This window comes from Salmo salar, chromosome 22 (assembly GCF_965601325.2).
Source record: "Salmo salar chromosome 22, fSalSal1, whole genome shotgun sequence".
Lineage (NCBI taxonomy): Eukaryota > Metazoa > Chordata > Actinopteri > Salmoniformes > Salmonidae > Salmo > Salmo salar.
The window spans coordinates 53,047,659-53,117,784 of NC_138312.1; the positions used below are offsets into that span (position 1 = coordinate 53,047,659).

At 42.9% G+C, this 70,126-nt stretch overlaps 1 protein-coding gene across 2 annotated transcripts; it reads right to left on the minus strand.

The window, feature by feature from the left end:
- Positions 1-3,302: 3,302 nt before the first annotated feature.
- LOC106583680 (solute carrier family 12 member 5) lies at positions 3,303-34,908 on the minus strand. Of its 2 annotated transcripts, none has more exons than XM_082967684.1 (22): positions 34,050-34,908; positions 33,290-33,420; positions 27,993-28,240; positions 27,185-27,396; positions 26,020-26,187; positions 25,552-25,650; positions 24,506-24,563; positions 24,045-24,219; positions 22,425-22,543; positions 21,797-21,895; positions 19,235-19,354; positions 18,713-18,817; positions 18,076-18,244; positions 11,631-11,826; positions 11,083-11,252; positions 9,972-10,103; positions 8,778-8,885; positions 7,209-7,337; positions 6,121-6,356; positions 5,828-5,842; positions 5,365-5,498; positions 3,303-4,592 (listed from the first exon to the last, which is right to left on the minus strand). In XM_082967684.1, the coding sequence occupies exons 1-22, from the start codon at positions 34,099-34,101 to the stop codon at positions 4,501-4,503; spliced, it is 2,967 nt and encodes a 988-aa protein (XP_082823810.1). In that variant the 5' UTR covers positions 34,102-34,908; the 3' UTR covers positions 3,303-4,500. The 2 variants fall into 2 exon arrangements, with proteins under 2 accessions (XP_082823810.1, XP_082823811.1); XM_082967685.1 differs by having other exon boundaries at positions 6,121-6,323; positions 34,050-34,906.
- Between the last annotated feature and the right edge of the window lie 35,218 nt (positions 34,909-70,126).

Consider the following 70,126-nt stretch of genomic DNA (forward strand, 5'->3'; position numbering starts at 1 on the left):
TCAGGAGAGTTCTCCTCCAAAGCGGACAATGACTCCTGTCCAGAAAGACTCTCGGGCCAATAGTTAATAGGTAAAGCCGGGTCATGTCTTGGAGGAGACAAACCACCAGCACTGATATGTATTTCTATATATGCCTACCTCTTTTTCTGATATCTTTTGTATATATGTTCCTTTAGACATGTTTATTTACAGTTCAAATAAATCTAATAATACTAGCAGCATTCACAACATCTGAGTCTGACTTTCAAACGACATTTTAAACATAAATACTGTGTTCAATATCTCTATAAACTAGTTTCATCAATTGTTTTATTCTCTCTATTGTATATATATATATATATATATATATATTTATTTATTTATATTCATAGTTCTAATACAAGTGCAAATGACCAAAAACTGTTTCTTTCACAACAGAAAATGAAAACATGATGATAGCTGTCCTTGGTCAGTGTGAGATTATATGAATAAATCTACATAAAATATATGGTAAAAAACCAAACATGAATATGTGAGACAAAATGTCCGGTATTGCACATTCCTTTCAAAATGCACTTTATAAGGTTTTATTCTAATTCGCTAATCATTCATTGTCAGGACATAAATATTGGCTCACATCTGTGCCAATTCTGTGGATACAAAATCACATATTTGGATTCTACTGCAAAGAGATCCATTTTATGGACAGGGTGAGTTTCATACCTTTTCCATTAAATCACTGTACATCTATTACTAGTTAGTTGCACGCTAACGCATCAACCTAATGTACAATTTGTACTCTAATTTAATCAATATTACACTTTCATAGATCTATTTGTCATTTAAAAATATTTTTTATATGGCACATGGAACATATCTAAATTTGGCAAAACATAATATATTTTTGAGCAATAATTTTAATTATATCTGTATTATATAAATATGTTAAACTTTTGTCTATAAACATAAACATTTTGTTTTCTAGATGTAAAAATAACATTTTTAAATCACTTGTTGAACAGTGGCGGACAGTGCAGTGCAATACTCATCAAGGATACAGCAACAGTTACCATAGTGATAGGAGCCTAAGCCATCCAAAAGCAGTTTGGAGCTGACCCTTTGAGAGAAGGAACATTTTCTCCACTAGAAGCTTTTTAGTAAGTCACAAAAATACTACAGTCATACTTAACAACGCGTCAGAGCTTGTACACTATTTACAGTGATCCACACTGAGATCAGGTGCCTGACAAAGATGTCACTGCTTATAATCACTCCCTTGCTCTTTTTCAATGGTCTTTCCTCAATTCCTTAGCTTTGTTCGAATACCCATACTAACATACTGTATACTACATACTTAATATGCTAGCAATATACTACATACTATAAGTTCATTTTAGTATACTGTAAAGGAACGGTATCCCTTCAGTTGAGCGTATTAGTGCTTTGCCTGTTTACCGGAAGTTGATGCTGTTGCTATGCAACCTCTCGCTAGCTTGTTAGCATTACAAGCTAGATGTTTTACGACTTCGGGTTTGTTATCAAATTCAATCTGGAGTGCCAGAGAGTGTTCTGGGCATTTGTAAATTCAGAGCGTTGTCAGATTGTCTGTTTGTAAATTCAGAGCGTTCAGAGCGCTAACTGGACGCTCGGGTTGATTCAAGCGTTCTGAAGTCCCAACTGCAGTCAAGCACCCAAGCTAACTGGCTAAGTACTTCCAGACACAAATGAGAGAACAGCTCACTCTGACCATTTTACTCCCCCTAGCAGAGCTGGTTAGGCTGTTTTCATATTATCCAGAGCGTTGGTAACTGTATCTGTGCTGCTGGCAACAATTTAATTATACTTTTTTTGAGGATGTTTACTGACACCGGCCATATTGAACTGGTGTCGAGCGTTAGTAAATTCATCAGTTATTCTGTGCTCTGGCACACTCAGAGGAGAGCGCTCTGAAATCGGAGTAGATAGCCAGAGCGAATTTACCAACGCACCCGAATGTCCATTGAGAACGCACAACAACTATACCACTTAGCTAAACTAACAATGATGGGAATAATCAAGTCAATAAATGTTGGGGAGTTAGTTAGATAGCATATAGTTAATATACTAGCAAGTTTGATGTATTAGTAGCCAACTAACGTTAGGTAGCTAACGTTAGCTAACATACGGGTACATACTGCTGTAATGATGGGCTCCCGAGTGGCGCAGTGGTCTAAGGCACTGCATCTCAGTGCTAGAGTCATCACTACAGACCCTGGTTTGATTCCAGGCTGTATCACAACCGGCCGTGATTGGGAGTCCCATAGGGTGGCACACAATTGGCCCAGCATCGTCCGGGTTAGGGTTTGGCCGGGGTAGGCCGTCATTGTAAATAAGAATTTCTTCTTAACTGACTTGCCTAGTTAAATAAGGTTAAATAAAACAATTTTTTTACAAAACATATCCTGTTCGTAAGGACAGCGTAGCTAACAAATTGTCAGCCTACATAATGTGTAAGGTAACTTACTGGAAAAGTCATTACTTTATTTCATTGCTCAACAGTTTCTTAACATTTGTCATATTTGTATCTGCTCTCGTTGGACTTTGGCTGCATATTTTCTGCCATTTTCTTAAAATCTGAAAACATTTTTTATTATATTATGGGCCCTAAAAGCACTGCAATAGTGCCCACTGCGTGTATACTTCGTATTTTGGCGAATGGAGTACGACATCCGGGAACTTTTGGCATACTAACTATATCCATACTATGAACAATAAGCACACTATACACTCAATTTACGTCACAAATGGTTTGTATGAGTATTCGAACACAGCTCTTGTCTCTCTGTCCAAGGAGGTGAGGAAACACAAGGAATCGAGGAAAAAGGACAGCAGGAATTGAGGAATGGCAATTGAGAAAGAGCCCCAGCTCATCTGTCAGATGACTTTTCCGCTAAGAACGCTCCTCACAGTTTAACGACGTGTCAATATCTAAAACCAAGCTAGCCTTGTTGTTTTTGGCACTAACAGTGGCTGGAGCTAGAAAGGACACACAGCCACTTAGAAAGGGGAAAGGGGACAAGTATAAATATGATGACAATGCGTGAGCAAAAACAAACGTTGCGGAGTGCTCAAGATGAGGTCAAAGTTCATGAAGCGCGATCTATGTCGTCACGGGAGGCTTGTTTGTTTCTCTCCCATCTTCCTCCAACTGTGGTTCTTTCATTCATGACTGACCCGGATGAAAAAATATGACCACATTCTCTTCTGACCATGACCGTGGGTAGCAGTCTTTCTCGACGATGGTCATCTCCGCACGTGATGAACAGGGCTTGCCGCAGGTGCTTTTCGATATTCTCTCTTTGCTGTGGTTTCACAGGGTGATATACACGACTAGCTACACAATGTCAACATCCTCAGTCCTCCACCGTTCAGTCTTGGAAGGCTACTCCATGTTTACAGGTAGGTGACTCGATTGCACTCTAAAACATCCCCTCGTAAAAACAAACCACAATCGGATGAATGTGACACTTAAACACACAGGCACAAACACCACACTGAACAACCCCAGCTCACCTAACCCTCTGTATCCTTTGACTCCATAGCCGAGTGACTAGGGCTCCCGAGTGGCGCAGTGGTCTAAGGCACTGCATCTCAGTGCTCGAGGAGTCACTACAAACCCTGGTTCGATTCCAGGCTGTATCACAACCGGACATGATTGGGAGTCCCATAGGGCGGTGCACAATTGGCCCAGCATTGTCCGGGTTAGGGTTTGGCCGGGGTAGGCCGTCATTGTAAATAAGAATTTGTTCTGAACTGACTTACCTAGTTAAATAAAGGTTACATCATTTATACTTTTTTTTAAACTACTGGATTGATCAAAAGGCAGATATGAATAACACAAAAGCGGGTGGAGCTGGGCAGTGATGTCTAACTGCAAATTATTCAGCAGAGGGCGCTATCTTACACTATTTCATTTCAGAGTATTGACTGATAATCTTTCTGGCTGATTTGGAAGTGGACTGAACCTTTCCTTTATAAGATATTTGGGCCACGGAGAGGGGAAGGTCTCTGAGCATCTGTTATATTTGATATGAGGCTAAAAGCAGCTACCGCTGACATCATATAGGACCAGAAAAGGGCTGGAAGAATGAGGTGTAGCTCTATATCCAGTGAGCACAAGATGCTAAAAATACATTTTTAAAAAAAAAATTTCAACCCAAAATATGTATTTTCAGCATCTTTTATCGACCAAAAATATATGTATTTTCAGCGTGTTTTCAAGCAAAAATACATATTTTCAGCATTTTTTTAACCCAATATACGTCTTTTAACTTCTTGTGCTCATAGGGAAGTGTATGGGGTGAACTTATTTAAACTGTGTCTGTATGTTAGGCAAACAGAAGATCCTTTAGAGTGAGGTGAGCTGGTCTATTGCTTGGGTGTGAGGGGAGTGTCTTACAAAAACAAATGGAAGGGGGGTATTTTTTCTAGATGTGGGGTTCGGGAGATGAAGGGGTTCGTGGGGGAGAAAGGTCTGCTCTCTCAAGAGTAGATGGTGATGACCTCGCGACCGCCACCACGAACCAGGAGGACCCTGTTGAGACCCTCAGTCAGGACCTCCAGGAACTCCATGTCTGAGAGAGAGAGTTAAGGAAAACAACTAATGGGTGCATCTCTATAGCCCCATGCTATTGTTTACTAGTAGACAGATAACGGGTACACCTCTATAGCCCCATGCTATTGTTTACTAGTAGACAGATAACGGGTACACCTCTATAGCCCCATGCTATTGTTTACTAGTAGACAGATAATGGGTACACCTCTATAGCCCCATGCTATTGTTTACTAGTAGACAGATAACGGGTACACCTCTATAGCCCCATGCTATTGTTTACTAGTAGACAGATAACGGGTACACCTCTATAGCCCCATGCTATTGTTTACTAGTAGACAGATAACGGGTACACCTCTATAGCCCCATGCTATTGTTTACTAGTAGACAGATACTTACTTGTAATGGCATGTGACACAGCTTCTATGGGCACATAGAATGATGTAACACAGTCATTCCCAACCGGGGGTACTTGAGAAGACTCATGAACCATAGTCCTACTGGTAAAATGCATGAGGGGTATTTCAGGGGTACTCCGGGCAGAACAAAATTCAGTTGGTGGTACAGTAACCAAAAAAGGTTGGGAACCACTGACGTAACACGTACTCCATTCTGTAAACCTGCCACGGGAGTGTTAACTTTACGTAACACGTACTCCATTCTGTAAACCTACCATGGGAGTGTTAACTTTACGTAACAGGGAGGGAGGGAGGGAGGGTGATGGAGGGAGGGGGAGAGAGAGAGAGAGAGAGGGAGAGCGAGAGAGAGAAAGACAGAGAGAGAAAGAAGGATACAGTTCTCATCTCCAGACCGGTTATTGGGCGGCCCGGGCATATTGAGGAGCACCAGCTTGGCCTCTGAGGATTTCTTCACGATGACACCATTCAGCCTCAGTGCCGTGTGCATGCGCCTCACATTGGACTGGTTACTGGTGGAAAAAAACAAGATGGTCTCTACAAGCTCCAAACCAAAGCTTCATTTGGTCATAATGCAGTATTATTTTGAGCTATTCAGCAAAACAAAATGTGGAACAGCAACCTCTTCAGGCTACTAATTTACAAACAGCTGAAACAAATGGTCATTCTTTCCCTCATTCATTCTGTCACTTCTGCATTAACTTTTTTACTTGGAAACACTCAAGACATAATCAACTTGTGCTATGCTGACTTGATCCATGGAATTCTAGAGGAAATGTATATGTACCAGACCACGGCTTTATGTAAGCTCCACCAAAGTTTGAGCTACGGAAATACTTACAGGTTTTCCCACTCACTGCAGCATGGCATGGAGAGAAACACAAGGTTAAAGGATAGAATCCAAAACGCACAGATTTTTCTCTGTACTGACAGTGCTCTATCATGAAAACTTTACTGTTGCATGCACACTTAAAGTTGTTTTGGGTGAACTATCCTTTCAAGATGTTGAATTTAAACTGCTGCCATTTTGATACCAAAAGTCCCAAGATGTGAAGAATGCCAATCAAAATGTTACTCTTCAGGAACTTTCAGTTTCAACATGGGAGTATACCGGTTTTGCCAAACCACACTCACGGCTTCATGTTGAAAATGTCTTTGATGCCCTCCGGCGTGGCGGCGCCAGGCGGCTTGGCCGGCTCGCCGTCGGCCTTTTCTGTCCAGGTCATCTGGACCTGTGCAGACCCTGGGGTCTGGGCCCCTCCCTCGGAAGCTGGAGTCAGAGGGGTAGCCGGGGTGGCAGGACTGGTCGGGCTGGTGCTGTCGTGGATGAGCTGGACCTGAGTGGGAGGGGACACAGCGACAGAGGCAGACTGAGACCACGAGACAGAGGGGGGAGAGACGAGGTGAGATGAGGCAAGTTGGAACCACAGAGTAGGTGTGAGGGTCAGAGGAGGGAGAGAGAGAGAGCCGTTATCAAGAAGGCCTTGCATTTGGAGGTCAGTCATACAGTTGGGCTGATTAAAAAGTAAGTCTGAAAAAGAATGATTGAACCAACACATCTGTAGCCTACTCACCTTATTACGACTTGTAATCCAAGGCCAGAAATTCAAAGGCAAGCAATACTTTTCCTGACTTTTCCCCTAACTGTTACACATACGAACAACAAAGGCCTACGATGCATTTCCTGGTATCCCATGAAACACTTTGACTAGTCGAGAGCCTATGTGAGTCTTGGTCCTCAGACTTATCCAGTCACTTCACAATAAGTCTGGTAAATGACTTCTTGTAAGTGGTTGACCTCCCAGGTCAACACCATCAGTTCACAACGCCAGACCTTTAACCATTCCCTGACCGTGCCTCACCGCAAAAAAAACAACCTTACAAAAACACTGGTATGGTGAGTTGGAAGAATCCACTACTTAAGGGTTACTGACCTCAATGTCAACACCAGCGGTTCATAACCCCAGCCCTTTAACCATTCCTAGACCACGCCTGACTGCAATTTCTCACAGCATAAAAAATAAGGAAGTTTGAAAAACAAATACCCAGGATCAAAACCACTGACGACCTAATATTTCAACATCTCACAAGTCAATTGACTGCTCTGATCTCCAAGTCTTTGCTGGCGCAGGCACTGGCCTGTTAGCAGGAATTCTTAATTATACAGTATACCCTGGTTAGAGTGAATGTGGCTCGGTTGACCGGACAGTATCAGTACCAACCTCTTCCTCTGGTTTCTCCACCTTGCTGCTCACTCCAGGATGTTCTTCGGTCACACTCAGCTGGGTGGTCACCACTGCCGGATTCTTACGCCGGATGGATCCGCGGGATGAGTCTGTGATGCTCTGGATCTGTGAAAGGAAGACAAATGGCTGAATGAAGATGCTAGTATCCTTTTCACAACACTGATACAAACTGAGCCATGCTGTATTGAGCTGGCCTGCTTACGCATCCATCGTAGTTGCTGGAACCATGGTGGAGAGGACAATGAGAAAATAAAAAACATCACAGCCAGCACAGTTTGGTTTTGGTCGACCATATTGTGTGAATCAGGCATAGGAGTGCTAATATCATCACAATATGATTGATAAGTTGTTTTGTGTCGTCTACACGGTGTACGGTTGTTGCAAGGAGAGGACCAAGGTGCAGCGTGGTACGTGTTCATGATGGTATTTATTCAAACTGAACACTGAATCAAAAACAAAGTGGAACCAAACGCAACAGCTCTGTCAGGCGAAAAACACAAGACAGAAAACAACTACCCACAAAAAACCCTGTGGGAAAGGCTACCTAAGTATGGCTCCCAATCAAAGACAACGATAGACAGCTGTCCCTGATTGAGAGCCATACCCGGCCAAAACAAAGAAATACACAAAACATAGAAAACGGAACATAGAATGCCTTAACCAAAATAGAGAACAAAAACCTCTCTATGGCCAGGGCGTGACACACGGAGACAAAACAAGGTTTTGAACGTTGACGGTTTCAGAACATTGTCTGCCAATGTAGACAATTCTATCCCTTTCGGGTGAAGCAATACTGTCTTCCCTTTGTTCTTATGTCTTAATTGTAATTAAAGTAATAGTTAGTTTGGCATAGTGGAACTATGTCACTGCCTTGTCCACTTGTTGCCCACATCCCCAGGACACAAAATGGCAGCAAGTAAGATGGAGATCAGAGGTTATCTTTAATGAGTGCAGTTCGCATGTGGCTAGTTTGCTTCAACTACCTTCACTAAAACCACTGCAGGTTTTGCCTGAAAATGTTGGTTTTGAATTCCCACGTTCTGGTACGTCTGCCTCGTGATTTGTTGGAGGGAAAAAAAAGTCTTACCCTTTTCGAAGTTACCAAGAGAGTTTGTCATTAATCCAAGACCTTAGTCACTGCTGTTCCCTAGGGTCTGGGATTCCAAGACTAATTCAGACATGGTTCAATGGCATTGTGTTTTAATTCAAAAATCATGTAATTCAACCTTTATTTAATTAGGCAAGTCAGTTAAGAACAAATCATTACTTACAATGACGGCCTACACTGGCCAAACCTGGACGACGCTGGGTCAATTGTGCACTGCCCTATGGGACTCCCAATCATGGCCGGTTGTGATATTGCCTGGATTTGAACTAGGGTCTGTAGTGACGCCTTTAGCACCGAGATGCAGTGCCTTAGACCGCTGCGCCACTCGGTGTTGTGTGTTGTGCAGTAACATGGAGTAGCGGTGTGGTGAATGTAAAACCATAGAAATAGAATTATGTCCGTTTTCCATTCTAGTAATTATATTTCTAAAGCGGTACCTCTCTCTCTCGCTCGGTCTTGGTCAGGTTGATCTGCTTGAGGATCTGCGATCGCTGTTCCATCACCAGGGTCTTCTCATAGGTGTAGGCTGAGATGTCACTGTCGTGCTGAGAGAGGAGAGGCCTGGGTTAGAGCAACATCGAGGATGGGCAGAGACCAAAGAGGTTAGGTAGTATGGACAACTTGTTTTTATATGGAGGTTTAGTAGGTCTACGTGTTGGACAGCAGCACTGCATGGAACATTACATGGAACAACAGCTTCATGCATAAGGATAGCATGAATGCACTGATTGTAAATCGCTCTCGATAAGAGCATCTGCTAAATGACTAAAATGTACACTACCATTCAAAAGTTTGGGGTCTCTTAGAAATGTCCTTGTTTTTGAAAGAAAAGCACATTTCTGTCCATTAAAATAACATCAAATTGATCGGAAATACAGTGTAGACATTGTTAATGTTGTAAATGACTATTGTAGCTGGAAACGGCTGATTTGGAATAGCCTTCATTTCTCAAAACAAGAATAGACTGACGAGTTTCAGAAGAAAGTTCTTTGTTTCTGGCCATTTTGAGCCTGTAATTGAACCCACAAATGCTGATGCTCCAGATACTCAACTAGTCTAAAGAAGACCAGTTTTATTGCTTCTTTATTCAGAACAACAGTTTTCAGCTGTGCTAACATAATTGCAAAAGGGTTTTCTAATGATCAATTAGCCTTTTAAAATTATAAACTTGGATTAGCTAACACAACGTGCCATTGGAACACAGGAGTGATGGTTGCTGATAATGGGCCTCTGTATGCCTATGTAGATATTCCATAAAAAATCTGCCGTTTCCAGCTACAATAGTCATTTACAACATTAACAATGTCTACACTATATTTCTGATGAATTTTATGTTATTTTAATGGACAAAAAATGTGTTTGTCTTTCAAAAACAAAGACATTTCTAAGTGACCCCAAACTTTTGAATGGTAGTGTAAATAAAAACAAATATTTGTACTGTATATTTAAACATATTTGTAACTATGAGAAACAGTATGATGGATTAAACCAACTCAGTGGACCTATGTTCAATGTCTGAGTAGGCTTCAGCTGTAGGACCATGCAACAGCCCCTTTAGGTACTGTATATCTGTTATTACACACTGGACTTCCTCCCACCTGAAGCAGCCGTAGACAGACTTGGAGACTTACCATTTCCACCACTTCAACCTCGGCATCGATACGCAGGTGATACAGGAAGGTGGACAGGTCTTTCTTCATCTGGATGCTGTTGTCATCCATCTGGGCCACGGTGAAAATGCGCATCTTACACTTCCTCCACACCTGTCGGCAGGAAAGAGGATTGTAACCTGCTCATCTATAACCTGTTTTACGGTAATCTGGTTAGAACCTTCATGATTTGGTACACAGTAGAAACTGCCATTGCATGTGTATCAGTGGAGGCTGGTGGGAGGAGCTATAGGATGACGGGCTCATTGTAATGGATGGATTTGGATAATTGGAACGGAGTCAAACGTGGTTTCCATATGTTTGATACTGTTGCATTTATTCCATTCCAGCCATTACAGGGAGCCTGACCTCCTATAGCTTCTCCCACCAGCCTCCACTGATAACCATATTGATTAGTTAATGCGCTGACGAATGCTCTGCACCATCGTTTTTTACCTGTACATTGCACTTTACTATATAACTGAGTGCATGATGAGTTATACACTGAGTATAGAACTCATTAAGAACACCTGCTCTTTCAATGACAGACTGACCAGGTGAATCCAGGTGAAAGCTATGATCCCTTATTGATGTCACTTGTTAAATCCACTTTAATCAGTGTAGATGAAAGGGAGGAGACAAGTTAAAGAAGGATTTTTAAGCCTTGAGACAATTGAGACATGGATTGTATATGTGTGTGCCTGCCATTCAGAGGGTGAATTGGAAAGACTAAATATTTAAGTGCCTTTGAACGGGGTATGGGAAGGAGGTACCAGGTGCACTGGTTTGTGTCAAAAACTGCAACGCTGCTGGGCTTTTCACGCTCAACAGTTTCCTTTATGAATCAAGAATGGTCCACCACCCAAAGGACATCCAGCCAACTTGACACAACTATGGGAAGCATTGGAGTCAACATGGGCCAGCATCTCTGTAAAAAGCTTTCGACACCTTGTAGAGTCCATGCCCCAACAAATTAAGGCTGTTCTGAGGGCAAAAGGGAGGGTGGGGGGGTTCAACTCAATATTAGGAAGGTAAAACATGGCCAAAGCAACGTGACCCATGTCTCAGGGAGGGCGTGTGGTGGGCAGCCTACCTTGTGCTGGCGCAGAAGGAAGGGCAGCAGCATCAGCATGCCTCCATCATGGACGATCCACCACACGTCGATGTGGCCCTCGGAGAAGCGTTCTCCATTGGATGGGAAGGCAGCGATGTTCTTGGGCACCAGCAGGGCCAGGTGGGCGGCAGTGGTCTCCCTAACCAGCTCTACAGGACAGGACAGAAGGGGGAGGGGTTTAGCTAATATGAGTCTGATCATCACTCAAAAACCTTTATGGAAAATCTACTTCATCCTGTATAGGTGGTATATGGATTATAGTGATGATACTGATATTGTGGACCAAAAAGAAAAACATCTAAGGATTATTTGTAATGATTTATCTACAACCTCCCCCAAAGATACAGATTTTTTCAATCCAACAGACAGATTTGATTACCGAAATGATTCAGAATTTACTTAGAAAGGTAAAATGGTAATTAGACAGTAATAACCTAACGCTTGTTTTTGTTTTTCATATCCCTTTACTTCCTTTACCCCCCCCCATTTCAATTGGCCATTCATTGTTGACCCCGTCTGTGACCCACCAATGAAATCCCTCCAGGTCTGGAGGTCATCGGCCTGCTTCCAGTTGCGCGGCCAGCTGACCAGCACCGTGTTGTGCATGAGGCCGCCCAGCCCGCTAGCCTGGAGCAGGTGGGAGGTGGCGTCGCGCATGTTGGACGAGATGGTGACCTGGCAGAAGCCTTTTACCTTCTCTGTCTCCATCAGCTTACGCAGAGACTGGAGCAGGGAAGGGGGGTGGGTAGAGGGAGGGAGCGGAGAGGGAGATGGGGGGTGAGAGAGAGAGAGAAAGAAGGGAGGAAGAGAGAGTAAGGTTTCTGGAACCAACTAAGCCACAGAGCCCTGCATGACATCTCAATCAAATTGTATTGGTCACATACACATATTTTGCAGATGTTATCGCAGGTGTAGCGAAATTCTTTAATGTTTCTAGCTCCAACAGTGCAGTAATACCAATACAATACAAAACAATACACACAAATCCTGAAAATGTAAAGAAAGAAATTAAGAAATATCAGAACGAGCAATGTTAGAGTATATTAGTGTATTCAGAAAGTATTTATACCCCTTGACTTATTCCACATTTATTTGTGCTACAGCCTGAATTCAAAATGTATTAAATATATATTTTTCTCATCCATCTACACACAATACCCCATAATGACAAAGTGATAACATGATTTCAGAAATGTTTGCCAATTTATTGAAAATGAAATACAGAAATATCCAATACATGTTAGAACCACATTTAGAGCTGTGAATCTTTCTGGGTAAGTCTCTAAGAGCTTTGAACACCTGGATTGTACAATATTTTCTCATTATTATTTTTTAAATTCTTCAAGCTCAGTCAAATTGGCTGTTGATCATTGCTAGATAGCCATTTTCAAGTCTTACCATAGATTTTCAAGCCGATTTAAGTCAAAACTGTAACTAGGCCACTCAGGAACATTCAATGTTGTCTTGGTAAACAGTGTATATTTACCTTGTGTTTTAGGTTATTGTCCTGCTGAAAGGTGAATTTGTCTCCCAGTGTCAGTTGGAAAGCAGACTGAACCAGGTTTTCCTCTAGGATTTTAACCTGTGCTTAGCTCTACTTCGTTTCTTTTTATCCTAAAAAACTCCCTAGTCCTTGCCGATGACAAGCATACCCATAACATAATGCCACCACCATGCTTGAAAATATTAAGAGTGGTACTCAGTGATGTGTTGTATTGGATTTCCCCCATACATAACGCTTTGTATTCAGGACATAAAGTTAATTTCTTGACCAATTTTTGTTGCATTTTTACTTTAGTGCCCTATTGGAATATTTGTATTCTGTACAGGCTTCCTTCCTTCTTTTCACTCTGTCAATTGGGATAGTATTTTAGAGTAACTACAATGTTGTTGATCCATCCTCAGTTTTCTCCTATAAACTCTGTAACTGTTTTAAAGTCACCACTGGCCTCATGGTGAAATCCCTGAGTGGTTTCCTTCCTCTCGGGCAACTGAGCAAGGAAAGACGCTTCTATCTATGTAGTGACTGGGTGTATTGATACAGTGTAATTAATAACTTCACCATGCTCAAAGGGATATTCAATGTCTGCATTTTTTCTTTTTACCCATGTACCAATAAGTGCCCTTCTTTGCGAGACATTGAAAAACCTTCCTGGTCTTTATGGTTGAATCTGTGTTTGAAATTCACTGCTTGACTGAGGGACCTTATAGATAATTGTATGTGTGGGGTACAGAGATGAGGTAGACATTCAAAAATCATGTTAAACACTATTATTGCACACAGAGTCCATGCAACTTATTATGAGACTTGTTAAGCATATTTTTACTCCTGAATTTATTAGGCTTGCCATAACAAAGGTGTTGAATACTTATTGACTCAATTTAAACCATTTTACTGTGCATTCGGAAAGTATTCAGACCCCTTTTTCCACATTTTGTTATGTTACAGACTTATTCTAAAATGTATTAAATCGTTTTTTTCCCTCATCAATCTACACATAATGACAAAGCAAAAATAGGTTTTTAGTAGGGGTGAAACGGTTCACAAAACTCACGGTTCGGTACGATACGGTGCAGTGGTGTCACGGTTCGGTACGATACGGTGCAGTGGTGTCACGGTTCGGTACGATACGGTACAGTGGTGTCACGGTTCGGTACGATACGGTGCAGTGGTGTCACGGTTCGGTACGATATGGTGCAGTGGTGTCACGGTTCGGTACGATACGGTGCAGTGGTGTCACGGTTCGGTACGATACGGTGCAGTGGTGTCACGGTTCGGTACGATACGGTGCAGTGGTGTCACGGTTCGGTACGATACGGTGCAGTGGTGTCACGGTTCGGTACGATACGGTGCAGTGGTGTCACGGTTCGGTACGATACGGTACAGTGGTGTCACGGTTCGGTACGATACGGTACAGTGGTGTCACGGTTCGGTACGATACGGTGCAGTGGTGTCACGGTTCGGTACGATACGGTGCAGTGGTGTCACGGTTCGGTACGATACGGTGCAGTGGTGTCACGGTTCGGTACGATACGGTACAGTGGTGTCACGGTTCGGTACGATACGGTACAGTGGTGTCACGGTTCGGTACGATACGGTACAGTGGTGTCACGGTTCGTTACGATATGGTGCAGTGGTGTCACGGTTCGGTACGATACGGTACAGTGGTGTCACGGTTCGGTACGATACGGTACAGTGGTGTCACGGTTCGGTACGGTACAGTGGTGTCACGGTTCGGTACGATACGGTGCAGGGGTGTCACGGTTCGGTACGATACGGTGCAGTGGTGTCACGGTTCGGTACGATACGGTACAGTGGTGTCACGGTTCGGTACGGGTTCGATACATCAACAAAATGAATACCTGAGAAATACGTACTTTGTATTTAGATTTTCCATTTATTATAATAGTAAACATGGGTAGCTTCAATTCCCAGGAACATATGAAAACAAATTGACAACAAAAACCAGCAGTGCCTGCCTTATAACATGAAATAAAATAGTCATTTAAAACAGAGCTTCAACAAGAGTGTGTAGTCCAGCAGCATATATCAACATTAAGTCACGTAGCAGTGCCTTAAACAAAATAGGACCACCTGAGACTGGTTACTTGAACAAAAATTACAAATAAAAACATTTTTATCAGATTTTCAAGTTTTTCTTTAAGAAGATTAGTCTATCCACATGATCTGCAGTGAGCACAGATCGGCTTGCTGTGACAATGTCAGCCGCTGTGGAGAATACCCTCTCGCTAGGGACAGAGGTTCCAGGCACAGCCAGGTAGCGCCTTGCTAACATGGCAACATGAGGGTATATTAACTCTTTGGTCTTCCACCATGTAAGTGGATCAGCATCCAGGGGAATACAGTCCACTTCCCTGTATGAGGTCACCTCCTCCTCCATGACCTTGACCTTTGACTTGGCTCCCTGCTCCTGGGTCGTGAACAACTCCCCAAAAGCTCAGCCACGGCAGACTTCTTTTCTGGAGGAGAACCCCTGTCTGCCGTCTCTGGAGAGGGCTTGACCCTGCACAATTAAATTTGATCAATTACTATCTCTGAAGGGGCTTTAAAAATAGGATTTGTTGTTGGAAATATATATCAGACACTATTATGATAATTACAATTATTACCTCATAATTAATTGCTAAATCACTAATTAATAAAATAATAAATGTCACATTAACAAAATAAATGCAATACCTGTTGTGAGTTCATTGTAAACTCTCAGACGAGCAGCAGCATCCAGATGCAGCATTGACTTGAACCGGGAGTCCAAAGCGGTGCTCTTGTGTAAGAAGTCTTGGACACCAGGGTCAGCTTATCTAGGCTCCAGGTTAACTCTGATAGCAGTCTTGACATCCCTTACTGCAGGTTCATCTTCATCAGATGCCACCATTGATTTCAGGATCATTGTTTTCATAGGCAGGACCATGGAAACTGATGGAATGTTCTCAGTGCATATCAGTGTTGTGACTGTTTTGAGAGGTTTTCACACTTTGATAACTTCCTCTGCAAGTCTTATGTCATTTTCAGACAAAGTCACAATATCTTTGACATTCATCCTCACAGCTTGATCAGTCAGTGTAGGATACACCACAACTTTCTGCTCAAGGTTTCTCTCAACCATGTGCAGCAGTTGTGCTTTTATGAAAGAAGGATACCACCTTCCTGATCTTTGCTAGGAGGCGAGAGATTGGATTCACTGACCTTGCTTTTTGAGATGCTAGATTAACAACGTGAGCAAAGCATCTGTGGCCCCAATCCAGCTAGAGCAACTGCATTTACAATATTTCTAGTGTTGTCAGTGGTCACAGGAATCATTACATTATCCCTCTCCAACTTCCACATGGCAACTACATCCCTAACATCTACAACATGTAGGTCTCTGTTCATTGCTGATAGCCTGTTAGAGTGGTGGATATAAACCTTCCCCCAGGTTTACACTGGTGTGACTACTCTGCAGGGGACGTGTTTGAAGGACATGGCTTTTTATCTCCCATTCTGCCGTAATGAAATGAGCCGTTACAGTGAGGTAGCTCTATGAAGCGCTAGATGTCCAACTGTCTGTTGTTAGGAGCAACACACCGCGTTTCTGACAACTCGCTCTCAAGTAGTTCTTTAGTTTTTTTGTATAAGGCAGGTAATAATGTCTGGGCAAAATGTGTACGGGGAAGGAATAGTGAATAGCTCGACCACTTTAAACATATTTCTGAAGTCCGCATTCTCTACCACAGAGAAGGGTCTCATATCTGCCGCTAGGAATTTTGCCATCGCTACGTTGATTTCTTTAGCCCTACCGGAGTCAGCCGCATGTTGTTGCCTGAAGGCCGTGGGGAGAAGTGGTTGCCGGTTCATTTTTTTCGCCTAGTCCCACCGATTGGCACTTTGGGGTGATGTCGGCGCAAATGAGTAGTCATGTTACTCGTATTGTCACTCTAACAGGCTATCAGCAATGAACAGAACCCTACATGTTGTAGATGTTATATCCACCACTCCAGCAGGCTATCAGCAATGAACAGAGACCTACATGTTGTAGAAGTTATATCCACCACTCTAACAGGCTATCAGCAATGAACAGAGACCTACATGTTGTAGAAGTTATATCCACCACTCTAACAGGCTATCAGCAATGAACAGAGACCTACATGTTGTAGAAGTTATATCCACCACTCTAACAGGCTATCAGCAATGAACAGAGACCTACATGTTGTAGAAGTTATATCCACCACTCTAACAGGCTATCAGCAATGAACAGAGCCCTACATGTTGTAGAAGTTATATCCACCACTCTAACAGGCTATCAGCAATGAACAGAGCCCTACATGTTGTAGAAGTTATATCCACCACTCGTTGGCAATCCCAGTTATAGTTTACAGGGAAACCGAAATATTCCCAGACGGCAGACCTGAATGATCTTGGGGCGTCTTCTAGTTCTGGCTCGCCAATGCTTGCCATGTTGCTCCTTAGCATTTAGATAACTGCTAATTCCTTCATAAGCTAATTTCTGCTACCACGGTCTCTCAGCTCTGTTCTCGCTGGAGTGAAATAACTCATGAGCGGAGCTGCATACAGCTACAAGACATTTTCTTTTTTAAAGACAAATTTATTAGTATGTGGATATTTTTCCCACGTTCATTTATACGCCATCGGTTTATGCAATAATATTTTTTACAATTAAATATATATATATATTCCTAGCTATAATATAGGATTAATGTATTGTTCGGTTCGCAGTGCATACCGAACCGTGCACTGTGTACCCTGTAGCGAACGGTTCAATACGAATACACGTACCGATACACCCTTAGTTTTAGAAAAAAATTGCCTTGATGACAACAACTTTCCCAGCAGGTGAAGGCTGAGATAAAGGTGAAATGGACACTGACTGTAGGTACGGCCTAATTCTAAGTGCTAGAGTGGATACTGGAACAGCGATCGAAGATTAGTGCTGTTTGTGTGATATGTATGGTGGCAAAATGACAAACTCTGTTATACACATGCACTGTATAAGCCTTAAACCTGTACATTTCCACTGTCTGTTTCTCTCATGTAAGAAGAAGCCATTGTTTTCCCTCTCTTGTTTCTGAGTAACTTGGTCACACGGCCATAGACAAAAGAGCCTCTGAGACTCTCCACAGTTTTTGATCCATCCTGTTCTTTCCCTTTCAAGGACACAGCTGTGTGGAGATATGAAGAGAACAGAGGCTAGTTTGAGCAGCAGCAACAATTCTATCAGCAGAAAGGAGTAACAAAACTGCTGTTTGTTTGCTATGTTCCCACCATGATCTCACACACCTGCTAAACTGCCACGTAGACAGAGGTTGTATTTTCCTTGTTGGGCTCTTAACGCTGCACTGTTAAGTGGATTGTTAACCAGCTACAGATTTGCAAATGTTATTGCAGTGGGATTTTTTATTAGAATTTCCATGACATATGCAGTGGGATGCCATGGGATCTGCCTGGTATCTAACCTGCTCTGCCCGCTGGGCCTGGGGGTGGTTCTCCAGATAGGTGCCCGCCAAGGCGGTGCCCACGATGGTCAGCCCTTTGCCCGCTTTCAGCTGGTTGGTCAGCGAGAGCAGACGAGGCTGCTCCACATTCTGCTCCACGTCTGTACTGACCAACACCAACAGCTGAGGCCTGGAGGGAGAGGAGGAGGGACACAAGGAAAGGAAAGAGGGAAGGAAGGAATAATAGAAAGGGTTTGATCGTGTTGCTTTGGCAATGTACAAATATATATATATACACACTTCTGTCATGCCAGTAAAACATTTTGAATTGATTTAAAAAAAAGTGCAGCACAGAGATGAAAAACAGAGAGAGATAGAGCAAGGTGACAGAGAGAAAGAAAGAAAGAAGGTATCGTAGAGGTGAGAAAGATAGAAAATAAGTGAAATGAAGAGAGCGAGAGAGCGAGAGAGAGAGAGAAAGCAAGGAAGTGTGCACTGAGGATATCACAAGTACGTCTGAAAAACAATTATTGTCTGTTAATGCTGCAAGCAGCTTGAAACTAGAGATGAATGAAACGGAACGCTCAACATGTACAGACTTGTTTATTTTCATGTTACTTATGTAGCTGATACACGTGTGTGTGTGTGTGTATCTCACCTCCAGTTCTTGGTGTGCGGCGGCCCCTCCTCCAGTCTCATCAGAGCGTATCGGGCGGCGCTGAGAGAAATGCCTCGTATCCCATCACCCCACTCTTTCTCCGCCCTGCCACACAATCAGACACATGAGGTTATATCATTCAATCATACATAGTAAGTTATTATTACATCATGATCTATAACTGTGTTATTACATGTCTATGACAAATTAATGCCAACGTTATAACATTGTTATTCAGTGAAATACACAGGCTTCTAACACATCTAAATGTCACTCTTATTTTCACAGACAGGTAGGCTATTTCAAATCACTTAAAACATCGTTGACTCGCAGTCGACGTTCAATGAACAAAAGTCCCTTGAAACACGTTAATGCATATTGTCCCACAGACAGAATTTATACTCTCTTTTCAACCAAGCTTTCCCATCAAGCCATGACACTGAAACGTTCAAACCATACATTTCCCCCGTAACGGGACCGACTGAATGATGGCTGATAGAACACAGGCAGCTCTTCACTCACCCGTGGAACTCGATATACTTGTAGATACTGCCAGCGATCACCATGGCGACAATGGCGTAGAACCAGGAACAGATGAACATGAGTGAGAGACACAGACTCATACCCAGGAAGGACAAGGCCCTGCAGAGAGACAGAGAGAGGAGTAGACATTAGAGACAGACAGAGGAGGAGGCAGAGACAGACAGAGGAGGAGGCAGAGACAGAGAGAGGAGGAGACAGAGACAGACAGAGGAGGAGACATTAGAGACAGAGATGAGGAGACATTAGAGACAGAGAGAGGAGACAGAAAGAGAGAGAGGAGGAGACATTAGAGACAGAGATGAGGAGACATTAGAGACAGAGAGAGGAGACAGAAAGAGAGAGAGGAGGAGACATTAGAGACAGAGAGAGGAGACAGAAAGAGAGAGAGGAGGAGACATTAGAGACAGAGAGAGGAGACAGAAAGAGAGAGAGGAGGAGACATTAGAGACAGAGAGAGGAGACAGAAAGAGAGAGAGGAGGAGACATTAGAGACAGAGAGAGGAGACAGAAAGAGAGAGAGAGGAGGAGACATTAGAGACAGAGAGAGAGAGGAGGAGACATTAGAGACAGAGAGAGAGAGGAGGAGACATTAGAGACAGAGAGAGAGAGGAGGAGACATTAGAGACAGAGAGAGAGAGGAGGAGACATTAGAGACAGAGAGAGGAGACATTAGAGACAGAGAGAGGAGGAGACATTAGAGACAGAGAGAGAGAGGAGACATTAGAGACAGAGAGAGAGAGGAGACATTAGAGACAGAGAGAGGAGGAGACATTAAAGACAGAGAGAGAGGAGGAGACATTAGAGAGAGAGAGAGGAGGAGACATTAGAGACAGAGAGAGGAGGAGACATTAGAGACAGAGAGAGGAGGAGACATTAGAGACAGAGAGAGGAGGAGGAGACATTAGAGACAGAGAGAGGAGGAGGAGACATTAGAGACAGAGAGAGAGAGGAGTAGACATTAGAGACAGAGAGAGAGAGGAGGAGACATTAGAGACAGAGAGAGGAGACATTAGAGACAGAGAGAGAGGAGGAGACATTAGAGACAGAGAGAGAGAGGAGACAGAGACAGAGAGAGAGAGGAGACAGAGAGAGAGAGGAGGAGACATTAGAGACAGAGAGAGAGAGGAGACAGAGAGAGAGAGGAGACAGAGACAGAGAGAGGAGGAGGAGACATTAGAGACAGAGAGAGGAGGAGACAGAGACAGAGAGAGAGAGGAGGAGACATTAGAGACAGAGAGAGAGAGGAGGAGACATTAGAGACAGAGAGAGGAGGAGACAGAGACAGAGAGAGAGAGGAGTAGACATTAGAGACAGAGAGAGAGGAGGAGACATTAGAGACAGAGAGAGAGAGGAGACAGAGACAGAGAGAGAGAGGAGACAGAGACAGAGAGAGAGAGGAGGAGACATTAGAGACAGAGAGAGAGAGGAGACAGAGAGAGAGAGGAGACAGAGACAGAGAGAGGAGGAGGAGACATTAGAGACAGAGAGAGGAGGAGACAGAGACAGAGAGAGAGAGGAGGAGACATTAGAGACAGAGAGAGAGAGGAGGAGACATTAGAGACAGAGAGAGGAGGAGACAGAGACAGAGAGAGAGAGGAGTAGACATTAGAGACAGAGAGAGAGAGGAGGAGACATTAGAGACAGAGAGAGGAGGAGACATTAGAGACAGAGAGAGGAGGAGACAGAGACAGAGAGAGAGGAGGAAACATTAGAGAGAGAGAGAGGAGGAGACATTAGAGACAGAGAGAGGAGGAGACAGAGACAGAGAGAGAGGAGGAAACATTAGAGAGAGAGAGAGGAGGAGACATTAGAGACAGAGAGAGGAGGAGACATTAGAGACAGAGAGAGAGGAGGAGACATTAGAGACAGAGAGAGGAGGAGGAGACATTAGAGACAGAGAGAGGAGGAGACATTAGAGACAGAGAGAGGAGGAGACATTAGAGACAGAGAGAGGAGGAGACAGAGACAGAGAGAGAGAGGAGGAGACAGAGACAGAGAGAGAGAGGAGACAGAGACAGAGAGAGAGAGGAGGAGACATTAGAGACAGAGAGGAGGAGACATTAGAGACAGAGAGGAGGAGACATTAGAGACAGAGAGAGAGAGGAGGAGACATTAGAGACAGAGAGAGAGAGGAGGAGACATTAGAGACAGAGAGAGAGAGGAGGAGACATTAGAGACAGAGAGAGGAGGAGACATTAGAGACAGAGAGAGGAGGAGACATTAGAGACAGAGAGAGAGAGGAGACAGAGACAGAGAGAGGAGGAGACATTAGAGACAGAGAGAGGAGGAGACATTAGAGACAGAGAGAGAGAGGAGGAGACATTAGAGAGAGAGAGAGGAGACAGAGAGAGAGAGGAGGAGACATTAGAGACAGAGAGAGAGAGAGGAGACAGAGAGACAGACACATGCAGACAGAACTACAATATACTGTACATACAACATCTAGTGTACATTAAACAGAATAAAAACACACAGACACATTCAAGGCCTTTGTATCATCTGTCAGGATGCGTTCATTGTACGGGTTGTTGTGAGTCTCACCAGTGGTAGAAGTTGAAGCGCGGCCTCCAGTTAGGCGTCCTCAGGAGGGTTTGCAGGGCACAGGCCAGGTTCACAAACATGTAGCACATCAGAAAGAACCTACACAACAGAAACAACGCCTTCAGACATTGCAAAAGGTGAAAGAGAGACAACAAAGTGCCTAACAAATAAAAAATACATTTTGTCTTTATTTGGACACATTACTTGCTTATAAGTTGCTTATAACCAAATAAAAACAATTCTAAGATATTAGTACTAGTAAATCATTTCATTGTGTTAAGAATATGTTTAACTTCACCTTATCAACTGCTGAGAAGTATTTGTCCATTGTCAAATGTCTCTATTTTTAGGGAGCTTTGATATTGCAGATAGATAATGTCGTATTTACAGTGTCCATATTAGGACAATCCATATTAGTACAGGATGAGTGCATCCCAGCACTCATGAATAGGGCCAAGAGTTGGACCTGGTCATGTGATTTCATTAGGAAAACTCTGGGCCCTAATTATAGGCTGTAAATACTAAATACCCAGAGTTTTAACTGTCCAAATAGTTATATTCTGTAACTAGGACCCAGAGTTGGGAAGAGGTGGGGAACAACTCCTGGTCTGGCTCATAAGACACTCACATGGAGAGGATGGGGGCCACTGCGTCCAGGGAGGCAATAAGGATCCCAATCTCACAGATACCCGCTGTCAGTAGCAAGGCCCAGGTGGGCTCTCCGTTGGCTTTCCCATGGCCAAACACCTGGGAGGACACATCCCACACAGAGATGTTAGATGGAATAGAGATACCTGGGAGGACACATCCCACACAGAGATGTTAGATGGAATAGAGATACCTGGGAGGACACATCCCACACAGAGATGTTAGGTGGAATAGAGATACCTGGGAGGACACATCCCACACAGAGATGTTAGATGGAATAGAGATACCTGGGAGGACACATCCCACACAGAGATGTTAGATGGAATAGAGATACCTGGGAGGACACATCCCACACAGAGATGTTAGATGGAATAGAGATACCTGGGAGGACACATCCCACACAGAGATGTTAGATGGAATAGAGATACCTGGGAGGACACATCCCACACAGAGATGTTAGATGGAATAGAGATACCTGGGAGGACACATCCCACACAGAGATGTTAGGTGGAATAGAGATACCTGGGAGGACACATCCCACACAGAGATGTTAGATGGAATAGAGATACCTGGGAGGACACATCCCACACAGAGATGTTAGGTGGAATAGAGATACCTGGGAGGACACATCCCACACAGAGATGTTAGATGGAATAGAGATACCTGGGAGGACACATCCCACACAGAGATGTTAGATGGAATAGAGATACCTGGGAGGACACATCCCACACAGAGATGTTAGGTGGAATAGAGATACCTGGGAGGACACATCCCACACAGAGATGTTAGGTGGAATAGAGATACCTGGGAGGACACATCCCACACAGAGATGTTAGATGGAATAGAGATACCTGGGAGGACACATCCCACACAGAGATGTTAGATGGAATAGAGATACCTGGGAGGACACATCCCACACAGAGATGTTAGATGGAATAGAGATACCTGGGAGGACACATCCCACACAGAGTTCCTCCATTATTTCAAGGCAGGTTGAATGTGGATACTACTGAGGTGTTTTGGTGAACCACACACGAGACCTGAACATTAACATTAGCGTGCACTGACACCAAAAATGGTAGTGATCAATGTCACCTGAGACTGATATGAGATGTGTTGACAAACCAACATAACTAATGGTCCCAGATCAGTGTTAAATGCTAGAATGTTGACAGAATTATCATAACTAATGGTCCCAGATCAGTGTTTAATGCTAGAATGTTGACAGAATTATCATAACTAATGGTTCCAGATCAGTGTTAAATGCTAGAATGTTGACAGAGTTAACATAACTAATGGTCCCAGATCAGTGTTAATTTGTAAGTCGCTCTGGATAAGAGCGTCTGCTAAATGACTTAAATGTAAATGTAAATGTAAATGTAAATAACTAATGGTCCCAGATCAGTGTTAAATGCTAGAATGTTGACAGAATTATCATAACTAATGGTCCCAGATCAGTGTTAAATGCTAGAATGTTGACAGAATTATCATAACTAATGGTCCCAGATCAGTGTTAAATGCTAGAATGTTGACAGGGTTAACATAACTAATGGTCCCAGATCAGTGTTAAATGCTAGAATGTTGACAATGACAGACTGACCCGTAGGATGGGCACGACACCGTCCCTGGAGATGGCCTGCATGAGACGCGGAGCACCCGTCAAGCTCTGAAGCCCCGCCCCACAGGTGGAGAAGAAGGAGCCAATGACAATAACCCACGGTGACGGCCAGGCCAAGGTGCCAATGACCAGGTTGCCATTGACGCCCTCCCCAAACCTGAGGGAGATGGACATGACATCCAGCCGATCAGAAATGGAGAAAGGTAGGAGAGCCAATTACCAGGATCCTATTCATTACACACCAAATGGAAGAAAACTGACTGAAACATGGAGGGACTACCTGGTCTACTATTGCAATTAAAAGTGATCATTTTCGTTTTCCGTTGCAAAATGTTTAAAAACTTTTTCAGTTATATACAGCCCAGGTATGGCCTCCCTCACCGAAGTACCTCAGCACTGGAAAAGGTTGACTGAGAAATATGAACTTCTTATCCATAACTTACTTGTCTCTAAGGACCACTCCCTCGATGCAGGCACCAAACAGGACCACAGCTGACATGTCTATAAGGTCACATTAAGGAAGACAGACAGACAGACAGACAGACAGACAGACAGACAGACAGACAGACAGACAGACAGACAGACAGACAGACAGACAGACAGACAGACAGACAGACAGACAGACAGACAGACAGACAGACAGACAGACAGACAGACAGACAACCATAGCACATAGGGACATATTCTCACATATCTGTTTTATATCTGCACACTGAGTTTACAGTGCTGCATTGAGATAATAAGGGTTCGACAGTGCGGTTATTGTTGGGTTATGTCTGATGTATTTTTATACATGATTGATTGCTTTGTCCTGTAATGGTCACTTGTGTCACGTCCTGACCATGGTAAGCTGTTATTTTCTATGGTAGAGTAGGTCAGGGCGTGACAGGGGTTTTTCTAGTTTAGTTTTTTCTATGTTGTTATGTTCTAGTTTTGTATTTCTATGTTGGGTTGTTCTAGTTTTTGTATTTCTATGTTGGGCTTTGTTTGAGATGATCTCCAATTAGAGGCAGCTGGTCATCGTTGTCTCTAATTGGAGGTCATATTTAAGTTGGTGTTTGTCCCACCTGGGTTTGTGGGAGATTGTTTTTGAGTTAGTGTATGTTTCACCTCTGCGTCACGGTTTGTTGTTTTTTTGTTCTTTAGTTTGTGTATGTATTGCATAGTTTCACAGTATAAATAAAATGTGGAACGACACACACGCTGCACTTTGGTCCGCTCATTCCTACGACAACCGTGACAACTTGAGATGACGAGCAACATGGATATCATTCGTAACATACAGTAACAAGCTTGAGGCTCAATAAGCTCAATTCAACCTAAATTGTATGTATTTATGTTGGCAAGTAAAATACCAAAAGTTTTCATATAAAATAGAGGTATTTCACTATTGACAGAAACATGTGATCCACAGCTATAAGTAGCGTGCACTAGCCCACTGACTTCAGAAGTGGACCAGTATGAGGCTAGTTAAATAAAAAAAGGATACACACTATTGAGGTAGTGGTGATGGCCATGATAGTGCCGATGGGGATGGACTTCTGAGCGTCGCGTAGATCCCCTGAGCGGTTTGATCCGGCCATGATCCCTGTGACACACAAGTAGAGAGGTCGCTGTAGAAGGAACTCTCATTTTGTGAAATTACTACAACTGAACAACACAACAACATTATCCTTCTAATAACAAACAGCTGCTTTTTTGTGTTGAAGAAATTCTCACATCAGATGAATATTTTACTTTATCCTTTCAATCTTCCAATGAATTGATGTACATCTCCCATACCCCCCTAGATAGAAAAACAAAACAAAAGCTGAACCTCAAAAGTATTTTCCCTTGATTGCTTGTGTCCTCTCTCCTTCTCAAGATTCACCTTTGGTGAATTCACCCTTTGAGGATACGAGGAATCGAGGGAAATTACTTTTGAGAGTCAACCCTCTGTCTCTTCCTGTCAGCTGACCTGTGACGGAGGGGAAGTAGATTCCGACCAGCAGGGTGAAGAAGCTGGTGATGTCGGCCAGGACGTAACGGTTGGAGTTGGTCAGAGTGTCATCAGGGCCCTCCACAGTCGCAATCCCCTTCTTAGCCACCAGATCCCCCTTCTCCAGGTAATTCCCAAATAGGTTCTCTGTGTGTGAGGGGGTGGGGGGAGAGGAAAAAAGAGAGGGGGGAGGAAGAAGGAAACAGGGAATGAGGGAGGAGAGGGAGAGAGAGGGGAAGGTAAGGGAGATGAGGAGAGAGAGATTAGATACATCAATATCATTTAAAATCGCTTGACCTTAAGTTCCCAGGAGCACAAGATCTTAGAGATCCAAGAGGGCTAACAGAAATTCCAAGTAATGAAATTGTATGTTTCCCGCAAGTGTGTGTAAGCATGTGTACTGTATATACAGTGACCTGAGTCTAGGGGGACCAGCATAATACATGTTATTTGTACTGTATATACAGTGACCTGAGTCTAGGGGGACCAGAATAATACATGTTATTTGTACTGTATATACAGTGACCTGAGTCTAGGGGGACCAGAATAATACATGTTATTTGTACTGTAGATACAGTGACCTGAGTCTAGGGGGACCAGAATAATACATGTTATTTGTACTGTAGATACAGTGACCTGAGTCTAGGGGGACCAGAATAATACATGTTATTTGTACTGTAGATACAGTGACCTGAGTCTAGGGGGACCAGAATAATACATGTTATTTGTACTGTAGATACAGTGACCTGAGTCTAGGGGGACCAGATCAATACATGTTATTTGTACTGTAGATACAGTGACCTGAGTCTAGGGGGACCAGAATAATACATGTTATTTGTACTGTAGATACAGTGACCTGAGTCTAGGGGGACCAGATCAATACATGTTATTTGTACTGTAGATACAGTGACCTGAGTCTAGGGAGACCAGAACAATTGTGCTGTAGGTGAAACTGTTTAGAAAGAAAAAGTAAATAGTAACATAACATTAGCATTTTAGCAAACTATTTTATTCAAAACGACCTTCAGTCATGCTTGCAAACATTTTACGTATGGGTGACCACAGCGGGAATCAAGCCCACGATCCTGGTGTTGCAAGCTATACCAACTGAGCCACAGAGGACCAATAGCTTGTGTTTGTTCACCTTTGAGGATGCCGCTCATGACTCCAGGGATGCCCTGGATGAAGGACACGTTGTTGTTGACAAAGTACTCGTCGCAGGTGGCGTTGAGGAAGGGCGAGTCGCAGAAGACATTCCACAGCTTGGTGGTGACCGTGCCGTTGCCACTCTCCAATGTTTTGGCGCACACGTCGAACCCTTTGGAGATCAGCGGGCGATTACCCAGCAGACACACTCTGCACAGCAGGGGAGATGTGTTAGTGTGTCAGTGGGACCGACCGGGATTCGAAGCCCGTCCAACTCTTGAAAACGACTTTAGACTGAGTTAGCCACCTGAGCCGAAGCCTAGGCATTGGCTTTGAGAGATAGCACAAGCCTGTGGGAATCAGTCCCCATAATGAACAGTAGAGTCCTTCCTACTGAACATGTCACACAAGATGAATATGTTCTATTTAACCCATCTGCTTAAGTGCTGTGAATATCATTTCTATTTTAAATATACTGTCCTTCAAATCATCTTAAAATGGGTGAACATGTGTTTTAATGTGTACATTTCTAGCATGGCATGAATGTATCTGCCATTTACAGTCTCAAACCCCAAATATCTGGCAAAAATTGATCAATAAATGATTTACATGAAACATAATTCACATCACACCTATATTCTTCAAGTTTGGATCAGCCTCAATATTGAAGAGTAGCCTCGTCCCAGATCTGTCTGTGCTTTCTATCCAACTCCTATGGTCATTCTCATGTGACAATGACCGTAGGAGTTGGCAAGACAGCACAAACAGACTTGGAACCAGGCTAATTAAACAGTAGGGTTCCTTACGGAAAGTCAGGTGGCTCGATGGCCGTCTTGATGACTCCAGCGTACACAGCCAGAATGGACAGGATGACGCAGGCCAGGAAGAGCAAGGCTAACTTGTTGACGTACTTGACCCCCACAAACACCACCGTGGCCATGAAACTGAGCACAATGGTGCCATACACACGCATGTTGTTAAGCATCGCCGCCTCCGCCTCGGCCCCCTCCAGACCCTCCATCTTAAAAATGGCAGCCTGGGGGAGGATGTAGACCTGTGAGGGGGGAGGGGAAGGGGGAGAGGGAGAGGGAGAGGGAGGAGGAGAGGGAGAACTAGATCAACTGTAGAAACACAGAATCTGACGCTCCCGTTAAATCCTTTCAAATAGAGGCTTGAACAACCCAAGCATGGGATTCCTGTTCTAAATCAATCACCATTATATCTTATCACGGGTCACTCAAAAAATATAAAAATATAAAAATAGCTTTGCCGTTAATGAAATCATAAAACCTGTAATTGCCCTATCATTATTTGCCAGCAGCATACCACCCTGCATCCCACTCCTGGCTTGCCTCTGAAGCTAAGCAGGGTTGTTCCTGGTCTGTCCTTAGACGGGAGACCAGATGATGCAGGAAGTGGTGTTGGAGGGCCAGTAGGAGATACTCTTTTCTCTGGTCTAAAAAAATATCCCAATGCCCCAGGGCAGTGATTCGGGACATTGCCCTGTGTTAGGGTGCTGTACTTAGGATGGGATGTTAATTAAATGGGTGTCCTGACTCTCTGTGGTCACTAAAGATCCCATGAAACGTATTGTAGGAGTAGGGGTGTAAACCCTGGTGTCCTGGCTAAATTCCCAATCTGGCCCTCATATGGTCACCTAATCATCCCCATCTTCCAATTGGCTCATTCATCCCCCTCCTCTCCCCTGTAACTATTCCCCAGGTTGATGCTGTAAATGAGAATGTGTTCTCAGTCAATTTACCTGGTAAAATAAATATAATGATCTGATTCAGAGGGGTTGGGTTATATGTGGAAGACACATTTCGGTTGAATGCATTCAGTTGTACAACTGACTAAGTATCCCACATTTAGATGCCGTTTATACAGTTGAAGTCGGAAGTTTACATACACTTAGGTTGGAGTCATTAAAACTCATTTTTCAACCACTCCACAAATTTCTTGTTAACAAACTATAGTTTTGGCAAGTTGGTTAGGATGTCTACTGTGTGCATGACACAAGTAATTTTTCCAACAATTGTGTACAGACAGATTATTTCACTTATAATTCACTGTATCACAATTCCAGTGGGTCAGAAGTTTACATACATTAAGTTGACTGTGCCTTTAAACAGTTTGGAAAATTCCAGAAAATGATGTCATGGCTTTAGAAGCTTCTGATAGGCTAATTGACATCATTTGAGTCAATTGTAGGTGTACCTGTGGATGTATTTCAAGGCCTACCTTCAAGCTCAGTGCCTCTTTGCTTGACATCATGGGAAAATCAAAAGAAATCAGCCAAGACTTCAGAAAAAGAATTGTAGACCTCCACAAGTCTGGTTCATCCTTGGGAGCAATTTCCAAACGCCTGAAGGTACCACGTTCATCTGTACAAACAATAGTACGCAAGTATAAACACCATGGGACCACACAGCCGTCATACCGCTCAGGAAGGAGACGCGTTCTGTCTCCTAGAGATTAACGGACTTTAGTGCGAAAAGTGCAAATCAATCCCAGAACAACAGCAAAGGACCTTGAAGATGCTGGAGGAAACGGGTACAAAAGTACCTATATCCACAGTAAAACGAGTCCTATATCGACATAACCTGAAAGGCCGCTCAGCAAGGAAGAAGCCACTGCTCCAAAACCGACATAAAAAAGCCAGACTACGGTTTGCAACTGCACATGGGGACAAAGATCGTACTTTTTGGAGAAATGTCCTCTGGTCTGATGAAACAAAAATAGAACTGTTTGGCCATAATGACCATCGTTATGTTTGGAGGAAAAAGAGGGAGACTTGCAAGCCAAAGAACACCATCCCAACCATGAAGCACTGGGGTGGCAGCATCATGTTGTGGGGGTGCTTTGCTGCAGGAGGGACTGGTGTACTTCACAAAATAGATAGCATCATGAGGCAGGACAATTATGTGGATATATTGAAGCAACATCTCAAGACATCAGTCAGGAAGTTAAAGCTTGGTCGCAAATGGGTCTTCCAAATGGGCAATGACCCCAAGCATACTTCCAAAGTTGTGGCAAAATGGCTTAAGGTCAGCAAAGTCAAGGTATTGGAGTGGCCATCACAAAGCCCTGACCTTTGTGGGCAGAACTGAAGAAGTGTGTGCGAGCAAGGAGGCTTACAAACCTGACTCAGTTACACCAGCTCTGTCAGGAAGAACGGGCCAAAATCCACCCAACTTACCGTGGGAAGCTTGTGGAAGGCTACCTGAAACGTTTGACCCAAGTTAAACAATTTAAAGGCAATTCCACCAAATACTAATTGTGTGTATGTAAACTTCTGACCCACTGGGAATGTGATGAAAGAAATAAAAGCTGAAATAAATCATTCTCTCCATTATTATTCTGACATTTCACATTCTTAAAATAAAGTGGTGATCCTAACTGACCTAAGACAGGGAATTTTTACTAGGATTAAATGTCAGAAATTGTGAAAACCTGAGTTTAAATGTATTTGGCTAAGGTGTATGTAAACCTTCGACTTCAACTGTAGCTATTAAATAGAGTACACCTAGTCAGACATGCCGTCCTAATACATCTTTAATAAAGTGTTCTTCCTCTTCCATACTTTCAAGCCAATCAATGTAAGACAAACGGAACAGAAAGCCACAACACATGGTTTGTAGTGGGGAACTGTCAGTGGGGATCCTTCTAGGATTTCTAAAATAATTTTTGTATTTTTTAAATAAATACATTTGTTTTAATGATACTTTATCTTTTCAATTATATTCTAATTATATTATTATTTTCAATGATATTCTGATTGAATATCTTCAGTTTGTGTTAAAAGGAAAGGGTTACAACTGAGAATAAAAAATGTAATCCAATCAGGATTTTTCTTTAGTGTTCTCTTAGAAAAAAAATATACTATCTAAAACCTAAAAGGGTTCTTCAGCTGTCCCCATAGGAGAACCCTTTGAAGAACACATTTTGGTTCCAGGTAGAACCCTTTTGGTTCCAGGTAGAACCCTTTAGGGGTCCGTGTAGAACCCTTTCCACAGAGGAAATTCTGTGACGTTTTTGTTTGTTCAGCTGGTCGTGCACACATTTTTTTCTTGAGGCAAGTCAAAGTTTGGTGAAGTCTATGCCCCTTCTTCGGTGATGGGGAACTATGGAAGGGATTCTTCAATGAAGTGTTTGTTGTCGTTCAACAAGAAATACTGCACCAAACATCTTAGTTAGATGTAAAATTGGGCGACTAAGACCGCCTTTGCAAAAACATACAAATTCAATTCAGATTTCTTGATTTATCTTAGATTAATTCTGACTATTTTGAGGAAGCGTACACTGGCTATGTTGTTGATACGGCGTCTCAAAAGGAACAAACAGTAATATTGCAGTTTCTTTCTCATTTTTCAAGTCAAGGTCTTTTAAGGGAGTATGCGAGGCTCAGACGTTCTCTTCGCCTAGCAAACCTATGTATGCAGACACCTTAAGGGCAGAATTCTGGAGTGACAGTGGAATCAACCAATCACATTTTGATTTGTAATGGGTTCTACCATTTTTACAAAAACGTATGGAAACTTCCACCTTCTCGAAGGCTGACAGGTCACTGTGCAAAACTGACCAGCAGTTTTCCCACGGTTTTGCTAGATTTTGTTGTAGGCTTGTGTGCAGCAGCAGCAGGTGTTATCAAAGAGGATGTTGTTGCTAATTTGTTAACTTCTCCCTTTTCAAGATTAACTTTCAACAACAAGTTAAGTTTCAAATGATCATAATTTGGTGAGTGGAACTGTTTTTGTTTTATTTTATTGCAGCTCGCTTGCTGTTGTTAGCTAGCTATCTCTGAAAATAATGATTGGAACCTACTGGCTTATTATGTCTGAGTGAACAGGCTACTTACTCTTTAACATCATGCTGTGTGTGACTTCTGTCTTTGTGTTTTACAAAAAGTCTGCTCTCCTACATGGAGTGCGCAGGTATAATGGTCGCTGTATTTTCAGCATCACAAGCCTGTCACACTCACAGCCTTTGATGTATTTCACTGTTGTTGCTTTTGGTGATAGTGATGTCGTTGCGTGCTCTCGCCTCGCCTCCTTGTCAAAATGTGTGAGAGGAGATAGTCTGAGTGGAGAAACCTCAGACCTCCAATGCATATTGAGAGGAAGACAAGGAAAGAGGAGGAGAGGAATCAAGGAAATACAATTGAGATGCACCCCTAGTGTGTAGATAACACTGGACCAAAGTGATGGCAGTTTCAACGAATGGTCTCATTATTCTGCCAATGGCTTTCTCTCCTTTATGCAGAATTTACATAATTACTCAGCTCTTAATCCAAGAGAGAGGAGCGACAGGGAGAGGAGGAATCAGTGTGGAAAAAGAGAGGGAGGGGGACAGGGAGAGGGAGAAACAGTGTGGAAAAAGAGAGGGAGGGGGACAGGGAGAGGGAGAATCAGTGTGGAAAAAGAGAGGGAGGGGGACAGGGAGAGGGAGAAACAGTGTGGAAAAAGAGAGGGAGGGGGACAGGGAGAGGGAGAAACAGTGTGGAAAAAGAGAGGGAGGGGGACAGGGAGAGGGAGAATCAGTGTGGAAAAAGAGAGGGAGGGGGACAGGGAGAGGGAGAATCAGTGTGGAAAAAGAGAGGGAGGGGGACAGACAACGATGAAAGATCTTTATATTTATTATAATTAATTGTGGACAGTTGGAGAGGGAGAAAATAGCATCAAAGCAGGATAAAGAGAAATAAAGACAGACAAATTAAGAGGGACAGGAGGACATGCACAAAGACAGGACTGAACCAAAGAAAGTGAGAGCGAGATGGGCAGACAGAAAGAGAGAAGAAAAGATAAACAGACAGATACACGCACACACAATCAGAGGGAGAGAGAGAGAGACAGAAAGAGAGGGAGAGAGAGAAGGAGAGATAGAGAGAGAGAGAAGGAGAGATAGAAAGAGAGGGAGAGAGAGAGAGAGAGAGATGGAAAGAGAGGGAGAGAGAGAGAGAGGGAGAGAGAGAAGGAGAGATCGAAAGAGAGGGAGAGAGAGAGAGAGAGAGAGAGAGAGAGAGAGAGAGAGAGAGAGAGAGAGAGAGAGATGGATAGATAGATAGATAGAAAGAAAGATCATTATTTCAAGCCCAGGTTCTTACCAGTAAGAGTTCGATGGACCCCAGGATGTACATGGCCCCAGCAAACGTTGTTCCCAGGTAGAAACAAATGCCCACGGCGCCCCCAAACTCAGGCCCCAGAGAACGGGAGATCATGTAGTAGGATCCTCCAGCTGCAGACAGCAAATAAATACACACACTCTTTCAATGACATATTGTACTTTTAAATTACAGTTTGTATACAAACTGCATCTCAAATTAACTGATTTGAAATTACATGGATTTGGAATGATGTGTGTGAATTTCTAATTTTAAAGCATCACTGTATTTCATGTCATGTTAAATGTAAATGACCCAAACCCTGCTATTCTCCAATCAGAGCAGGGTCTCTGACTTTGGGAAATGAAAATGAGTGTTTCTTATTGGACAGGTCCAGGCAGTCCCTCCCTATTTCAGCCCATTTTCTACATTTGGTGCCTAATGAACATGACCCAGATTTACACCACAAAATGGTGGCTACATTGTTACTCCACTGCCCAAGCATGTCATTTCCTCTCACCTCTGATCTCAGCTAACCAAGGGGTGAGTAAGCCAGGATGAGGCGTGATTATTAGATAACTTCTCTAAACATATAAACACAGCCATATACGTTTCATGTTGGGTCCCAGGAGTCTGGACGTGACTAATATTATAGCGTTGCTAGGGCTAAAACGATGGATATGCATTTTTGAGCCAAAACAAGCTCTTTAGTAGAAGTAGTAGTCCCGATAGCGAGGCCGGATGCCAACGCATGTTCACCCACCTGGAACAACACCATTGGTGGCAATGGCACTCATGGAGATTGCAGTCAGCATAGTCTAAAGAGAGAGGGGAGAGAGAAGAGAACAGTCAGTATAGTCTAAAGAGAGAGGGAGAGAGAAGAGAACAGTCAGTATAGTCTAAAGAGAGAGGGAGAGAGAAGAGAACAGTCAGTATAGTCTAAAGAGAGAGGGAGAGAGAACAGAACAGTCACTATAGTCTAAAGAGAGAGGGAGAGAGAACAGAGCAGTCAGTATAGTCTAAAGAGAGAGGGAGAGAGAAGAGAACAGTCAGTATAGTCTAAAGAGAGAGGGGAGAGAGAAGAGAACAGTCAGTATAGTCTAAAGAGAGAGGGAGAGAGAAGAGAACAGTCAGTATAGTCTAGAGAGAGAGGGAGAGAGAAGAGAACAGTCAGTATAGTCTAAAGAGAGAGGGAGAGAGAACAGAGCAGTCAGTATAGTCTAAAGAGAGAGGGAGAGAGAGAATAGAACAGTCAGTATAGTCTAAAGAGAGAGAGAGAGAGAATAGAACAGTCAGTATAGTCTAAAGAGAGAGGGAGAGAGAAGAGAACAGTCAGTATAGTCTAAAGAGAGAGGGAGAGAGAAGAGAACAGTCAGTATAGTCTAAAGAGAGAGGGAGAGACAGGAGAGCAGTCAGTATAGTCTAAAGAGAGAGGGAGAGAGAAGAGAACAGTCAGTATAGTCTAAAGAGAGAGGGAGAGAGAACAGAACTGTCAGTATAGTCTAAAGAGAGAGGGAGAGAGAAGAGAACAGTCAGTATAGTCTAAAGAGAGAGGGAGAGAGAAGAGAACAGTCAGTATAGTCTAAAGAGAGAGGGAGAGAGAGCAGTCAGTATAGTCTAAAGAGAGAGGGAGAGAGAGCAGTCAGTATAGTCTAAAGAGAGAGGGAGAGAGAGCAGTCAGTATAGTCTAAAGAGAGAGGGAGAGAGAACAGTCAGTATAGTCTAAAGAGAGAGGGAGAGAGAATAGAACAGTCAGTATAGTCTAAAGAGAGAGGGAGAGAGAAGAGAACAGTCAGTATAGTCTAAAGAGAGAGGGAGAGAGAACATAACAGTCAGTATAGTCTAAAGAGAGAGGGAGAGAGAAGAGAACAGTCAGTATAGTCTAAAGAGAGAGGGAGAGAGAAGAGAACAGTCAGTATAGTCTAAAGAGAGAGGGAGAGAGAAGAGAACAGTCAGTATAGTCTAAAGAGAGAGGGAGAGAGAAGAGAACAGTCAGTATAGTCTAAAGAGAGAGGGAGAGAGAAGAGAACAGTCAGTATAGTCTAAAGAGAGAGGGAGAGAGAAGAGAACAGAGCAGTCAGTATAGTCTAAAGAGAGAGGGAGAGAGAAGAGAACAGTCAGTATAGTCTAAAGAGAGAGGGAGAGAGAAGAGAACAGTCAGTATAGTCTAAAGAGAGAGGGAGAGAGAAGAGAACAGTCAGTATAGTCTAAAGAGAGAGGGAGAGAGAATAGAACAGTCAGTATAGTCTAAAGAGAGAGGGAGAGAGAAGAGAACAGTCAGTATAGTCTAAAGAGAGAGGGAGAGAGAACAGTCAGTATAGTCTAAAGAGAGAGGGAGAGAGAAGAGAACAGTCAGTATAGTCTAAAGAGAGAGGGAGAGAGAAGAGAACAGTCAGTATAGTCTAAAGAGAGAGGGAGAGAGAATAGAACAGTCAGTATAGTCTAAAGAGAGAGGGAGAGAGAAGAGAACAGTCAGTATAGTCTAAAGAGAGAGGGAGAGAGAAGAGAACAGTCAGTATAGTCTAAAGAGAGAGGGAGAGAGAGCAGTCAGTATAGTCTAAAGAGAGAGGGAGAGAGAGCAGTCAGTATAGTCTAAAGAGAGAGGGAGAGAGAGCAGTCAGTATAGTCTAAAGAGAGAGGGAGAGAGAACAGAACTGTCAGTATAGTCTAAAGAGAGAGGGAGAGAGAAGAGAACAGTCAGTATAGTCTAAAGAGAGAGGGAGAGAGAACATAACAGTCAGTATAGTCTAAAGAGAGAGGGAGAGAGAAGAGAACAGTCAGTATAGTCTAAAGAGAGAGGGAGAGAGAAGAGAACAGTCAGTATAGTCTAAAGAGAGAGGGAGAGAGAAGAGAACAGTCAGTATAGTCTAAAGAGAGAGGGAGAGAGAAGAGAACAGTCAGTATAGTCTAAAGAGAGAGGGAGAGAGAAGAGAACAGTCAGTATAGTCTAAAGAGAGAGGGAGAGAGAAGAGAACAGTCAGTATAGTCTAAAGAGAGAGGGAGAGAGAAGAGAACAGTCAGTATAGTCTAAAGAGAGAGGGAGAGAGAAGAGAACAGTCAGTATAGTCTAAAGAGAGAGGGAGAGAGAAGAGAACAGTCAGTATAGTCTAAAGAGAGAGGGAGAGAGAATAGAACTGTCAGTATAGTCTAAAGAGAGAGGGAGAGAGAAGAGAACAGTCAGTATAGTCTAAAGAGAGAGGGAGAGAGAACAGTCAGTATAGTCTAAAGAGAGAGGGAGAGAGAAGAGAACAGTCAGTATAGTCTAAAGAGAGAGGGAGAGAGAAGAGAACAGTCAGTATAGTCTAAAGAGAGAGGGAGAGAGAATAGAACAGTCAGTATAGTCTAAAGAGAGAGGGAGAGAGAACAGAACAGTCAGTATAGTCTAAAGAGAGAGGGAGAGAGAAGAGAACAGTTAGTATAGTCTAAAGAGAGAGGGAGAGAGAGCAGTCAGTATAGTCTAAAGAGAGAGGGAGAGAGAAGAGAACAGTCAGTATAGTCTAAAGAGAGAGGGAGAGAGAAGAGAACAGTCAGTATAGTCTAAAGAGAGAGGGAGAGAGAATAGAACAGTCAGTATAGTCTAAAGAGAGAGGGAGAGAGAACAGAACAGTCAGTATAGTCTAAAGAGAGAGGGAGAGAGAAGAGAACAGTCAGTATAGTCTAAAGAGAGAGGGAGAGAGAAGAGAACAGTCAGTATAGTCTAAAGAGAGAGGGAGAGAGAAGAGAACAGTCAGTATAGTCTAAAGAGAGAGGGAGAGAGAAGAGAACAGTCAGTATAGTCTAAAGAGAGAGGGAGAGAGAAGAGAACAGTTAGTATAGTCTAAAGAGAGAGGGAGAGAGAAGAGAACAGTCAGTATAGTCTAAAGAGAGAGGGAGAGAGAAGAGAACAGTCAGTATAGTCTAAAGAGAGAGGGAGAGAGAAGAGAACAGTCAGTATAGTCTAAAGAGAGAGGGAGAGAGAAGAGAACAGTCAGTATAGTCTAAAGAGAGAGGGAGAGAGAAGAGAACAGTCAGTATAGTCTAAAGAGAGAGGGAGAGAGAAGAGAACAGTCAGTATAGTCTAAAGAGAGAGGGAGAGAGAAGAGAACAGTCAGTATAGTCTAAAGAGAGAGGGAGAGAGAATAGAACTGTCAGTATAGTCTAAAGAGAGAGGGAGAGAGAAGAGAACAGTCAGTATAGTCTAAAGAGAGAGGGAGAGAGAACAGTCAGTATAGTCTAAAGAGAGAGGGAGAGAGAAGAGAACAGTCAGTATAGTCTAAAGAGAGAGGGAGAGAGAAGAGAACAGTCAGTATAGTCTAAAGAGAGAGGGAGAGAGAATAGAACAGTCAGTATAGTCTAAAGAGAGAGGGAGAGAGAACAGAACAGTCAGTATAGTCTAAAGAGAGAGGGAGAGAGAAGAGAACAGTTAGTATAGTCTAAAGAGAGAGGGAGAGAGAGCAGTCAGTATAGTCTAAAGAGAGAGGGAGAGAGAAGAGAACAGTCAGTATAGTCTAAAGAGAGAGGGAGAGAGAAGAGAACAGTCAGTATAGTCTAAAGAGAGAGGGAGAGAGAATAGAACAGTCAGTATAGTCTAAAGAGAGAGGGAGAGAGAACAGAACAGTCAGTATAGTCTAAAGAGAGAGGGAGAGAGAAGAGAACAGTCAGTATAGTCTAAAGAGAGAGGGAGAGAGAAGAGAACAGTCAGTATAGTCTAAAGAGAGAGGGAGAGAGAAGAGAACAGTCAGTATAGTCTAAAGAGAGAGGGAGAGAGAAGAGAACAGTCAGTATAGTCTAAAGAGAGAGGGAGAGAGAAGAGAACAGTTAGTATAGTCTAAAGAGAGAGGGAGAGAGAGCAGTCAGTATAGTCTAAAGAGAGAGGGAGAGAGAAGAGAACAGTCAGTATAGTCTAAAGAGAGAGGGAGAGAGAAGAGAACAGTCAGTATAGTCTAAAGAGAGAGGGAGAGAGCAGAGCAGTCAGTATAGTCTAAAGAGAGAGGGGAGAGAGAACAGTCAGTATAGTCTAAAGAGAGAGGGAGAGAGAAGAGAACAGTCAGTATAGTCTAAAGAGAGAGGGAGAGAGAAGAGAACAGTCAGCATAGTCTAAAGAGAGAGGGAGAGAGAAGAGAACAGTCAGTATAGTCTAAAGAGAGAGGGAGAGAGAGCAGTCAGTATAGTCTAAAGAGAGAGGGAGAGAGAACAGTCAGTATAGTCTAAAGAGAGAGGGGAGAGAGAACAGTCAGTATAGTCTAAAGAGAGAGGGAGAGAGAACAGTCAGTATAGTCTAAAGAGAGAGGGAGAGAGAAGAGAACAGTCAGTATAGTCTAAAGAGAGAGGGAGAGAGAATAGAACAGTCAGTATAGTCTAAAGAGAGAGGGAGAGAGAAGAGAACAGTCAGTATAGTCTAAAGAGAGAGGGAGAGAGAAGAGAACAGTTAGTATAGTCTAAAGAGAGAGGGAGAGAGAGCAGTCAGTATAGTCTAAAGAGAGAGGGAGAGAGAAGAGAACAGTCAGTATAGTCTAAAGAGAGAGGGAGAGAGAAGAGAACAGTCAGTATAGTCTAAAGAGAGAGGGAGAGAGCAGAGCAGTCAGTATAGTCTAAAGAGAGAGGGGAGAGAGAACAGTCAGTATAGTCTAAAGAGAGAGGGAGAGAGAAGAGAACAGTCAGTATAGTCTAAAGAGAGAGGGAGAGAGAAGAGAACAGTCAGCATAGTCTAAAGAGAGAGGGAGAGAGAAGAGAACAGTCAGTATAGTCTAAAGAGAGAGGGAGAGAGAGCAGTCAGTATAGTCTAAAGAGAGAGGGAGAGAGAACAGTCAGTATAGTCTAAAGAGAGAGGGGAGAGAGAACAGTCAGTATAGTCTAAAGAGAGAGGGAGAGAGAACAGTCAGTATAGTCTAAAGAGAGAGGGAGAGAGAAGAGAACAGTCAGTATAGTCTAAAGAGAGAGGGAGAGAGAATAGAACAGTCAGTATAGTCTAAAGAGAGAGGGAGAGAGAAGAGAACAGTCAGTATAGTCTAAAGAGAGAGGGAGAGAGAAGAGAACAGTCAGTATAGTCTAAAGAGAGAGGGAGAGAGAACAGTCAGTATAGTCTAAAGAGAGAGGGAGAGAGGAGAGAACAGTCAGTATAGTCTAAAGAGAGAGGGAGAGAGAATAGAACAGTCAGTATAGTCTAAAGAGAGAGGGAGAGAGAAGAGAACAGTCAGTATAGTCTAAAGAGAGAGGGAGAGAGAAGAGAACAGTCAGTATAGTCTAAAGAGAGAGGGAGAGAGAAGAGAACAGTCAGTATAGTCTAAAGAGAGAGAATAGAACAGTCAGTATAGTCTAAAGAGAGAGGGAGAGAGAACAGTCAGTATAGTCTAAAGAGAGAGGGAGAGAGAAGAGAACAGTCAGTATAGTCTAGAGAGAGAGGGAGAGAGAAGAGAACAGTCAGTATAGTCTAAAGAGAGAGGGAGAGAGAACAGAGCAGTCAGTATAGTCTAAAGAGAGAGGGAGAGAGAACAGAGCAGTCAGTATAGTCTAAAGAGAGAGGGAGAGAGAACAGAGCAGTCAGTATAGTCTAAAGAGAGAGGGAGAGAGAAGAGAACAGTCAGTATAGTCTAAAGAGAGAGGGAGAGAGAACAGTCAGTATAGTCTAAAGAGAGAGGGAGAGAGAAGAGAACAGTCAATATAGTCTAAAGAGAGAGGGAGAGAGAAGAGAACAGTCAGTATAGTCTAAAGAGAGAGGGAGAGAGAAGAGAACAGTCAGTATAGTCTAAAGAGAGGGGGAGAGAGAACAGAGCAGTCAGTATAGTCTAAAGAGAGAGGGAGAGAGAAGAGAACAGTCAGTATAGTCTAAAGAGAGAGAATAGAACAGTCAGTATAGTCTAAAGAGAGAGGGAGAGAGAAGAGAACAGTCAGTATAGTCTAAAGAGAGAGGGAGAGAGAAGAGAACAGTCAGTATAGTCTAAAGAGAGAGGGAGAGAGAAGAGAACAGTCAGTATAGTCTAAAGAGAGAGGGAGAGAGAGCAGTCAGTATAGTCTAAAGAGAGAGGGAGAGAGAAGAGAACAGTCAGTATAGTCTAAAGAGAGAGGGAGAGAGAAGAGAACAGTCAGTATAGTCTAAAGAGAGAGGGAGAGAGAAGAGAACAGTCAGTATAGTCTAAAGAGAGAGGGAGAGAGAAGAGAACAGTCAGTATAGTCTAAAGAGAGAGGGAGAGAGAATAGAACAGTCAGTATAGTCTAAAGAGAGAGGGAGAGAGAACAGTCAGTATAGTCTAAAGAGAGAGGGAGAGAGAAGAGAACAGTCAGTATAGTCTAAAGAGAGAGGGAGAGAGAATAGAACAGTCAGTATAGTCTAAAGAGAGAGGGAGAGAGAAGAGAACAGTCAGTATAGACTAAAGAGAGAGGGAGAGAGAAGAGAACAGTCAGTATAGTCTAAAGAGAGAGGGAGAGAGAACAGTCAGTATAGTCTAAAGAGAGAGGGAGAGAGGAGAGAACAGTCAGTATAGTCTAAAGAGAGAGGGAGAGAGAAGAGAACAGTCAGTATAGTCTAAAGAGAGAGGGAGAGAGAAGAGAACAGTCAGTATAGTCTAAAGAGAGAGGGAGAGAGAAGAGAACAGTCAGTATAGTCTAAAGAGAGAGGGAGAGAGAAGAGAACAGTCAGTATAGTCTAAAGAGAGAGGGAGAGAGAAGAGAACAGTCAGTATAGTCTAAAGAGAGAGGGAGAGAGAACAGAACAGTCAGTATAGTCTAAAGAGAGAGGGAGAGAGAAGAGAACAGTCAGTATAGTCTAAAGAGAGAGGGAGAGAGAATAGAACTGTCAGTATAGTCTAAAGAGAGAGGGAGAGAGAAGAGAACAGTCAGTATAGTCTAGAGAGAGAGGGAGAGAGAAGAGAACAGTCAGTATAGTCTAAAGAGAGAGGGAGAGAGAAGAGAACAGTCAGTATAGTCTAAAGAGAGAGGGAGAGAGAACAGTCAGTATAGTCTAAAGAGAGAGGGAGAGAGAACAGAACAGTCAGTATAGTCTAAAGAGAGAGGGAGAGAGAACAGTCAGTATAGTCTAAAGAGGGAGAGAGAAGAGAACAGTCAGTATAGTCTAAAGAGAGAGGGAGAGAGAATAGAACAGTCAGTATAGTCTAAAGAGAGAGGGAGAGAGAATAGAACAGTCAGTATAGTCTAAAGAGAGAGGGAGAGAGATACAGTCAGTATAGTCTAAAGAGAGAGGGAGAGAGAATAGAACAGTCAGTATAGTCTAAAGAGAGAGGGAGAGAGAACAGTCAGTATAGTCTAAAGAGAGAGGGAGAGAGAAGAGAACAGTCAGTATAGTCTAAAGAGAGAGGGAGAGAGAACAGAACTGTCAGTATAGTCTAAAGAGAGAGGGAGAGAGAAGAGAACAGTCAGTATAGTCTAAAGAGAGAGGGAGAGAGAATAGAACTGTCAGTATAGTCTAAAGAGAGAGGGAGAGAGAACAGTCAGTATAGTCTAAAGAGAGAGGGAGAGAGAAGAGAACAGTCAGTATAGTCTAAAGAGAGAGGGAGAGAGAATAGAACAGTCAGTATAGTCTAAAGAGAGAGGGAGAGAGAACAGAACAGTCAGTATAGTCTAAAGAGAGAGGGGAGAGAGAACAGTCAGTATAGTCTAAAGAGAGAGGGAGAGAGAACAGAACAGTCAGTATAGTCTAAAGAGAGAGGGAGAGAGAAGAGAACAGTCAGCATAGTCTAAAGAGAGAGGGAGAGAGAACAGAACAGTCAGTATAGTCTAGAGAGAGAGGGAGAGAGAAGAGAACAGTCAGTATAGTCTAAAGAGAGAGGGAGAGAGAAGAGAACAGTCAGTATAGTCTAAAGAGAGAGGGAGAGAGAACAGAGCAGTCAGTATAGTCTAAAGAGAGAGGGAGAGAGAAGAGAACAGTCAGTATAGTCTAAAGAGAGAGGGAGAGAGAGCAGAGCCGTCAGTATAGTCTAAAGAGAGAGAATAGAACAGTCAGTATAGTCTAAAGAGAGAGGGAGAGAGAAGAGAACAGTCAGTATAGTCTAAAGAGAGAGGGAGAGAGAATAGAACAGTCAGTATAGTCTAGAGAGAGAGGGAGAGAGAAGAGAACAGTCAGTATAGTCTAAAGAGAGAGGGAGAGAGAAGAGAACAGTCAATATAGTCTAAAGAGAGAGGGAGAGAGAAGAGAACAGTCAGTATAGTCTAAAGAGAGAGGGAGAGAGAAGAGAACAGTCAGTATAGTCTAAAGAGAGAGGGAGAGAGAACAGAGCAGTCAGTATAGTCTAAAGAGAGAGGGAGAGAGAACAGTCAGTATAGTCTAAAGAGAGAGGGAGAGAGGAGAGAACAGTCAGTATAGTCTAAAGAGAGAGAATAGAACAGTCAGTATAGTCTAAAGAGAGAGGGAGAGAGAAGAGAACAGTCAGTATAGTCTAAAGAGAGAGGGAGAGAGAAGAGAACAGTCAGTATAGTCTAAAGAGAGAGGGAGAGAGAACAGAGCAGTCAGTATAGTCTAAAGAGAGAGGGAGAGAGAAGAGAACAGTCAGTATAGTCTAAAGAGAGAGAATAGAACAGTCAGTATAGTCTAAAGAGAGAGGGAGAGAGAAGAGAACAGTCAGTATAGTCTAAAGAGAGAGGGAGAGAGAAGAGAACAGTCAGTATAGTCTAAAGAGAGAGGGAGAGAGAAGAGAACAGTCAGTATAGTCTAAAGAGAGAGGGAGAGAGAGCAGTCAGTATAGTCTAAAGAGAGAGGGAGAGAGAAGAGAACAGTCAGTATAGTCTAAAGAGAGAGGGAGAGAGAAGAGAACAGTCAGTATAGTCTAAAGAGAGAGGGAGAGAGAAGAGAACAGTCAGTATAGTCTAAAGAGAGAGGGAGAGAGAATAGAATAGTCAGTATAGTCTAAAGAGAGAGGGAGAGAGAACAGTCAGTATAGTCTAAAGAGAGAGGGAGAGAGAAGAGAACAGTCAGTATAGTCTAAAGAGAGAGGGAGAGAGAATAGAACAGTCAGTATAGTCTAAAGAGAGAGGGAGAGAGAAGAGAACAGTCAGTATAGTCTAAAGAGAGAGGGAGAGAGAAGAGAACAGTCAGTATAGTCTAAAGAGAGAGGGAGAGAGAACAGTCAGTATAGTCTAAAGAGAGAGGGAGAGAGGAGAGAACAGTCAGTATAGTCTAAAGAGAGAGGGAGAGAGAATAGAACAGTCAGTATAGTCTAAAGAGAGAGGGGGAGAGAGAACAGTCAGTATAGTCTAAAGAGAGAGGGAGAGAGAAGAGAACAGTCAGTATAGTCTAAAGAGAGAGGGAGAGAGAACAGAACAGTCAGTATAGTCTAAAGAGAGAGGGAGAGAGAAGAGAACAGTCAGTATAGTCTAAAGAGAGAGGGAGAGAGAATAGAACTGTCAGTATAGTCTAAAGAGAGAGGGAGAGAGAACAGTCAGTATAGTCTAAAGAGAGAGGGAGAGAGAAGAGAACAGTTAGTATAGTCTAAAGAGAGAGGGAGAGAGAATAGAACAGTCAGTATAGTCTAAAGAGAGAGGGAGAGAGAACAGAACAGTCAGTATAGTCTAAAGAGAGAGGGAGAGAGAACAGTCAGTATAGTCTAAAGAGAGAGGGAGAGAGAACAGAACAGTCAGTATAGTCTAAAGAGAGAGGGAGAGAGAAGAGAACAGTCAGTATAGTCTAAAGAGAGAGGGAGAGAGAACAGAACAGTCAGTATAGTCTAAAGAGAGAGGGAGAGAGAAGAGAACAGTCAGTATAGTCTAAAGAGAGAGGGAGAGAGAAGAGAACAGTCAGTATAGTCTAAAGAGAGAGGGAGAGAGAACAGAGCAGTCAGTATAGTCTAAAGAGAGAGGGAGAGAGAAGAGAACAGTCAGTATAGTCTAAAGAGAGAGGGAGAGAGAGCAGAGCCGTCAGTATAGTCTAAAGAGAGAGAATAGAACAGTCAGTATAGTCTAAAGAGAGAGGGAGAGAGAAGAGAACAGTCAGTATAGTCTAAAGAGAGAGGGAGAGAGAATAGAACAGTCAGTATAGTCTAGAGAGAGAGGGAGAGAGAAGAGAACAGTCAGTATAGTCTAAAGAGAGAGGGAGAGAGAAGAGAACAGTCAATATAGTCTAAAGAGAGAGGGAGAGAGAAGAGAACAGTCAGTATAGTCTAAAGAGAGAGGGAGAGAGAAGAGAACAGTCAGTATAGTCTAAAGAGAGAGGGAGAGAGAACAGAGCAGTCAGTATAGTCTAAAGACAGAGGGAGAGAGAACAGTCAGTATAGTCTAAAGAGAGAGGGAGAGAGGAGAGAACAGTCAGTATAGTCTAAAGAGAGAGAATAGAACAGTCAGTATAGTCTAAAGAGAGAGGGAGAGAGAAGAGAACAGTCAGTATAGTCTAAAGAGAGAGGGAGAGAGAAGAGAACAGTCAGTATAGTCTAAAGAGAGAGGGAGAGAGAACAGAGCAGTCAGTATAGTCTAAAGAGAGAGGGAGAGAGAAGAGAACAGTCAGTATAGTCTAAAGAGAGAGAATAGAACAGTCAGTATAGTCTAAAGAGAGAGGGAGAGAGAAGAGAACAGTCAGTATAGTCTAAAGAGAGAGGGAGAGAGAAGAGAACAGTCAGTATAGTCTAAAGAGAGAGGGAGAGAGAAGAGAACAGTCAGTATAGTCTAAAGAGAGAGGGAGAGAGAGCAGTCAGTATAGTCTAAAGAGAGAGGGAGAGAGAAGAGAACAGTCAGTATAGTCTAAAGAGAGAGGGAGAGAGAAGAGAACAGTCAGTATAGTCTAAAGAGAGAGGGAGAGAGAAGAGAACAGTCAGTATAGTCTAAAGAGAGAGGGAGAGAGAATAGAATAGTCAGTATAGTCTAAAGAGAGAGGGAGAGAGAACAGTCAGTATAGTCTAAAGAGAGAGGGAGAGAGAAGAGAACAGTCAGTATAGTCTAAAGAGAGAGGGAGAGAGAATAGAACAGTCAGTATAGTCTAAAGAGAGAGGGAGAGAGAAGAGAACAGTCAGTATAGTCTAAAGAGAGAGGGAGAGAGAAGAGAACAGTCAGTATAGTCTAAAGAGAGAGGGAGAGAGAACAGTCAGTATAGTCTAAAGAGAGAGGGAGAGAGGAGAGAACAGTCAGTATAGTCTAAAGAGAGAGGGAGAGAGAAGAGAACAGTCAGTATAGTCTAAAGAGAGAGGGAGAGAGAAGAGAACAGTCAGTATAGTCTAAAGAGAGAGGGAGAGAGAAGAGAACAGTCAGTATAGTCTAAAGAGAGAGGGAGAGAGAAGAGAACAGTCAGTATAGTCTAAAGAGAGAGGGAGAGAGAAGAGAACAGTCAGTATAGTCTAAAGAGAGAGGGAGAGAGAAGAGAACAGTCAGTATAGTCTAAAGAGAGAGGGAGAGAGAATAGAACAGTCAGTATAGTCTAAAGAGAGAGGGAGAGAGAAGAGAACAGTCAGTATAGTCTAAAGAGAGAGGGAGAGAGAAGAGAACAGTCAGTATAGTCTAAAGAGAGAGGGAGAGAGAAGAGAACAGTCAGTATAGTCTAAAGAGAGAGGGAGAGAGAAGAGAACAGTCAGTATAGTCTAAAGAGAGAGGGAGAGAGAAGAGAACAGTCAGTATAGTCTAAAGAGAGAGGGAGAGAGAACAGTCAGTATAGTCTAAAGAGAGAGGGAGAGAGAACAGAACAGTCAGTATAGTCTAAAGAGAGAGGGAGAGAGAACAGTCAGTATAGTCTAAAGAGGGAGAGAGAAGAGAACAGTCAGTATAGTCTAAAGAGAGAGGGAGAGAGAATAGAACAGTCAGTATAGTCTAAAGAGAGAGGGAGAGAGAATAGAACAGTCAGTATAGTCTAAAGAGAGAGGGAGAGAGATAAGTCAGTATAGTCTAAAGAGAGAGGGAGAGAGAATAGAACAGTCAGTATAGTCTAAAGAGAGAGGGAGAGAGAACAGTCAGTATAGTCTAAAGAGAGAGGGAGAGAGAAGAGAACAGTCAGTATAGTCTAAAGAGAGAGGGAGAGAGAACAGAACTGTCAGTATAGTCTAAAGAGAGAGGGAGAGAGAAGAGAACAGTCAGTATAGTCTAAAGAGAGAGGGAGAGAGAAGAGAACAGTCAGTATAGTCTAAAGAGAGAGGGAGAGAGAAGAGAACAGTCAGTATAGTCTAAAGAGAGAGGGAGAGAGAGAACAGTCAGTATAGTCTAAAGAGAGAGGGAGAGAGAACAGAACAGTCAGTATAGTCTAAAGAGAGAGGGAGAGAGAACAGTCAGTATAGTCTAAAGAGGGAGAGAGAAGAGAACAGTCAGTATAGTCTAAAGAGAGAGGGAGAGAGAATAGAACAGTCAGTATAGTCTAAAGAGAGAGGGAGAGAGAATAGAACAGTCAGTATAGTCTAAAGAGAGAGGGAGAGAGATACAGTCAGTATAGTCTAAAGAGAGAGGGAGAGAGAATAGAACAGTCAGTATAGTCTAAAGAGAGAGGGAGAGAGAACAGTCAGTATAGTCTAAAGAGAGAGGGAGAGAGAAGAGAACAGTCAGTATAGTCTAAAGAGAGAGGGAGAGAGAACAGAACTGTCAGTATAGTCTAAAGAGAGAGGGAGAGAGAAGAGAACAGTCAGTATAGTCTAAAGAGAGAGGGAGAGAGAATAGAACAGTCAGTATAGTCTAAAGAGAGAGGGGAGAGAGAACAGTCAGTATAGTCTAAAGAGAGAGGGAGAGAGAAGAGAACAGTCAGTATAGTCTAAAGAGAGAGGGAGAGAGAACAGAACAGTCAGTATAGTCTAAAGAGAGAGGGAGAGAGAACAGTCAGTATAGTCTAAAGAGAGAGGGAGAGAGAACAGAACAGTCAGTATAGTCTAAAGAGAGAGGGAGAGAGAAGAGAACAGTCAGTATAGTCTAAAGAGAGAGGGAGAGAGAACAGAACAGTCAGTATAGTCTAGAGAGAGAGGGAGAGAGAAGAGAACAGTCAGTATAGTCTAAAGAGAGAGGGAGAGAGAAGAGAACAGTCAGTATAGTCTAAAGAGAGAGGGAGAGAGAACAGAGCAGTCAGTATAGTCTAAAGAGAGAGGGAGAGAGAAGAGAACAGTCAGTATAGTCTAAAGAGAGAGGGAGAGAGAGCAGAGCCGTCAGTATAGTCTAAAGAGAGAGAATAGAACAGTCAGTATAGTCTAAAGAGAGAGGGAGAGAGAAGAGAACAGTCAGTATAGTCTAAAGAGAGAGGGAGAGAGAAGAGAACAGTCAGTATAGTCTAAAGAGAGAGGGAGAGAGAAGAGAACAGTCAGTATAGTCTAAAGAGAGAGGGAGAGAGAAGAGAACAGTCAGTATAGTCTAAAGAGAGAGGGAGAGAGAAGAGAACAGTCAGTATAGTCTAAAGAGAGAGGGAGAGAGAAGAGAACAGTCAGTATAGTCTAAAGAGAGAGGGAGAGAGAACAGAGCAGTCAGTATAGTCTAAAGAGAGAGGGAGAGAGAACAGTCAGTATAGTCTAAAGAGAGAGGGAGAGAGGAGAGAACAGTCAGTATAGTCTAAAGAGAGAGAATAGAACAGTCAGTATAGTCTAAAGAGAGAGGGAGAGAGAAGAGAACAGTCAGTATAGTCTAAAGAGAGAGGGAGAGAGAAGAGAACAGTCAGTATAGTCTAAAGAGAGAGGGAGAGAGAAGAGAACAGTCAGTATAGTCTAAAGAGAGAGGGAGAGAGAGCAGTCAGTATAGTCTAAAGAGAGAGGGAGAGAGAAGAGAACAGTCAGTATAGTCTAAAGAGAGAGAATAGAACAGTCAGTATAGTCTAAAGAGAGAGGGAGAGAGAAGAGAACAGTCAGTATAGTCTAAAGAGAGAGGGAGAGAGAATAGAACAGTCAGTATAGTCTAAAGAGAGAGGGAGAGAGAACAGTCAGTATAGTCTAAAGAGAGAGGGAGAGAGAAGAGAACAGTCAGTATAGTCTAAAGAGAGAGGGAGAGAGAATAGAACAGTCAGTATAGTCTAAAGAGAGAGGGAGAGAGAAGAGAACAGTCAGTATAGTCTAAAGAGAGAGGGAGAGAGAAGAGAACAGTCAGTATAGTCTAAAGAGAGAGGGAGAGAGAGCAGTCAGTATAGTCTAGAGAGAGAGGGAGAGAGAAGAGAACAGTCAGTATAGTCTAAAGAGAGAGGGAGAGAGAAGAGAACAGTCAGTATAGTCTAAAGAGAGAGGGAGAGAGAAGAGAACAGTCAGTATAGTCTAAAGAGAGAGGGAGAGAGAAGAGAACAGTCAGTATAGTCTAAAGAGAGAGGGAGAGAGAAGAGAACAGTCAGTATAGTCTAAAGAGAGAGGGAGAGAGAGAACAGTCAGTATAGTCTAAAGAGAGAGGGAGAGAGGAGAGAACAGTCAGTATAGTCTAAAGAGAGAGGGAGAGAGAAGAGAACAGTCAGTATAGTCTAAAGAGAGAGGGAGAGAGAAGAGAACAGTCAGTATAGTCTAAAGAGAGAGGGAGAGAGAAGAGAACAGTCAGTATAGTCTAAAGAGAGAGAATAGAACAGTCAGTATAGTCTAAAGAGAGAGGGAGAGAGAACAGTCAGTATAGTCTAAAGAGAGAGGGAGAGAGAAGAGAACAGTCAGTATAGTCTAAAGAGAGAGGGAGAGAGAAGAGAACAGTCAGTATAGTCTAAAGAGAGAGGGAGAGAGAAGAGAACAGTCAGTATAGTCTAAAGAGAGAGGGAGAGAGAAGAGAACAGTCAGTATAGTCTAAAGAGAGAGGGAGAGAGAAGAGAACAGTCAGTATAGTCTAAAGAGAGAGGGAGAGAGAAGAGAACAGTCAGTATAGTCTAAAGAGAGAGGGAGAGAGAAGAGAACAGTCAGTATAGTCTAAAGAGAGAGGGAGAGAGAACAGAGCAGTCAGTATAGTCTAAAGAGAGAGGGAGAGAGAGCAGAGCAGTCAGTATAGTCTAGAGAGAGAGGGAGAGAGAAGAGAACAGTCAGTATAGTCTAAAGAGAGAGAATAGAACAGTCAGTATAGTCTAAAGAGAGAGGGAGAGAGAAGAGAACAGTCAGTATAGTCTAAAGAGAGAGGGAGAGAGAAGAGAACAGTCAGTATAGTCTAAAGAGAGAGGGAGAGAGAAGAGAACAGTCAGTATAGTCTAAAGAGAGAGGGAGAGAGAAGAGAACAGTCAGTATAGTCTAAAGAGAGAGGGAGAGAGAAGAGAACAGTCAGTATAGTCTAAAGAGAGAGGGAGAGAGAAGAGAACAGTCAGTATAGTCTAAAGAGAGAGGGAGAGAGAAGAGAACAGTCAGTATAGTCTAAAGAGAGAGGGAGAGAGAAGAGAACAGTCAGTATAGTCTAAAGAGAGAGGGAGAGAGAATAGAACAGTCAGTATAGTCTAAAGAGAGAGGGAGAGAGAACAGTCAGTATAGTCTAAAGAGAGAGGGAGAGAGAACAGAGCAGTCAGTATAGTCTAAAGAGAGAGGGAGAGAGAACAGTCAGTATAGTCTAAAGAGAGAGGGAGAGAGAAGAGAACAGTCAGTATAGTCTAAAGAGAGAGGGAGAGAGAACAGAACAGTCAGTATAGTCTAAAGAGAGAGGGAGAGAGAACAGAACAGTCAGTATAGTCTGAAGAGAGAGGGAGAGAGAACAGTCAGTATAGTCTAAAGAGAGAGGGAGAGAGAACAGAACAGTCAGTATAGTCTAAAGAGAGAGGGAGAGAGAAGAGAACAGTCAGTATAGTCTAAAGAGAGAGGGAGAGAGAAGAGAACAGTCAGTATAGTCTAAAGAGAGAGGGAGAGAGAAGAGAACAGTCAGTATAGTCTAAAGAGAGAGGGAGAGAGAAGAGAACAGTCAGTATAGTCTAAAGAGAGAGGGAGAGAGAACAGTCAGTATAGTCTAAAGAGAGAGGGAGAGAGAAGAGAACAGTCAGTATAGTCTAAAGAGAGAGGGAGAGAGAAGAGAACAGTCAGTATAGTCTAAAGAGAGAGGGAGAGAGAAGAGAACAGTCAGTATAGTCTAAAGAGAGAGGGAGAGAGAGACAGTCAGTATAGTCTAAAGAGAGAGGGAGAGAGAACAGAACAGTCAGTATAGTCTAAAGAGAGAGGGAGAGAGAACAGTCAGTATAGTCTAAAGAGAGAGGGAGAGAGAAGAGAACAGTCAGTATAGTCTAAAGAGAGAGGGAGAGAGAATAGAACAGTCAGTATAGTCTAAAGAGAGAGGGAGAGAGAAGAGAACAGTCAGTATAGTCTAAAGAGAGAGGGAGAGAGAGACAGTCAGTATAGTCTAAAGAGAGAGGGAGAGAGAATAGAACAGTCAGTATAGTCTAAAGAGAGAGGGAGAGAGAACAGTCAGTATAGTCTAAAGAGAGAGGGAGAGAGAAGAGAACAGTCAGTATAGTCTAAAGAGAGAGGGAGAGAGAACAGAACAGTCAGTATAGTCTAAAGAGAGAGGGAGAGAGAAGAGAACAGTCAGTATAGTCTAAAGAGAGAGGGAGAGAGAAGAGAACAGTCAGTATAGTCTAAAGAGAGAGGGAGAGAGAAGAGAACAGTCAGTATAGTCTAAAGAGAGAGGGAGAGAGAACAGTCAGTATAGTCTAAAGAGAGAGGGAGAGAGAACAGAACAGTCAGTATAGTCTAAAGAGAGAGGGAGAGAGAACAGTCAGTATAGTCTAAAGAGAGGGAGAGAGAAGAGAACAGTCAGTATAGTCTAAAGAGAGAGGGAGAGAGAATAGAACAGTCAGTATAGTCTAAAGAGAGAGGGAGAGAGAATAGAACAGTCAGTATAGTCTAAAGAGAGAGGGAGAGAGATACAGTCAGTATAGTCTAAAGAGAGAGGGAGAGAGAATAGAACAGTCAGTATAGTCTAAAGAGAGAGGGAGAGAGAACAGTCAGTATAGTCTAAAGAGAGAGGGAGAGAGAAGAGAACAGTCAGTATAGTCTAAAGAGAGAGGGAGAGAGAACAGAACAGTCAGTATAGTCTAAAGAGAGAGGGAGAGAGAAGAGAACAGTCAGTATAGTCTAAAGAGAGAGGGAGAGAGAATAGAACAGTCAGTATAGTCTAAAGAGAGAGGGAGAGAGAACAGTCAGTATAGTCTAAAGAGAGAGGGAGAGAGAAGAGAACAGTCAGTATAGTCTAAAGAGAGAGGGAGAGAGAACAGAACAGTCAGTATAGTCTAAAGAGAGAGGGAGAGAGAACAGTCAGTATAGTCTAAAGAGAGAGGGAGAGAGAACAGAACAGTCAGTATAGTCTAAAGAGAGAGGGAGAGAGAAGAGAACAGTCAGCATAGTCTAAAGAGAGAGGGAGAGAGAACAGAACAGTCAGTATAGTCTAGAGAGAGAGGGAGAGAGAAGAGAACAGTCAGTATAGTCTAAAGAGAGAGGGAGAGAGAAGAGAACAGTCAGTATAGTCTAAAGAGAGAGGGAGAGAGAACAGAGCAGTCAGTATAGTCTAAAGAGAGAGGGAGAGAGAAGAGAACAGTCAGTATAGTCTAAAGAGAGAGGGAGAGAGAGCAGAGCCGTCAGTATAGTCTAAAGAGAGAGAATAGAACAGTCAGTATAGTCTAAAGAGAGAGGGAGAGAGAAGAGAACAGTCAGTATAGTCTAAAGAGAGAGGGAGAGAGAATAGAACAGTCAGTATAGTCTAGAGAGAGAGGGAGAGAGAAGAGAACAGTCAGTATAGTCTAAAGAGAGAGGGAGAGAGAAGAGAACAGTCAGTATAGTCTAAAGAGAGAGGGAGAGAGAAGAGAACAGTCAGTATAGTCTAAAGAGAGAGGGAGAGAGAAGAGAACAGTCAGTATAGTCTAAAGAGAGAGGGAGAGAGAACAGAGCAGTCAGTATAGTCTAAAGAGAGAGGGAGAGAGAACAGTCAGTATAGTCTAAAGAGAGAGGGAGAGAGGAGAGAACAGTCAGTATAGTCTAAAGAGAGAGAATAGAACAGTCAGTATAGTCTAAAGAGAGAGGGAGAGAGAAGAGAACAGTCAGTATAGTCTAAAGAGAGAGGGAGAGAGAAGAGAACAGTCAGTATAGTCTAAAGAGAGAGGGAGAGAGAAGAGAACAGTCAGTATAGTCTAAAGAGAGAGGGAGAGAGAGCAGTCAGTATAGTCTAAAGAGAGAGGGAGAGAGAAGAGAACAGTCAGTATAGTCTAAAGAGAGAGAATAGAACAGTCAGTATAGTCTAAAGAGAGAGGGAGAGAGAAGAGAACAGTCAGTATAGTCTAAAGAGAGAGGGAGAGAGAATAGAACAGTCAGTATAGTCTAAAGAGAGAGGGAGAGAGAACAGTCAGTATAGTCTAAAGAGAGAGGGAGAGAGAAGAGAACAGTCAGTATAGTCTAAAGAGAGAGGGAGAGAGAATAGAACAGTCAGTATAGTCTAAAGAGAGAGGGAGAGAGAAGAGAACAGTCAGTATAGTCTAAAGAGAGAGGGAGAGAGAAGAGAACAGTCAGTATAGTCTAAAGAGAGAGGGAGAGAGAGCAGTCAGTATAGTCTAGAGAGAGAAGGAGAGAGAATAGAACAGTCAGTATAGTCTAAAGAGAGAAGGAGAGAGAAGAGAGCAGTCAGTATAGTCTAAAGAGAGAGGGAGAGAGAAGAGAACAGTCAGTATAGTCTAAAGAGAGAGGGAGAGAGAAGAGAACAGTCAGTATAGTCTAAAGAGAGAGGGAGAGAGAAGAGAACAGTCAGTATAGTCTAAAGAGAGAGGGAGAGAGAACAGTCAGTATAGTCTAAAGAGAGAGGGAGAGAGGAGAGAACAGTCAGTATAGTCTAAAGAGAGAGGGAGAGAGAAGAGAACAGTCAGTATAGTCTAAAGAGAGAGGGAGAGAGAAGAGAACAGTCAGTATAGTCTAAAGAGAGAGGGAGAGAGAAGAGAACAGTCAGTATAGTCTAAGAGAGAGGGAGGAGAAGAGAACAGTCAGTATAGTCTAAAGAGAGAGGAAGAGAACAGTCAGTATAGTCTAAAGAGAGAGGGAGAGAGAAGAGAACAGTCAGTATAGTCTAAAGAGAGAGGGAGAGAGAAGAGAACAGTCAGTATAGTCTAAAGAGAGAGGGAGAGAGAAGAGAACAGTCAGTATAGTCTAAAGAGAGAGGGAGAGAGAAGAGAACAGTCAGTATAGTCTAAAGAGAGAGGGAGAGAGAAGAGAACAGTCAGTATAGTCTAAAGAGAGAGGGAGAGAGAAGAGAGCAGTCAGTATAGTCTAAAGAGAGAGGGAGAGAGAAGAGAACAGTCAGTATAGTCTAAAGAGAGAGGGAGAGAGAAGAGAACAGTCAGTATAGTCTAAAGAGAGAGGGAGAGAGAGCAGAGCAGTCAGTATAGTCTAGAGAGAGAGGGAGAGAGAAGAGAACAGTCAGTATAGTCTAAAGAGAGAGAATAGAACAGTCAGTATAGTCTAAAGAGAGAGGGAGAGAGAAGAGAACAGTCAGTATAGTCTAAAGAGAGAGGGAGAGAGAAGAGAACAGTCAGTATAGTCTAAAGAGAGAGGGAGAGAGAAGAGAACAGTCAGTATAGTCTAAAGAGAGAGGGAGAGAGAAGAGAACAGTCAGTATAGTCTAAAGAGAGAGGGAGAGAGAAGAGAACAGTCAGTATAGTCTAAAGAGAGAGGGAGAGAGAAGAGAACAGTCAGTATAGTCTAAAGAGAGAGGGAGAGAGAAGAGAACAGTCAGTATAGTCTAAAGAGAGAGGGAGAGAGAAGAGAACAGTCAGTATAGTCTAAAGAGAGAGGGAGAGAGAATAGAACAGTCAGTATAGTCTAAAGAGAGAGGGAGAGAGAACAGTCAGTATAGTCTAAAGAGAGAGGGAGAGAGAACAGAGCAGTCAGTATAGTCTAAAGAGAGAGGGAGAGAGAACAGTCAGTATAGTCTAAAGAGAGAGGGAGAGAGAAGAGAACAGTCAGTATAGTCTAAAGAGAGAGGGAGAGAGAACAGAACAGTCAGTATAGTCTAAAGAGAGAGGGAGAGAGAAGAGAACAGTCAGTATAGTCTAAAGAGAGAGGGAGAGAGAACAGTCAGTATAGTCTAAAGAGAGAGGGAGAGAGAACAGAACAGTCAGTATAGTCTAAAGAGAGAGGGAGAGAGAAGAGAACAGTCAGTATAGTCTAAAGAGAGAGGGAGAGAGAAGAGAACAGTCAGTATAGTCTAAAGAGAGAGGGAGAGAGAAGAGAACAGTCAGTATAGTCTAAAGAGAGAGGGAGAGAGAAGAGAACAGTCAGTATAGTCTAAAGAGAGAAGGAGAGAGAACAGTCAGTATAGTCTAAAGAGAGAGGGAGAGAGAAGAGAACAGTCAGTATAGTCTAAAGAGAGAGGGAGAGAGAAGAGAACAGTCAGTATAGTCTAAAGAGAGAGGGAGAGAGAAGAGAACAGTCAGTATAGTCTAAAGAGAGAGGGGAGAGAGAACAGTCAGTATAGTCTAAAGAGAGAGGGAGAGAGAACAGAACAGTCAGTATAGTCTAAAGAGAGAGGGAGAGAGAACAGTCAGTATAGTCTAAGAGAGGGAGAGAGAAGAGAACAGTCAGTATAGTCTAAAGAGAGAGGGAGAGAGAAGAGAACAGTCAGTATAGTCTAAAGAGAGAGGGAGAGAGAAGAGAACAGTCAGTATAGTCTAAAGAGAGAGGGAGAGAGAACAGTCAGTATAGTCTAAAGAGAGAGGGAGAGAGAAGAGAACAGTCAGTATAGTCTAAAGAGAGAGGGAGAGAGAAGGAACAGTCAGTATAGTCTAAAGAGAGAGGGAGAGAGAAGAGAACAGTCAGTATAGTCTAAAGAGAGAGGGAGAGAGAAGAGAACAGTCAGTATAGTCTAAAGAGAGAGGGAGAGAGAATAGAACAGTCAGTATAGTCTAAAGAGAGAGGGAGAGAGAACAGTCAGTATAGTCTAAAGAGAGAGGGAGAGAGAAGAGAACAGTCAGTATAGTCTAAAGAGAGAGGGAGAGAGAACAGAACAGTCAGTATAGTCTAAAGAGAGAGGGAGAGAGAAGAGAACAGTCAGTATAGTCTAAAGAGAGAGGGAGAGAGAAGAGAACAGTCAGTATAGTCTAAAGAGAGAGGGAGAGAGAAGAGAACAGTCAGTATAGTCTAAAGAGAGAGGGAGAGAGAACAGTCAGTATAGTCTAAAGAGAGAGGGAGAGAGAACAGAACAGTCAGTATAGTCTAAAGAGAGAGGGAGAGAGAACAGTCAGTATAGTCTAAAGAGAGGAGAGAGAAGAGAACAGTCAGTATAGTCTAAAGAGAGAGGGAGAGAGAATAGAACAGTCAGTATAGTCTAAAGAGAGAGGGAGAGAGAAGAGAACAGTCAGTATAGTCTAAAGAGAGAGGGAGAGAGAAAGAACAGTCAGTATAGTCTAAAGAGAGAGGGAGAGAGAATAGAACAGTCAGTATAGTCTAAAGAGAGAGGGAGAGAGAACAGTCAGTATAGTCTAAAGAGAGAGGGAGAGAGAAGAGAACAGTCAGTATAGTCTAAAGAGAGAGGGAGAGAGAACAGAACAGTCAGTATAGTCTAAAGAGAGAGGGAGAGAGAAGAGAACAGTCAGTATAGTCTAAAGAGAGAGGGAGAGAGAATAGAACAGTCAGTATAGTCTAAAGAGAGAGGGAGAGAGAGACAGTCAGTATAGTCTAAAGAGAGAGGGAGAGAGAAGAGAACAGTCAGTATAGTCTAAAGAGAGAGGGAGAGAGAACAGAACAGTCAGTATAGTCTAAAGAGAGAGGGAGAGAGAGAGAACAGTCAGTATAGTCTAAAGAGAGAGGGAGAGAGAACAGAACAGTCAGTATAGTCTAAAGAGAGAGGGAGAGAGAAGAGAACAGTCAGTATAGTCTAAAGAGAGAGGGAGAGAGAACAGAACAGTCAGTATAGTCTAGAGAGAGAGGGAGAGAGAAGAGAACAGTCAGTATAGTCTAAAGAGAGAGGGAGAGAGAAGAGAACAGTCAGTATAGTCTAAAGAGAGAGGGAGAGAGAACAGAGCAGTCAGTATAGTCTAAAGAGAGAGGGAGAGAGAAGAGAACAGTCAGTATAGTCTAAAGAGAGAGGGAGAGAGAGCAGAGCCGTCAGTATAGTCTAAAGAGAGAGAATAGAACAGTCAGTATAGTCTAAAGAGAGAGGGAGAGAGAAGAGAACAGTCAGTATAGTCTAAAGAGAGAGGGAGAGAGAAGAGAACAGTCAGTATAGTCTAAAGAGAGAGGGAGAGAGAAGAGAACAGTCAGTATAGTCTAAAGAGAGAGGGAGAGAGAAGAGAACAGTCAGTATAGTCTAAAGAGAGAGGGAGAGAGAAGAGAACAGTCAGTATAGTCTAAAGAGAGAGGGAGAGAGAAGAGAACAGTCAGTATAGTCTAAAGAGAGAGGGAGAGAGAACAGAGCAGTCAGTATAGTCTAAAGAGAGAGGGAGAGAGAACAGTCAGTATAGTCTAAAGAGAGAGGGAGAGAGGAGAGAACAGTCAGTATAGTCTAAAGAGAGAGAATAGAACAGTCAGTATAGTCTAAAGAGAGAGGGAGAGAGAAGAGAACAGTCAGTATAGTCTAAAGAGAGAGGGAGAGAGAAGAGAACAGTCAGTATAGTCTAAAGAGAGAGGGAGAGAGAAGAGAACAGTCAGTATAGTCTAAAGAGAGAGGGAGAGAGAGCAGTCAGTATAGTCTAAAGAGAGAGGGAGAGAGAAGAGAACAGTCAGTATAGTCTAAAGAGAGAGAGATAGAACAGTCAGTATAGTCTAAAGAGAGAGGGAGAGAGAAGAGAACAGTCAGTATAGTCTAAAGAGAGAGGGAGAGAGAATAGAACAGTCAGTATAGTCTAAAGAGAGAGGGAGAGAGAACAGTCAGTATAGTCTAAAGAGAGAGGGAGAGAGAAGAGAACAGTCAGTATAGTCTAAAGAGAGAGGGAGAGAGAATAGAACAGTCAGTATAGTCTAAAGAGAGAGGGAGAGAGAAGAGAACAGTCAGTATAGTCTAAAGAGAGAGGGAGAGAGAAGAGAACAGTCAGTATAGTCTAAAGAGAGAGGGAGAGAGAGCAGTCAGTATAGTCTAGAGAGAGAGGGAGAGAGAATAGAACAGTCAGTATAGTCTAAAGAGAGAGGGAGAGAGAAGAGAGCAGTCAGTATAGTCTAAAGAGAGAGGGAGAGAGAAGAGAACAGTCAGTATAGTCTAAAGAGAGAGGGAGAGAGAAGAGAACAGTCAGTATAGTCTAAAGAGAGAGGGAGAGAGAAGAGAACAGTCAGTATAGTCTAAAGAGAGAGGGAGAGAGAACAGTCAGTATAGTCTAAAGAGAGAGGGAGAGAGAAGAGAACAGTCAGTATAGTCTAAAGAGAGAGGGAGAGAGAAGAGAACAGTCAGTATAGTCTAAAGAGAGAGGGAGAGAGAAGAGAACAGTCAGTATAGTCTAAAGAGAGAGGGAGAGAGAAGAGAACAGTCAGTATAGTCTAAAGAGAGAGAGAGAGAACAGTCAGTATAGTCTAAAGAGAGAGGAGAGAGAACAGTCAGTATAGTCTAAAGAGAGAGGGAGAGAGAAGAGAACAGTCAGTATAGTCTAAAGAGAGAGGGAGAGAGAAGAGAACAGTCAGTATAGTCTAAAGAGAGAGGGAGAGAGAAGAGAACAGTCAGTATAGTCTAAAGAGAGAGGGAGAGAGAAGAGAACAGTCAGTATAGTCTAAAGAGAGAGGGAGAGAGAAGAGAACAGTCAGTATAGTCTAAAGAGAGAGGGAGAGAGAAGAGAACAGTCAGTATAGTCTAAAGAGAGAGGGAGAGAGAAGAGAACAGTCAGTATAGTCTAAAGAGAGAGGGAGAGAGAAGAGAACAGTCAGTATAGTCTAAAGAGAGAGGGAGAGAGAGCAGAACAGTCAGTATAGTCTAAAGAGAGAGGGAGAGAGAAGAGAACAGTCAGTATAGTCTAAAGAGAGAGGAGAGAGAAGAGACAGTCAGTATAGTCTAAAGAGAGAGGGAGAGAGAAGAGAACAGTCAGTATAGTCTAAAGAGAGAGGGAGAGAGAAGAGAACAGTCAGTATAGTCTAAAGAGAGAGGGAGAGAGAAGAGAACAGTCAGTATAGTCTAAAGAGAGAGGGAGAGAGAAAGACAGTCAGTATAGTCTAAAGAGAGAGGGAGAGAGAAGAGAACAGTCAGTATAGTCTAAAGAGAGAGGGAGAGAGAAGAGAACAGTCAGTATAGTCTAAAGAGAGAGGGAGAGAGAAGAGAACAGTCAGTATAGTCTAAAGAGAGAGGGAGAGAGAAGAGAACAGTCAGTATAGTCTAAAGAGAGAGGGAGAGAGAAGAGAACAGTCAGTATAGTCTAAAGAGAGAGGGAGAGAGAAGAGAACAGTCAGTATAGTCTAAAGAGAGAGGGAGAGAGAAGAGAACAGTCAGTATAGTCTAAAGAGAGAGGGAGAGAGAACAGTCAGTATAGTCTAAAGAGAGAGGGAGAGAGAACAGAACAGTCAGTATAGTCTAAAGAGAGAGGGAGAGAGAACAGTCAGTATAGTCTAAAGAGAGAGGGAGAGAGAAGAGAACAGTCAGTATAGTCTAAAGAGAGAGGGAGAGAGAAGAGAACAGTCAGTATAGTCTAAAGAGAGAGGGAGAGAGAAGAGAACAGTCAGTATAGTCTAAAGAGAGAGGGAGAGAGAACAGTCAGTATAGTCTAAAGAGAGAGGGAGAGAGAAGAGAACAGTCAGTATAGTCTAAAGAGAGAGGGAGAGAGAAGAGAACAGTCAGTATAGTCTAAAGAGAGAGGGAGAGAGAAGAGAACAGTCAGTATAGTCTAAAGAGAGAGGGAGAGAGAAGAGAACAGTCAGTATAGTCTAAAGAGAGAGGGAGAGAGAAGAGAACAGTCAGTATAGTCTAAAGAGAGAGGGAGAGAGAGAACAGTCAGTATAGTCTAAAGAGAGAGGGAGAGAGAAGAGAACAGTCAGTATAGTCTAAAGAGAGAGGGAGAGAGAACAGTCAGTATAGTCTAAAGAGAGAGAAGAGAACAGTCAGTATAGTCTAAAGAGAGAGGGAGAGAGAAGAGAACAGTCAGTATAGTCTAAAGAGAGAGGGAGAGAGAAGAGAACAGTCAGTATAGTCTAAAGAGAGAGGGAGAGAGAGAACAGTCAGTATAGTCTAAAGAGAGAGGGAGAGAGAAGAGAACAGTCAGTATAGTCTAAAGAGAGAGGGAGAGAGAAGAGAACAGTCAGTATAGTCTAAAGAGAGAGGGAGAGAGAAGAGAACAGTCAGTATAGTCTAAAGAGAGAGGGAGAGAGAACAGAACAGTCAGTATAGTCTAAAGAGAGAGGGAGAGAGAAGAGAACAGTCAGTATAGTCTAAAGAGAGGGGAGAGAGAAGAGAACAGTCAGTATAGTCTAAAGAGAGAGGGAGAGAGAAGAGAACAGTCAGTATAGTCTAAAGAGAGAGGGAGAGAGAAGAGAACAGTCAGTATAGTCTAAAGAGAGAGGGAGAGAGAAGAGAACAGTCAGTATAGTCTAAAGAGAGAGGGAGAGAGAAGAGAACAGTCAGTATAGTCTAAAGAGAGAGGGAGAGAGAAGAGAACAGTCAGTATAGTCTAAAGAGAGAGGGAGAGAGAAGAGAACAGTCAGTATAGTCTAAAGAGAGAGGGAGAGAGAAGAGAACAGTCAGTATAGTCTAAAGAGAGAGGGAGAGAGAAGAGAACAGTCAGTATAGTCTAAAGAGAGAGGGAGAGAGAAGAGAACAGTCAGTATAGTCTAAAGAGAGAGGGAGAGAGAAGAGAACAGTCAGTATAGTCTAAAGAGAGAGGGAGAGAGAAGAGAACAGTCAGTATAGTCTAAAGAGAGAGGGAGAGAGAAGAGAACAGTCAGTATAGTCTAAAGAGAGAGGGAGAGAGAAGAGAACAGTCAGTATAGTCTAAAGAGAGAGGGAGAGAGAAGAGAACAGTCAGTATAGTCTAAAGAGAGAGGGAGAGAGAAGAGAACAGTCAGTATAGTCTAAAGAGAGAGGGAGAGAGAAGAGAACAGTCAGTATAGTCTAAAGAGAGAGGGAGAGAGAACAGTCAGTATAGTCTAAAGAGAGAGGGAGAGAGAGAGAACAGTCAGTATAGTCTAAAGAGAGAGGGAGAGAGAAGAGAACAGTCAGTATAGTCTAAAGAGAGAGGGAGAGAGAAGAGAACAGTCAGTATAGTCTAAAGAGAGAGGGAGAGAGAAGAGAACAGTCAGTATAGTCTAAAGAGAGAGGGAGAGAGAGAACAGTCAGTATAGTCTAAAGAGAGAGGGAGAGAGAAGAGAACAGTCAGTATAGTCTAAAGAGAGAGGGAGAGAGAAGAGAACAGTCAGTATAGTCTAAAGAGAGAGGGAGAGAGAAGAGAACAGTCAGTATAGTCTAAAGAGAGAGGGAGAGAGAAGAGAACAGTCAGTATAGTCTAAAGAGAGAGGGAGAGAGAAGAGAACAGTCAGTATAGTCTAAAGAGAGAGGGAGAGAGAAGAGAACAGTCAGTATAGTCTAAAGAGAGAGGGAGAGAGAAGAGAACAGTCAGTATAGTCTAAAGAGAGAGGGAGAGAGAAGAGAACAGTCAGTATAGTCTAAAGAGAGAGGGAGAGAGAAGAGAACAGTCAGTATAGTCTAAAGAGAGAGGGAGAGAGAAGAGAACAGTCAGTATAGTCTAAAGAGAGAGGGAGAGAGAAGAGAACAGTCAGTATAGTCTAAAGAGAGAGGGAGAGAGAAGAGAACAGTCAGTATAGTCTAAAGAGAGAGGGAGAGAGAAGAGAACAGTCAGTATAGTCTAAAGAGAGAGGGAGAGAGAATAGAACAGTCAGTATAGTCTAAAGAGAGAGGGAGAGAGAAGAGAACAGTCAGTATAGTCTAAAGAGAGAGGGAGAGAGAAGAGAACAGTCAGTATAGTCTAAAGAGAGAGGGAGAGAGAAGAGAACAGTCAGTATAGTCTAAAGAGAGAGGGAGAGAGAAGAGAACAGTCAGTATAGTCTAAAGAGAGAGGGAGAGAGAAGAGAACAGTCAGTATAGTCTAAAGAGAGAGGGAGAGAGAAGAGAACAGTCAGTATAGTCTAAAGAGAGAGGGAGAGAGAAGAGAACAGTCAGTATAGTCTAAAGAGAGAGGGAGAGAGAAGAGAACAGTCAGTATAGTCTAAAGAGAGAGGGAGAGAGAAGAGAACAGTCAGTATAGTCTAAAGAGAGAGGGAGAGAGAAGAGAACAGTCAGTATAGTCTAAAGAGAGAGGGAGAGAGAAGAGAACAGTCAGTATAGTCTAAAGAGAGAGGGAGAGAGAAGAGAACAGTCAGTATAGTCTAAAGAGAGAGGGAGAGAGAAGAGAACAGTCAGTATAGTCTAAAGAGAGAGGGAGAGAGAAGAGAACAGTCAGTATAGTCTAAAGAGAGAGGGAGAGAGAAGAGAACAGTCAGTATAGTCTAAAGAGAGAGGGAGAGAGAAGAGAACAGTCAGTATAGTCTAAAGAGAGAGGGAGAGAGAAGAGAACAGTCAGTATAGTCTAAAGAGAGAGGGAGAGAGAAGAGAACAGTCAGTATAGTCTAAAGAGAGAGGGAGAGAGAAGAGAACAGTCAGTATAGTCTAAAGAGAGAGGGAGAGAGAAGAGAACAGTCAGTATAGTCTAAAGAGAGAGGGAGAGAGAAGAGAACAGTCAGTATAGTCTAAAGAGAGAGGGAGAGAGAAGAGAACAGTCAGTATAGTCTAAAGAGAGAGGGAGAGAGAAGAGAACAGTCAGTATAGTCTAAAGAGAGAGGGAGAGAGAAGAGAACAGTCAGTATAGTCTAAAGAGAGAGGGAGAGAGAAGAGAACAGTCAGTATAGTCTAAAGAGAGAGGGAGAGAGAAGAGAACAGTCAGTATAGTCTAAAGAGAGAGGGAGAGAGAAGAGAACAGTCAGTATAGTCTAAAGAGAGAGGGAGAGAGAAGAGAACAGTCAGTATAGTCTAAAGAGAGAGGGAGAGAGAAGAGAACAGTCAGTATAGTCTAAAGAGAGAGGGAGAGAGAAGAGAACAGTCAGTATAGTCTAAAGAGAGAGGGAGAGAGAAGAGAACAGTCAGTATAGTCTAAAGAGAGAGGGAGAGAGAAGAGAACAGTCAGTATAGTCTAAAGAGAGAGGGAGAGAGAAGAGAACAGTCAGTATAGTCTAAAGAGAGAGGGAGAGAGAAGAGAACAGTCAGTATAGTCTAAAGAGAGAGGGAGAGAGAAGAGAACAGTCAGTATAGTCTAAAGAGAGAGGGAGAGAGAAGAGAACAGTCAGTATAGTCTAAAGAGAGAGGGAGAGAGAAGAGAACAGTCAGTATAGTCTAAAGAGAGAGGGAGAGAGAAGAGAACAGTCAGTATAGTCTAAAGAGAGAGGGAGAGAGAAGAGAACAGTCAGTATAGTCTAAAGAGAGAGGGAGAGAGAAGAGAACAGTCAGTATAGTCTAAAGAGAGAGGGAGAGAGAAGAGAACAGTCAGTATAGTCTAAAGAGAGAGGGAGAGAGAAGAGAACAGTCAGTATAGTCTAAAGAGAGAGGGAGAGAGAAGAGAACAGTCAGTATAGTCTAAAGAGAGAGGGAGAGAGAAGAGAACAGTCAGTATAGTCTAAAGAGAGAGGGAGAGAGAAGAGAACAGTCAGTATAGTCTAAAGAGAGAGGGAGAGAGAAGAGAACAGTCAGTATAGTCTAAAGAGAGAGGGAGAGAGAAGAGAACAGTCAGTATAGTCTAAAGAGAGAGGGAGAGAGAAGAGAACAGTCAGTATAGTCTAAAGAGAGAGGGAGAGAGAAGAGAACAGTCAGTATAGTCTAAAGAGAGAGGGAGAGAGAAGAGAACAGTCAGTATAGTCTAAAGAGAGAGGGAGAGAGAAGAGAACAGTCAGTATAGTCTAAAGAGAGAGGGAGAGAGAAGAGAACAGTCAGTATAGTCTAAAGAGAGAGGGAGAGAGAAGAGAACAGTCAGTATAGTCTAAAGAGAGAGGGAGAGAGAAGAGAACAGTCAGTATAGTCTAAAGAGAGAGGGAGAGAGAAGAGAACAGTCAGTATAGTCTAAAGAGAGAGGGAGAGAGAAGAGAACAGTCAGTATAGTCTAAAGAGAGAGGGAGAGAGAAGAGAACAGTCAGTATAGTCTAAAGAGAGAGGGAGAGAGAAGAGAACAGTCAGTATAGTCTAAAGAGAGAGGGAGAGAGAAGAGAACAGTCAGTATAGTCTAAAGAGAGAGGGAGAGAGAAGAGAACAGTCAGTATAGTCTAAAGAGAGAGGGAGAGAGAAGAGAACAGTCAGTATAGTCTAAAGAGAGAGGGAGAGAGAAGAGAACAGTCAGTATAGTCTAAAGAGAGAGGGAGAGAGAAGAGAACAGTCAGTATAGTCTAAAGAGAGAGGGAGAGAGAAGAGAACAGTCAGTATAGTCTAAAGAGAGAGGGAGAGAGAAGAGAACAGTCAGTATAGTCTAAAGAGAGAGGGAGAGAGAAGAGAACAGTCAGTATAGTCTAAAGAGAGAGGGAGAGAGAAGAGAACAGTCAGTATAGTCTAAAGAGAGAGGGAGAGAGAAGAGAACAGTCAGTATAGTCTAAAGAGAGAGGGAGAGAGAAGAGAACAGTCAGTATAGTCTAAAGAGAGAGGGAGAGAGAAGAGAACAGTCAGTATAGTCTAAAGAGAGAGGGAGAGAGAAGAGAACAGTCAGTATAGTCTAAAGAGAGAGGGAGAGAGAAGAGAACAGTCAGTATAGTCTAAAGAGAGAGGGAGAGAGAAGAGAACAGTCAGTATAGTCTAAAGAGAGAGGGAGAGAGAAGAGAACAGTCAGTATAGTCTAAAGAGAGAGGGAGAGAGAAGAGAACAGTCAGTATAGTCTAAAGAGAGAGGGAGAGAGAAGAGAACAGTCAGTATAGTCTAAAGAGAGAGGGAGAGAGAAGAGAACAGTCAGTATAGTCTAAAGAGAGAGGGAGAGAGAAGAGAACAGTCAGTATAGTCTAAAGAGAGAGGGAGAGAGAGAGAACAGTCAGTATAGTCTAAAGAGAGAGGGAGAGAGAAGAGAACAGTCAGTATAGTCTAAAGAGAGAGGGAGAGAGAAGAGAACAGTCAGTATAGTCTAAAGAGAGAGGGAGAGAGAAGAGAACAGTCAGTATAGTCTAAAGAGAGAGGGAGAGAGAAGAGAACAGTCAGTATAGTCTAAAGAGAGAGGGAGAGAGAAGAGAACAGTCAGTATAGTCTAAAGAGAGAGGGAGAGAGAAGAGAACAGTCAGTATAGTCTAAAGAGAGAGGGAGAGAGAAGAGAACAGTCAGTATAGTCTAAAGAGAGAGGGAGAGAGAAGAGAACAGTCAGTATAGTCTAAAGAGAGAGGGAGAGAGAAGAGAACAGTCAGTATAGTCTAAAGAGAGAGGGAGAGAGAAGAGAACAGTCAGTATAGTCTAAAGAGAGAGGGAGAGAGAAGAGAACAGTCAGTATAGTCTAAAGAGAGAGGGAGAGAGAAGAGAACAGTCAGTATAGTCTAAAGAGAGAGGAGAGAGAAGAGAACAGTCAGTATAGTCTAAAGAGAGAGGGAGAGAGAAGAGAACAGTCAGTATAGTCTAAAGAGAGAGGGAGAGAGAAGAGAACAGTCAGTATAGTCTAAAGAGAGAGGGAGAGAGAAGAGAACAGTCAGTATAGTCTAAAGAGAGAGGGAGAGAGAAGAGAACAGTCAGTATAGTCTAAAGAGAGAGGGAGAGAGAAGAGAACAGTCAGTATAGTCTAAAGAGAGAGGGAGAGAGAAGAGAACAGTCAGTATAGTCTAAAGAGAGAGGGAGAGAGAAGAGAACAGTCAGTATAGTCTAAAGAGAGAGGGAGAGAGAAGAGAACAGTCAGTATAGTCTAAAGAGAGAGGGAGAGAGAAGAGAACAGTCAGTATAGTCTAAAGAGAGAGGGAGAGAGAAGAGAACAGTCAGTATAGTCTAAAGAGAGAGGGAGAGAGAAGAGAACAGTCAGTATAGTCTAAAGAGAGAGGGAGAGAGAAGAGAACAGTCAGTATAGTCTAAAGAGAGAGGGAGAGAGAAGAGAACAGTCAGTATAGTCTAAAGAGAGAGGGAGAGAGAGAACAGTCAGTATAGTCTAAAGAGAGAGGGAGAGAGAAGAGAACAGTCAGTATAGTCTAAAGAGAGAGGGAGAGAGAAGAGAACAGTCAGTATAGTCTAAAGAGAGAGGGAGAGAGAAGAGAACAGTCAGTATAGTCTAAAGAGAGAGGGAGAGAGAAGAGAACAGTCAGTATAGTCTAAAGAGAGAGGGAGAGAGAGAGACAGTCAGTATAGTCTAAAGAGAGAGGGAGAGAGAAGAGAACAGTCAGTATAGTCTAAAGAGAGAGGGAGAGAGAAGAGAACAGTCAGTATAGTCTAAAGAGAGAGGGAGAGAGAAGAGAACAGTCAGTATAGTCTAAAGAGAGAGGGAGAGAGAAGAGAACAGTCAGTATAGTCTAAAGAGAGAGGGAGAGAGAAGAGAACAGTCAGTATAGTCTAAAGAGAGAGGGAGAGAGAAGAGAACAGTCAGTATAGTCTAAAGAGAGAGGGAGAGAGAAGAGAACAGTCAGTATAGTCTAAAGAGAGAGGGAGAGAGAAGAGAACAGTCAGTATAGTCTAAAGAGAGAGGGAGAGAGAAGAGAACAGTCAGTATAGTCTAAAGAGAGAGGGAGAGAGAAGAGAACAGTCAGTATAGTCTAAAGAGAGAGGGAGAGAGAAGAGAACAGTCAGTATAGTCTAAAGAGAGAGGGAGAGAGAAGAGAACAGTCAGTATAGTCTAAAGAGAGAGGGAGAGAGAAGAGAACAGTCAGTATAGTCTAAAGAGAGAGGGAGAGAGAACAGTCAGTATAGTCTAAAGAGAGAGGGAGAGAGAAGAGAACAGTCAGTATAGTCTAAAGAGAGAGGGAGAGAGAAGAGAACAGTCAGTATAGTCTAAAGAGAGAGGGAGAGAGAAGAGCAGTCAGTATAGTCTAAAGAGAGAGGGAGAGAGAAGAGAACAGTCAGTATAGTCTAAAGAGAGAGGGAGAGAGAAGAGAACAGTCAGTATAGTCTAAAGAGAGAGGGAGAGAGAAAGACAGTCAGTATAGTCTAAAGAGAGAGGGAGAGAGAAGAGAACAGTCAGTATAGTCTAAAGAGAGAGGGAGAGAGAAGAGAACAGTCAGTATAGTCTAAGAGAGAGGAGAGAGAAGAACAGTCAGTATAGTCTAAAGAGAGAGGGAGAGAGAAGAGAACAGTCAGTATAGTCTAAAGAGAGAGGGAGAGAGAAGAGAACAGTCAGTATAGTCTAAAGAGAGAGGGAGAGAGAAGAGAACAGTCAGTATAGTCTAAAGAGAGAGGGAGAGAGAAGAGAACAGTCAGTATAGTCTAAAGAGAGAGGGAGAGAGAGAGAACAGTCAGTATAGTCTAAAGAGAGAGGGAGAGAGAGAGCAGTCAGTATAGTCTAAAGAGAGAGGGAGAGAGAAGAGAACAGTCAGTATAGTCTAAAGAGAGAGGGAGAGAGAAGAGAACAGTCAGTATAGTCTAAAGAGAGAGAATAGAACAGTCAGTATAGTCTAAAGAGAGAGGGAGAGAGAAGAGAACAGTCAGTATAGTCTAAAGAGAGAGGGAGAGAGAAGAGAACAGTCAGTATAGTCTAAAGAGAGAGGGAGAGAGAAGAGAACAGTCAGTATAGTCTAAAGAGAGAGGGAGAGAGAAGAGAACAGTCAGTATAGTCTAAAGAGAGAGGGAGAGAGAAGAGCAGTCAGTATAGTCTAAAGAGAGAGGGAGAGAGAAGAGAACAGTCAGTATAGTCTAAAGAGAGAGGGAGAGAAGAGAACAGTCAGTATAGTCTAAAGAGAGAGGGAGAGAGAAGAGAACAGTCAGTATAGTCTAAAGAGAGAGGGAGAGAGAAGAGAACAGTCAGTATAGTCTAAAGAGAGAGGGAGAGAGAGACAGTCAGTATAGTCTAAAGAGAGAGGGAGAGAGAAGAGAACAGTCAGTATAGTCTAAAGAGAGAGGGAGAGAGAATAGAACAGTCAGTATAGTCTAAAGAGAGAGGGAGAGAGAAGAGAACAGTCAGTATAGTCTAAAGAGAGAGGGAGAGAGAAGAGAACAGTCAGTATAGTCTAAAGAGAGAGGGAGAGAGAGACAGTCAGTATAGTCTAAAGAGAGAGGGAGAGAGAAGAGAACAGTCAGTATAGTCTAAAGAGAGAGGGAGAGAGAAGAGAACAGTCAGTATAGTCTAAAGAGAGAGGGAGAGAGAAGAGAACAGTCAGTATAGTCTAAAGAGAGAGGGAGAGAGAAGAGAACAGTCAGTATAGTCTAAAGAGAGAGGGAGAGAGAAGAGAACAGTCAGTATAGTCTAAAGAGAGAGGGAGAGAGAACAGTCAGTATAGTCTAAAGAGAGAGGGAGAGAGAAGAGAACAGTCAGTATAGTCTAAAGAGAGAGGGAGAGAGAATAGAACAGTCAGTATAGTCTAAAGAGAGAGGGAGAGAGAAAGAACAGTCAGTATAGTCTAAAGAGAGAGGGAGAGAGAAGAGAACAGTCAGTATAGTCTAAAGAGAGAGGGAGAGAGAAGAGAACAGTCAGTATAGTCTAAAGAGAGAGAAGAGAACAGTCAGTATAGTCTAAAGAGAGAGGGAGAAGAGAACAGTCAGTATAGTCTAAAGAGAGAGGGAGAGAGAAGAGAACAGTCAGTATAGTCTAGAGAGAGAGGGAGAGAGAAGAGAACAGTCAGTATAGTCTAAAGAGAGAGGGAGAGAGAAGAGAACAGTCAGTATAGTCTAAAGAGAGAGGGAGAGAGAGCAGAGCAGTCAGTATAGTCTAGAGAGAGAGGGAGAGAGAAGAGAACAGTCAGTATAGTCTAAAGAGAGAGGGAGAGAGAAGAGAACAGTCAGTATAGTCTAAAGAGAGAGGGAGAGAGAAGAGAACAGTCAGTATAGTCTAAAGAGAGAGGGAGAGAGAACAGAACAGTCAGTATAGTCTAAAGAGAGAGGGAGAGAGAACAGAGCAGTCAGTATAGTCTAAAGAGAGAGGGAGAGAGAAGAGAACAGTCAGTATAGTCTAAAGAGAGAGGGAGAGAGAGAGAGCAGTCAGTATAGTCTAAAGAGAGAGGGAGAGAGAAGAGAACAGTCAGTATAGTCTAAAGAGAGAGGGAGAGAGAAGAGAACAGTCAGTATAGTCTAAAGAGAGAGGGAGAGAGAAGAGAACAGTCAGTATAGTCTAAAGAGAGAGGGAGAGAGAACAGAACAGTCAGTATAGTCTAAAGAGAGAGGGAGAGAGAACAGAGCAGTCAGTATAGTCTAAAGAGAGAGGGAGAGAGAAGAGAACAGTCAGTATAGTCTAAAGAGAGAGGGAGAGAGAATAGAACAGTCAGTATAGTCTAAAGAGAGAGGGAGAGAGAAGAGAACAGTCAGTATAGTCTAAAGAGAGAGGGAGAGAGAACAGAACAGTCAGTATAGTCTAAAGAGAGAGGGAGAGAGAACAGTCAGTATAGTCTAAAGAGAGAGGGAGAGAGAACAGAGCAGTCAGTATAGTCTAAAGAGAGAGGGAGAGAGAACAGAACAGTCAGTATAGTCTAAAGAGAGAGGAGAGAGAAGAGAACAGTCAGTATAGTCTAAAGAGAGAGGGAGAGAGAAGAGAACAGTCAGTATAGTCTAAAGAGAGAGGGAGAGAGAACGAGAGACAGTCAGTATAGTCTAAAGAGAGAGGGAGAGAGAAGAGAACAGTCAGTATAGTCTAAAGAGAGAGGGAGAGAGAACAGAACAGTCAGTATAGTCTAGAGAGAGAGGGAGAGAGAAGAGAACAGTCAGTATAGTCTTAAGAGAGGGGAGAGAGAAGAGAACAGTCAGTATAGTCTAAAGAGAGAGGGAGAGAGAAGAGAACAGTCAGTATAGTCTAAAGAGAGAGGGAGAGAGAACAGAGCAGTCAGGTATAGTCTAAAGAGAGAGGGAGAGAGAACAGAGCAGTCAGTATAGTCTAAAGAGAGAGGGAGAGAGAGCAGAGCCGTCAGTATAGTCTAAAGAGAGAGGGAGAGAGAAGAGAACAGTCAGTATAGTCTAAAGAGAGAGGGAGAGAGAAGAGAACAGTCAGTATAGTCTAAAGAGAGAGGGAGAGAGAAGAGAACAGTCAGTATAGTCTAAAGAGAGAGGGAGAGAGAAGAGAACAGTCAGTATAGTCTAAAGAGAGAGGAGAGAGAAGAGAACAGTCAGTATAGTCTAAAGAGAGAGGGAGAGAGAAGAGAACAGTCAGTATAGTCTAAAGAGAGAGGGAGAGAGAAGAGAACAGTCAGTATAGTCTAAAGAGAGAGGGAGAGAGAAGAGAACAGTCAGTATAGTCTAAAGAGAGAGGGAGAGAGAAGAGAGACAGTCAGTATAGTCTAAAGAGAGAGGGAGAGAGAACAGTCAGTATAGTCTAAAGAGAGAGAAAGAACAGTCAGTATAGTCTAAAGAGAGAGGGAGAGAGAAGAGAACAGTCAGTATAGTCTAAAGAGAGAGGGAGAGAGAAGAGAACAGTCAGTATAGTCTAAAGAGAGAGGGAGAGAGAAGAGAACAGTCAGTATAGTCTAAAGAGAGAGGGAGAGAGAAGAGAACAGTCAGTATAGTCTAAAGAGAGAGGGAGAGAGAAGAGAACAGTCAGTATAGTCTAGAGAGAGGGAGAGAGAAGAGAACAGTCAGTATAGTCTAAAGAGAGAGGGAGAGAGAAGAGAACAGTCAGTATAGTCTAAAGAGAGAGGGAGAGAGAAGAGAACAGTCAGTATAGTCTAAAGAGAGAGGGAGAGAGAAGAGAACAGTCAGTATAGTCTAAAGAGAGAGGGAGAGAGAAGAGAACAGTCAGTATAGTCTAAAGAGAGAGGGAGAGAGAAGAGAACAGTCAGTATAGTCTAAAGAGAGAGGGAGAGAGAAGAGAACAGTCAGTATAGTCTAAAGAGAGAGGGAGAGAGAAGAGAACAGTCAGTATAGTCTAAAGAGAGAGGGAGAGAGAACAGAACAGTCAGTATAGTCTAAAGAGAGAGGGAGAGAGAGCAGTCAGTATAGTCTAAAGAGAGAGGGAGAGAGAAGAGAACAGTCAGTATAGTCTAAAGAGAGAGGGAGAGAGAAGAGAACAGTCAGTATAGTCTAAAGAGAGAGGAGAGAGAAGAGAACAGTCAG

Bases quoted from the DNA above. Each gene is read 5' to 3' on its own strand.
- LOC106583680 (XM_082967684.1), bottom strand. From the start codon at position 34,101: ATGCTGACTGCAATCTCCATGAGTGCCATTGCCACCAATGGTGTTGTT. The intron at 27,397-27,992 runs GTAAGGAACCCT...CCTGCTGTGCAG, and splicing joins ATCGAGCCACCTGACTTTCC to AGTGTGTCTGCTGGGTAATC. The intron at 8,886-9,971 runs GTAAGTCTCCAA...CTCCTCTCTCAG, and splicing joins AGGTTGAAGTGGTGGAAATG to CACGACAGTGACATCTCAGC.